At 38.4% G+C, this 52,192-nt stretch overlaps 1 protein-coding gene across 3 annotated transcripts; it reads left to right on the forward strand.

Moving 5' to 3' along the window:
• The first annotated feature begins 9,907 nt into the window (after nucleotides 1-9,907).
• OSGIN2 (oxidative stress induced growth inhibitor family member 2) lies at nucleotides 9,908-37,147 on the forward strand. 3 transcript variants are annotated; one of them, XM_032315644.1, is made up of 6 exons: nucleotides 9,908-10,163; nucleotides 18,178-18,332; nucleotides 24,557-24,693; nucleotides 25,224-25,415; nucleotides 32,160-32,251; nucleotides 34,783-37,147. In XM_032315644.1, the coding sequence occupies exons 2-6, from the start codon at nucleotides 18,266-18,268 to the stop codon at nucleotides 35,813-35,815; spliced, it is 1,521 nt and encodes a 506-aa protein (XP_032171535.1). In that variant the 5' UTR covers nucleotides 9,908-10,163; nucleotides 18,178-18,265; the 3' UTR covers nucleotides 35,816-37,147. The 3 variants fall into 3 exon arrangements, with proteins under 3 accessions (XP_032171535.1, XP_032171534.1, XP_032171536.1); XM_032315643.1 differs by lacking the exon at nucleotides 9,908-10,163 and adding an exon at nucleotides 10,824-10,963; XM_032315645.1 differs by lacking the exon at nucleotides 9,908-10,163 and adding an exon at nucleotides 15,920-16,310.
• Nucleotides 37,148-52,192: the final 15,045 nt, after the last annotated feature.

Consider the following 52,192-nt stretch of genomic DNA (forward strand, 5'->3'; position numbering starts at 1 on the left):
GCTGTGGTATCTACAACCCGAGTGTGCAGCATAGGCCCCCACCAAATTGACCCCCGCTGGAGATGTGTTTAAAACTTGACATTGTATCTTCTTGAGGAAATCAATCACCGGAAAGAGTATCAGTGGACACAACAAATAATTTGCACAACAAGGACTAAAAAAAAGGATACAATCAAGTCTGCACGACAGATACTCTGACATATTTATAAAGACAGATACTCTGACATATTTATAAAGAAGGAGAAAATATAAATCACAACGAAAGGAGACAGTACATTAAATAAGAGCAGACAAATTTGTAAATAAGCCAAACAGAATCTTTCTGCAATAAAATATATATTCTTCATCAAGAAAAGAGTGGAGAGATCTCAAAGGTCTTTATTTAATTAGTTTATGTAATGTTTCCGTGTCTTTTGTGAGTTAACTCTGGAGATTAAATCTTGCATGTGTAGTGATTTTAAACAGGGAAGGAAATTGATCCTCCTGCCCTCACTGGAATTGCTCATAGAAGCTAGATGTGTTTTACATACTTTTACAGAAATTGATTCCAAACTCTAGTTCTGAGCTCTGGATGCCACACTAAATTTCTAGCATACTTAGCATGAGTTTTTATGGCCTTCTATTATGGTTCTTAATGACAAAACGCAAATAAGCACATTCCTTGGCCACCTTCCAAAAGAACAACCCTATCAAAGATTCTAGTCATAGAAATGTAATGGGCAGTTAAACAGCCGAAAAAATGATTAATTTAACTATGTTATGACTTCTACATATTCTACCATAAAATTTAGAAATAACTATGTGTTCACATTTATGGTTAAAGCTATTATTTCTGGGATTTATAGTAATCTGTTTTAAGATTGAGAACAAGGACAAATATATAGTTATTTGAGTAATATTACATATCTGATGATATCATTATTATATAGAGATTGTCTTATTTTAAAATAAGTTTATAATTATTAAATGCCTTAGGATGCCAGGTTTGCAATTCCTCTTATTGTTAAAACATATCAAGAAGAAATTATATAATGGTGGAAACTCAACTGTTCTTTCCAAGTGATCTAATCTGTGATGTATTTGACATTATAGTTCTTTCTTTCAAATCTATAGGAAATAAATGCAAAATAGCAGTGGATGTTCAATAGAAGTGAGAGTCTTCAAATAAGTCACTGTTAAGTGTCAGCAACTCGAAAGATTCTGAGATCCATACAGACAAAAGAACTGCTATATCTTGAAACACTTTTTATTAACCCAGGAAGCCAAAGAGTCTCAAAAAATAGAAAAGAATAAAGTTAGGAGCAAAATAACAAAAATCTATTTTAAAGTAAAAAATAATGTCAGTGTCCTTGTGAAATTATCCTATTTGGTGGCATACATTGAAATTCTAAAGCCTCTGGAGGGAAATGTCAGAAATGGGTCCCTTTCCAGAAATAACTTTGCCAGGCATTTTAGATTTTTCTCTGATTTAATGAGCAAAGAGTTATTGAAGAGGATGATTAGCTAGGAACAACTTATATTTGTAGATTAGATTAGAAACAAATTATATTTGTTCTAAGCCTTTTTTATGTATAAAACTGATTAAGGGGGTGGCACCTGGGTGGCTCAGTGGGTTAAAGCCTCTGCCTTCAGCTCAGGTCATGATCCCAAAGTCCTGGGATTGAGCCCCGCATTGGGCCCTCTGTTTAGCAGGGAGCCAGCTTCCCCCTCCCTCTCTCTCTGCCTGCCTCTCTGCCTACTTGTGACCTCTGTCTGTCAAATAAATAAATAAATAAAATCTTAAAGAAAAACAACTGATTAAGGGAAGGTAATGTACTTTGTAAGATGCTGATTGGATCAGTTTGTATCAACAAAATATCAATATTTAAATTAAATAAATAAGTGATCTATTAAAAAACTAAACCAATCCCTTTTTATCCAGTCAATATTCTTCATAACCTTGCTAATAAAGCTTAGCTACTGTCATCATCCAAATAGAATCTCCCAATCGAACTAAGTTGGCTCTCCCCCCACCCAAAGATTTATTTATTTGAGAGAGAGAGAGAGAGAGAGAGAGAGAAAGAGAGAGAGCAAGCATGAGAGGTAGGGGTGGGGGTGGGATAAGGGGAGAGGGAGAATTTCAAGTCAACTGTACACTGAGTGTGGAGACTGACTTTGGGCTTGATCTCATGACTCTGAGATCATGACCTGAGCTGAAATCAAGAGTCAGATGCTTTAACCAACTGAGCCATCAGATGCCCTCTAAATTGACTCTTACTTGAAATAACAGCTAAAACTAGTATATCAAAGTAAATTAATGAATTGAGTTAAATTGTCCCCAGATTTAATATTATTCTGAGATATTAAAAAGCCACATTCAGTGCAGCAAATTAAATTCTGACTGTTTTCTTATGAATCTGAGAGGCTGAATATGCAAACAGATGATGATCAGACCATATATAAAAACAAAACGTTGACCCACAACCTGCAGCAACCTGCTCAGGAATCCAACTTCTTTATCTACAATCAACAGCCCAGGAAGCCAGCTTGCTCAGTCAGTCTTACAGGAAGCTGAACGGCTACCTCTGGTAACAAGCCAGAAAGCTAAACTACAACTTCTGTAATAATTGGTTCCAACTTCTGTAATAATTGGGTCCAACTGTCCAAGATTTGCTAAATAACTGGTAGGTCCCCAATTTTTTCTCCGTTTTCCTGACTTAGTACCCAACAGATATGCACCCCAAACCAATCACATGGGATGCCTACTTCTAGTTGGCCAGCCTACAACTATCCCTTGCCAGTAGCCTCCAATCAGGGCCTTCCTGAGAACTTCCCCTCCCACTAAAAGCTTTCCCACTCATCTGCTTGCCTTTGAGTGTCTGCCAAAATGCCAGTGATGGTGGCTGACTCCATTCTACAGCAAGCTCAGAAAAGAAATAGCCTGTGCTTTTCTCATCTGATGAGTCTTCATTTATTTCCACAAATAGAAAATATTGCTAAGTTGACTACTTCATAAAAAGTTAGTAACTAACAATTACTGAGCTCTTATCATGAGCCCTGCACTGTATTAAATGTTTTACACAGATTATCTAATTTCATGGTAAATATAACAATGACTTCTGAAGTTGGTACTGTTAATGATATTCATTTTACAGAAGGAGGAGCTGAGGCTGAAAGATGTTTAATAACTTGTTTAACACATAGGTAATAAGCAACTAAGCAAGGATTAAAATAAGGACAGTCTGATTCTATGGAGGATAACATTTAACCACTATACTAAATTCAACTTTTGAAATGTGGAGGTTGGTGCATATTTTAACCGCTTTCATAATAAAATAGAAAGCAACACAAACTTAATGTTGTGTTTTGATCTCACCTCTAGTAATAAAACATTGTATGACAGAAGAGGAAGAGAACTTGGAATTCATTTATAACAAATGCCTTTTACAGATTATATAAGTGAGTCTCAGAGGGGTGAAGCTTACTTGCTCAATATTATATACCTACTTAACAGACAAGACTAAAGCCCAGGTTTTCTGACTCCCAGCTTAGATTTCCAGCATGCTTCACTGGAAGACAGAACTTATGCTTGGGTAGATTTACAACTCCATAAAGACATTATGTAACATGTTCCAAACACAAATTATTGTAACATGACTAAACACATATCTTTTTATGGAGATAATGAGCTAACTGATATTTAAGAGGCCACTGAAGTTTTGCAAATATTTGAGTTTTAACTCTGCATTAGGCACTGTTCCAGACACTTAAATTTCATTTGTGAACAAAATGGAAAAAACCCTATCTTATTGGTTTCCATTCTAATGGGAGCAAATAAACATTGCACAGTGGATACGCTAAGCAGGCAAATTACATAATATGTTAGAAGGTAATAAGTGCTATGATAAAAAAGTAAAGTAGAGTAAGGTGAGATTGGGAGTACCAACCCGGGACAAGGAGGGCAGATTACAATTTTAAACAGGGTGATCAGAGTCAGGCTCATTGAGAAAGTGATACTTGAGTCAGTGACTCTGAGGAGGGGAGGGAGTTAGCCATGGGGATATGGTGGAAGAGTGTTCCAGACAAAGGGAACAGCCAATGAAAAATCCTAAGGAGAGATTGCTCTGCTATGTTTGGAAAGAACAGCATATGGGGCACTAGGACTAAAAGGTGAGATGAGAACTGTAAACTCGTATGTGTATGTAGGGGGCTTTTGACCAATAAATTAACTTTATTCATGAAATATAAGCGACACGTTTTCTGTTTACACTGTAACTATGTATCATAAAGTCAAAGAAGTGAGTGCAGCTCTTTCTCAGACTCCTATGAATATCAGAATGAAAAGTGGTTTGAAGCTCTCAGGCTTTGCCAGTTTGATCAATTTTGCACACATTGCTCGTGAATTCAGTGTTCATGATCTGAATCAGGCGCCTGAAGCCCTGTCACCAGAGACTTTTCACTTAATCAGTGGTAGAGAAGGGGCTCTACCTGGGCATTGTTGCCTAAATGGTTCTCAGTGATTCTAAGATGCAGTCATGCTTGAAAAGCGCTAATCTGCTGTCTGAGACGAGAAGGCTTTTCTCACTCCTGCTCTCGGCGAGTCGTCCCAGTACGCTCACCATGCCTGCTGCTCCAGCTCACATCAGTTCGCAACTCCAAAACCACAAGTCACTTCCACAGAAATCCCGGGACTTCGCCCAGCCACCCCACTGGTGGAGAGAGGTAGGACAGGCACCTTCCTCCTTGGCTGCCTCATCCCCTGGCTCCCCACAACACCAACAAACAACACCGGGTATGGGTGTCAGATGACTGAAAATTCTGGCATTTCAAATTTCGGCATTGTCATGGTAGAAAATATTCTGTGTCCCCAGATCTTCTGTTTAATTCCTGTGCCTGGCACATTTTTTGGTACACAACAAATACTTGTCATGTAAATGAATGGATCAGTTTAAGTGGGCTGAACACAAAGCAGTGAGCCCCCAACCCATCCTTGCCCAAGCCTCCCAATCTTGCTCCCCAGAGGCAGTCACATTTAGCTCATTGGTATCCTCCTATTTCTATGCCCCTAATTCTGGACATAATCAGTGTTAGGTCTTGCATACTCACTTCCTGCCAATACAAGTAAGGATTTCTTAAACCACCTCAAATTTTCCCTCCCTGTAATACCTAATAAACTGTACCACTAGTGTTAGCTTTTCCATTAATCACCTTTGTGATGCTAAATAATAATCTTAAAATGGTATTTCTTTTCAAATTATAAGCGGTATTATAAGTCTCAATCACCTTGTCAAATAAGAATATTGTGTTCCATACCTTCCTCTTTTTCTCTTTCCATTATCAGACTTAGCATTTAAAATATGTTTTGTTAACAATAGGTAAGAGATTCTTGCTTCATCTACCGATGAGGCGTAAATTTGAAAATCAGTAAACAACTCCTTTTTGTTTACTCTGTTTTTTGTTACCCCAGTAAATAAAACAAAATCAGTAAACAACTCCTGCCCACATGACTTACATTCTGTGACTATGCCATACTCGTTTTTTGTATACTTTCAGTCACACACGCCCAGCCCAGCTTGACTTCTAATTGCCTTTTTACTTTTACTTAAATGGTCTGCCTTCGTGGCATCATTAGAATAGGCTCTTCTGACACTTGCAGGATACTGTCACATACAAGGACTCTCTTCTTTCCATAGGCAGTTCTCTTGCAGCCCTGAGGTCTCCTTTCAATCTGGACTGGGGTCGGGGGAGCTGTCAGGCCTGCTGCTCCACTGTCCTCCTGGGACTTGCCTTCATTGCTTTTCTGAGTTGGTCCTATTGTTCCTACAACCAACCTGCTCCAATTTCTTGGATAATTCCCTTGTTTTGCCAGCCCACATTCTCAAGTAACATCCTAAAAAAGAGTATTTGGCAGAGGAAGCTTTCTCAGTTCATGTTTTTCTTTTTCATTCTGCCCCCACATTATATTGATAGTTTGGCTTGGTTTAGAATTCCAAGTTCAAAATCCTTTTTCTTTCCTTTTTTTTTTTTTTTTTAAGATTTTATTTACTTATTTGACAGAGAGAGATACAGTAAGAGAGGGAAAACAAGCAGGGGAACTAGGAGAGGGAAAGTAGGTTTCCCGCTGAGCAGGGAGCCTGATGCGGGGCTTGATCCCAGGACCCTGGGATCATGACCCGAGCTGAAGGCAGACACATAACAGCTGAGCCACCCTCATGCCCCCCAAATCCTTTTTCCATAGAATTTTCAGGCTTGCTTATCTCCTGATATCCAGTCCCGTTGATGGGAAGCTAGCCTATTGCCATCCAGATTCTCATTTCTTTATGGAGGGCCTATTTTGCTCTCTGGAAGCTTTTAGAATCTTTTTAATTCTTCTTATCCTTACATTCTAGTATATGCCTCCATGCAGACTTTTTCTTTTTCCTTCATAGGATTCAGTAGGTCTTATCCATTTGCAGACCCATGTCTCCCTTTAGTTCAGAACTTTTATTTTTCTTGCAAATTTCCTCCAACCATCTTTTCTGTCCTCACTTTCTGGATATTCTATTTTAATATGGAAACCTTGATTAGTTCTGTATGACTTCTCGTTTTGGTCACACTGCCTACTGCTCTCTATTTTCTACTTTTCTTTTTTCTTATCTTGTAGTGCAAAAAGAGTCCATAAGTTGATCTTACAGGCAGTGAGACAGATTCATGTTTGACCCTTCCATTTAATTAAAGGCTTATCCAACATCAGCCCTGCTGGTTTACTGGATGAGTGCTACCTACGATGCTACGTGCTTATCCCCACTACAAACTAAGATCTGTTCTCAGAGCTGTGGTATATAACCATGACAAGAAAAACTAAGTTTCAGGGCACCTCGGTGGCTCAGTTGCTTAAGCGACTGCCTTTGGCTCAGGTCATGATCCTGGAGTCCCAGGATTGAGTCCCTTATCCAGCTCTCTGCTCAGCAGCAAGTCTGCTTCTCCTGCTGACATCTCTTCTCTTGTGCTTTTTCTCTAATAAATAAATAAATAAATAAAATCTTTAAGAAAGAAAGATAAACTAAGTTCCTTTGTATATAGAGGGAGGCAGACAATAAATAAAGTATTGCAATGTCAGGTACAGTTCTGGAATCAGTAGCTATAGCTAAAGCAGCCAGTTTGGCAGGCATCTTTGCCATAGATAGGCAGCAGCTCCCTTGGAGGTTTGCCCTTTCATTGTGACTATGAGTATTTTTTTCTCAGGTTCTACCTCTATGGTCTTCAGTCTACCTATAATTCTGCAATATGTTAATACCCTTTAAGAAATTCCTTTTATTCTTAATTTAGCTAGAGTGAATTCATGAGTTCCATTCTTTGCAACAGACTGGTACAAAATTCACAAAAATAAATTGTATTTTTAGCAAGCAGCCTCTTTGGTATTTTTCTCTGTCCTACGTTCAAACTGCAGGAACAAACTTACTCTTAAATCTCTAGCACCAGCTTCTGTCCCCAGTTTCCTATGTAGCCAAGAAAGCATTCATATTATGCCATCAAAATAGATAATTGAATTGATAAGAATTCCAAACTGAAAGCGCAACAGAGGTATCCACTGCACCGAAAAGTATTGGTAGGTTTGAGGATAAGAAATCTGAAAGATATCTGAGCTTCCCAGGGCTTCCATAGAGGAGAAACTGATTTTTTTTAGAAAGTTTTCTGGAACACTCTAAAACTGAATATTATACTACCAAACTCTTGCATGGGACGATCTATTGGTAGATAACCTAGTTTATGAAATGCAGTGGTTTATTTTGAATATTTTACATTAAAATTTTTCCTTTGTGTCTAGGAAATGCAAAGACATACTGTCTTAGTAAGGTTGGGCTGCCAGAGTAAGATGCCATAAACCGAGCAGCTTAAACATCAGACATTTTTCACAATTCTGGAGACTGGGAAGACTGAAATCGAGGTGGATGCCAGTGTGGTTCCTGGTAGGAGCTCTTCCTGGCTTTTCACCCTCTCCTGGCAGAAAAAATTAAGCTCCTCTTCTTATAAGGTAAAGCCCTTCTGGATTAGAGTCCCATACTTAAAACTTCTTTACAGACCCTATTTCAACATATAGCCACACTGGGGGTTAGGGCTTCAACAAACGAATTTGGCAAAGGACACAGTTCAACCCATACTTTCTAGATTTCTGCTTTAGAAAATGTAAATTATTTTACAATATTATTATTGGTAATAATGAAAACTTACATTTCTTCAGGGAGTAACATGAGCCAGACACTATGATAAGTGCTTTGGAAGCATTTTCTTTTTTTTTTTTTTTTTTTAAATTTATTTATTTGTCATAGAGAGAGAAGCGAGAGCAAGCACAGGCAGAGGCAGAGGGAGAAGCAGGCTCCCTGCCCAGGCGTCCCTGGAAGCATTTTCTTATTTAATCCTTACAACCAATGAAGTAAGTTCTTAATAGATGAGGAATCAAAGCCCAGCGATGCAAAGTAACTTGTCCAAGATTAACACAGCTGGCACAGTAAAGAGTCCAACAGACAGTCCCTTTAGCCACTTTGTTACAATTAAATGTATGACATACCGGACATATGAACACATGATATACCAGTAAGAAGAGTTGCTCAGTAAGGATTCTATAATCAGGTTAACTAACGCTGGGAGCCCAGAAGGTATTGTGGAGTTGCAAGGCTGCTGGTGTGAGTTAAGTGGCACCCTGTATGTGCTAGGGTGGGCACTGAAACGTCAACTGAGGTTCTACTATGCAGGTGAGGGAGTATTGGATTACATACTAATTTACATTCTCACCACCTGTATCTGAGTCTGCTGCCCCACAAGCTCACCTACAATTTATATTTATTTTTTATTATAAAACCTGTATTTTTATATTCAAATAAGACCACACCTACAATTCAAAATAAAAGTACAAAAACTGGTTGACTCCTGGGTGGCTCAGTTGGTTAAACATCGGCCTTTGGCTCAGGTCATGATCCCAGGGTCCTGGGATAGAGTCCTGAGTCAGGCTCCCTGCTCAGCACAGAGCCTGTTTCTTCCTCTAACCCCCCTGCACTCGTGCTCTCTCTGACAAATAAATAAATATATAAATAAAATCTTAGAAAAACAAAAACAAAACCAAAAACTCTGACGTGGTCCATTACTTGTAAGAAAAGTCCTCTATGTAGTTACTGTGGTCAGATTTAATCATAAACCATTATATAGTGTAAATCATGATAGTAAGGTCACAAGGCTTAAATACAAACCAGATTAAGCCTAAAATTTGATATGCCCACTTTACTATTTGATCTGAAATACTTCAAGAAAACTCAAAGTAAAAACAAAGCCATAAAGGAAAAATTACAGAAAGCACTTATAAACATTCTTACAGCTTAAATATTTCAATTCTCTGGGATTGGCATACATTTTAGGAATTTAGGTCCTTTAAAAGGATGTTATAACTATTAACAGAAAAGAAACTTCATGCTTCACTGTTTGAGACATTAAATGGGACGAACGTGTCAGATTGTCAATAAGATGGAAAAAACAGATTTTCTTTTAATAATCTTGGAGGGAAGCTGAGTCCTTCAATTTTCTGTTAAGCTCTACAGAATCTAAAATCCCCGCTACGAGGAAGTTCACTCAATGGCCATATTCAGGAAAACTTGAGAATTTAAGAACTATTTAAAAACAACTATGTAGCTTACATTTTAACCGCAAAAATACTTGGGCTTTTCTGAAAGTGGGGATAGGAAGACATCTATGTCTAACTGTATATGCAGTTAATCACTTCTAGGAGTTTTTCCTGCCTCCATTTTTGACAATACCGCACAGGGACACTCATTCCGCGGTTCCCTTCTAAACTTCTTGTATCACGTTCACCTGGAGGGGCTCTTACAACGCAAGTTCCCGCCCTTTCCCCCGCCAGGAAACGGACTCCGTAAGTCTTGGGCGGGGCTAAGCACCTGTATTTTTAGCCAGCAACTCAGGTGATTCTCACGCTAGTGAAAGCCACTTACTTTGGGGAGGGAAGTACCCCCTATTCAAGAAGCCGGACTTCCACAGTCAAGACAGTTGCGGGTGGAGACCGGGCACCTGTGGTTTGGTGTGTCCCCCCCGCCGCCCCACCCTCCGCCCCACCACGCCCCGGGCGATTGTGATGCCGGGTGAAGCGCGCACCAGCTCCCAGCGTCTGCGCCCAGGCCAGCGCGAGAAAAGGCGCTAAGGTGGGTTTCCCGGGTGGGACTCTCGGCCTTTCCCCGGCCTCCTCGGTGGGAGTCCCGCGCGGACGGACTCGGGTTACGCCGCGTCGCTCCCCGATCGCGGAGGCCGCGCTGTACGCAGGGTTTCCCCCGAGCCGTTCCGCTACCCCGGTTAGCAGCTTTCTCTTCCCCTCATCATCCGGCCCTCTCGACGCGCATCCGCCCCGCCCTGCTCACCCCCAGGCCGCGAGCGCGGTGCACGCGGAAGGGGCGCGGGGCGCAGGCCGAGGCCCGGGCCCCCGGTCACCGCCGCCGCGGTCCGGTTGGCGCGCGGACCTCGGCCCCCGGCTCGCGCAGCCGCGGCTCCGTCAGGCCCGGCCCCTCACCCCGGCCGCGTCTCCACCAATCGCCGGCCTCGCCCGCCGCCGCCGCACCTGCGAGGAGGAGCCCGCGCGCCTCCGCCGCAGCCGTCGCAGCGTCTCCACCCGGTTCCGCCCCCATCGCGGCGCCCCCACATCTTCCGCCGCCGGCGTCTGGCTCCCCGCAGGCGAGGAGCGGAAGCCGCTATCCTGAGGCGGAGTTCGGGGCGCCGGAGACCCGCCGGCTGCTTAGCCGCAGTTTCCGGGCAGCCGCGGCAACGGCGACGCGCGGGGCCCTGGCGTCCCGCGGACCCCGCGACCCCGGGCGAGTGGGCGGGCGCCCGGAACGGGCAGCCCAGCCGGGGCAGGCAGTGGCGGCGGCCGTGGCGGTCGCGCTCTGGCGCCCCGTGCGCCGCGCTCCATGCCGGTGTGGTGCTGCCGCTGCTCCCTGGCGGGTCATTTCAGGTGACTTTTCTGGCGGGGAGCGGAGGGGATGGGAGCAGGAGGAGGGTGGAGCGCTTTCCGGCTCCGCGGCCGTGCCGGGGCCGAGATGGGTAGACGCCGGGCGGGGTTGGGGTCGGGACAGGTCCAGCGTCGGGACCGGTCCGGGGTGGGGGGCGGGCGCCTGGACTGAGCTGCCTCCCGCCTCGGCAGCCGCTTCCTCCTGGTTCCTGCCTGATCCGGGTTCCCGCCTTGGCAGCCTCTGCTTGGGGGCACCTCGCTCCGGGGTTGTGTGGGGGGGGGGGGGCGGCGGTGGTGGACTACATTCTCCTCTGATGTCCCCCTTTTCCTCCCCTGGACCGGGCCAGTCACGGGGACTTCGAAACCGGCTAGACCCGGAGCGAGTCGGTTACTGCGACCTGAGACTTCGAAGTAGTGCAAAGTTTGAGTGAAGGGTTGCGAAGGTTCCTCCCTACCCCACCTTTAAATCTTTATATATTTTTTAAAATAAACGTAATAATCTAAGTTACTGCGTTTGAAAGGAGATAGGAAACTGTTTTAAATGTGATGGTTTGGTTACAAGTAGGTGCTAACTTTGTTCTAAGATGATTGTCCTTTTAAGTGTATATTATAGAAATTTGAAATAGGTGGCGATTCAGGATTCGCATTATGGGAAAGTTCTTAAGGGTGATGAGGTTAGTGCATTTTAAAATAAAAGTGAGAATATGTTCTCTTGTACAGTTGGCAGACACTTAAGTCAGTTATTGGGAGAAAGGCTAAAGGCACTTGGAAGTGGTTTTAACCCTGTGGTGGAAAAATGTTAAACTTAGCGAAGACTTTAACAAATTACCTTACTTCGTTTGTATGAATGTGCTAGAATAATGATGTGTAAAATTTTTCTCAAAATATGAAACTCAGATCAAGAGTTTTAAAATTGGATTTCATAGAATTTAAGTGGCCATGAACTTGCAGGTAAAGAAAGGTACAACTGCTATTTTTGCTAAACTTTTAATGAAAATCGTATACCCTTCAATTATGAATGTAAGCGTCAAGTCAAATAGTATTTGTGACCTTGTCAACAGTAAAATTCACAAATACTTTCATATCACAGTTGCACATATCTGGAAATACTGTATGTTTATTTCTTCAAAATTACAGTAATTACACATCACCAAACTTGCTATTTAATACAGTAGAGAAATGTAAATAAACATGTCATAAGTTTACTTTTTATAACTCTATTTTAATGTAATTGGTTTCCTTGTAAATCCCATGTATCTTTTATGTGTGTAATAATACTATTCAAGGAAGAGGTTCAGGTTTCACCAAATTACTAAGGAGTTTAAGACAAAGAGAAGGTTCAAAACTCCTGTTTTAATAGCAAAAGTCCAGACTTACCCAGCTTCTCAGTGAGTTTTGTAGGGTATTTTAAATTCTGGATATTAAAAAAAAAATGTTTTATGTAATAAACTGCTGGATTTTAAGTTTTAGGCAACTTTGTTGACTACTTGACAGATACCGGTTTTGGGAGTATCAGATCCACTTGGAAGAGTTTTAGAAAACAGATTCCTCCAATGAAAACTTGTTAAACTGAAGCCCCTTGAGAAATTAACATGCCTTTAAGAAACTGCTGTCTAAATGCCTTTTGACATAGTTGCTTTTGGTATAGTTGAACTCTTAAGGACACAGGTTGGGATTCATATCCATTCAGCAAACCCTAGGTTACGGATACCACATGCTTACCACTTTGTACAGAAATTTGGAGGAGATAAATACAAAGTAGTTGGTATGTTTTGATCTTGAGGGATAAAGAAAAACAAGCCTTGCTAGCCAAAAGATAAAAATTTTGATTAATAAACCTTATTTCTGTTGTAAAAATAGCTATGCTGTAGCTCAGATTTAAAAAATAAAATATTTAAGACCTCTTCTTAGGAAGGTGTTTATAATTTACTTGTGCTATTTTTTTCTTTTTGAGCAATTTTATTAGGAACAAACCTGTATATTTTGACTCTTGTACAATACCTGAAAGGAATAGGTATTGTGATATCTGTCCACTGACTTTCCAACTGTCCACTCACTGTTCTATACCTACTGTTTCGGAAGATGAACAGTGTGACTGACTTCCTTTGTGATGTTAGAACCTTTTTTTCATAGAGTAGTATGAATTTGGTGACAATTTAGGATCATGCTTCCAAAGACTATAAAAATTCAGATACTAAACCATCTCATTTGAGTTTAAGTCATCATTAAAAGAAGTCTTGCTAGATGGGAGAAAGTCTTTGTTACCCAAAGTTTATATCTGTACCATTCTCTTAAATTTGTTTCAAGACTGGGTTCTAATATTTCAAGAACAAAAGGTGGAAGTTCTTTAAAATCTTTTTAAATATCAAATAGTCTTTATGCCTAATAGGGCAACTATTTTTGCATGTGTATAAAGTGCTGTTTACTATTTCCTGAAATGTAATAAAATGCTTTCTAACTTAGTATCCCAAATAAAGGAAAAGTAGATTTTTTATTACTCAAAATACTTGTTTTAAATATAACATTGGATCAAGTTGGATATCTCAAGTAGAAGTTGAAACTATTCATAGACCTGTGATATAGTATGAATGTATTATAAAACATGTGCAGTGATATGTGAATTATAACTTAGGCTCTGAATTATTTAGAAAGAATACTCACCAAGAGACGTTTGTTTCATTGTTGCTTTATGCAAAACCAGTGAACCATAGTTTTGTTTTTTGTTTGTTTCTCGATTCTGTTTTTCATCAATGTTAATCTTTATGAAACTTAGACCAAATACCGTGCAAGTTTATTATAAATAGTTTATACCAATATTTAGGTCATATACCATTATATACATACCAGTTTTATTATAGATTATATACATACTGTATATGTACAGATTATACTAATGACCAGTAGAAAATCAGATCTAATTACTTGTATAGAGAATTTAAATAAGCTAAAACTTTGGCTCTGTGAATGTACTAGAGTCTTGAGACTAGAGGTAAATTGCTGGAGGCCCACACACAAAACCTACTAGACTAAATGAATTAAGCAACATTGGAGAATACAAGATCAACATAAAAAAAGTAATGAACCATCTGACAGTGAAGTTAACAAAATTCCATTTACACTAGCTTCATGAAAAATGAAATATTTATTCCTAAGTCTTAAGACTTGTACACAGAGGGCTGCCTGGGTGGCTCAGTGGGTTAAGCCTCTGCCTTCAGCTCAGGTCATGATCTCAGGATCCTGGGATCAAGTCCCGCATCAGGCTCTCTCTGGGCAGGGAGGCTGCTTCTTCCTCCCTCACTTTCTCTCCCTCTCCCTCTCTGCCTCCTTGTGATCTCTCTCTGTCAAATAGATAAAATCTTTTAAAAAAAAAAAAAAGGGGGCGCCTGGGTGGCTCAGTGGGTTAAGCCGCTGCCTTCAGCTCAGGTCATGATCTCAGGGTCCTGGGATCGAGTCCCATGTCGGGCTCTCTGCTCAGCAGGGAGCCTGCTTCCCTCTCTCTCTCTCTGCCTGCCTCTCCATCTACTTGTGATTTCCTCTCTGTCAAATAAATAAATAAAATCTTTAAAAAAAAAAAAAAAAAAAAAGACTTGTACACAGAAAACGATAAAACATCATTGAGAATAACTAAAGGCCTAAATAAAAGGAATCCCATGTTCATGGATTGAAAAAACCATGTGTTAATTAAGATGGCAATATTTTTCAAATTGATCTATAAATTTAGTGCAGTCTTACCAAAATCCTAGCAGACTTTGTTTTTCAGAAATGATAAGATCCTAAAATTCATATGGAATTGCAAGAGACCCAGAATAGCCAAGACAATTTGAAAAGAACAAATTTGGAGAATTCCCACTCCTAATTTCAGAGTTTACTACAAAGAAACAGTAAGCAAGACAGTGTGGCGCTTGCCTGAAGATATTAACATAGATCGGTGGAATAGAACTGAGAGTTAGAAATAAATCCTTATGTTTATGGTCAGTTGGTTTTCCATGGGATCACGAGACAAAGGGGAAATAACAGTCTCTACAACAGATGATTCCAGGACAGATGGATATCCACAAACAAAAGAGTGGAGTTGGACTCTTACCTCAGACATCACATGTGTAAAAATTAACTCAAAATGGATGAAAGTCTTAAATCTAAAAACTAGAACAATAAAACTTACAGAAAATAGGAGTAAATCTTGGTGATCGTGGATTAGGGAGTGGTTTCTTTTTTTTTTTTTTTTAAGATTTTATTTATTTGTCAGAGAGAGAGCACAAGCAGGCAGAGTGTCAGGCAGAGGCAGAGGGAGAAGCAGGCTCCCCACTGAGCACGTAGCCCAGTGTAGGACTTGATCTAAGGACCCTGGGATCATGACCTGAGCTGAAGGCAGCGGCTTAACTGACTGAGCCACCCAGGCGTCCCAGGGAGTGGTTTCTTAGACACCAAAAGCACAGCAGCAAATATCGAAACATTTAAACTTCTGTGATTCAAAAGACAAAGAAAGGGACAGACCACCCACAGAATGGGAGAAAATATTTGCAAATCATATATCTGAAAAGGAGCTTGCGTTCTACATATATAAGGAATTTTTAAAGCTTAATAAAAAGCCCAGTTTGAAAGTGGGTGAAGACTATTTCTACAAAGAAGAAAATACAAATAGCTAAACATCATATGAAAAGATGCTTAGCATTCTTAGTCATTGGGAAATGCAGGTCAAAACTGCAGTGAGATGTCATGTCACACCAGTGAGGGTAGCTAAAAAAGAAGTTGAGTGTTGGTAAGGATGTGGAAGAGTTGGAACCCTCTTATATTGCTGTGGGGAATGGAAAATGAACCAGCTACTTTATTATTTTATTTTTTAAAAAGATTTTACTTATTTATTTGAGAGGGGGAATACAACCAGGGGGAGCAGGAGATGGGGAGAAGCAGGCTTCCAGCCGAGCAAGGAGCCTGATGCGGAGCTCGATCCCAGGACCCTGGGATCATGACCTGAGCCAAACAAAGGTGGACACCTAATGACTGAGCCACCCATGCGCCCTGATCCATCCACTTTAGAAGACAGTTTGCAGTTCCTTAAGATGTTAAACAGAACTTATGACCCAGCCATTGCATGTACTCCTAAGAAATATAAAAACTTTGATCCCCACAAAATTTATGCACGAATGTTCACAGCATTATTTGTATAGCCAAAAAGTGGGAACAACTCAAATGTTCATCGGTTTGTGAATGAACAAAATGTTTTCTATCTCTACGGTGGAAAATTACTTAGGCATGAAAAGAAATGGAAGTACCAATATATTCTACACTGTGGATGAAGATGAAAAACATGCTAAGTGGAAGAAGCCAGACACACAAGGCCACATAATGTGTGAGAGTTTCCATTTACACGCAATTTCCGTAACAGGCAAATCCAACAAGACCAAAAGTAGATCAGTGGTCACGAGTAGCTGGAGGGAAGGGAGAATGGGGAATGAGTTTTCATGAGTACTATAGTTTACTACTAACTAGTTTACTACTGTTAACTTAACCATTTTTAGGGTGATCATATTTTTCTGGAATTAGTAGTGGTTGCAAAACCTTGTGATTATACTAACAACCCTGAATTGCACACTTGAAAAGGAGGAAATGTTTGTTAAGGTTTGAAGGAAACATCTCTTTGATGAACAAAAAGTTTAAGTGATGATTTTTAATTTTTTTTTTTTTTTTAATTTCCCGGGTTAATGGGAACAGCAGCCTTTGAGGTGGGGATATCTGGAAGAGACTTAAGATGAGGTGTGCATCTTCTGAAAAAGAATTGTGGCCTTTACAGCCACCACAATATCAGTCAGGTCTGGGTATCCAAAAGGACTTTGATTAGAAGCATCCAGAGGAAACCAGGGGACCTGTCCTCACCACACATTCAGAAGAAATGTAAGAAATAGGCCCGAGTATAATACACTTGTTTGTGTTCAGTTGCCAAGAAGCAAAGCAGGCTGGGTAACTAGAATACTGGATCTGCTCAGAGAAGTAGTTGGAATGATCTGAAAGGAATGTGTTGAGCGTAAGATGCTTCTTTGAGGAGCAGGCTTCATTGTGAGGAGGGGCTTTCTCTAGTAGACCTATCCAAAGGGTATCTGATCTGACCCCAAAAGGCCATGTATTGTTAGAGGAGTCCAAATATTTAGGGTAGAGTTACTCTTCAGGAAAGTTCTGGCCCCAAAGGCCACATATTGTTAGAGGAATCTAGATATTTGGGGTGGAGTTTATACCTTCTTTAGGAAAGCTGTCAGCATATCCTGGAGAACTCTACTCTATCGTAGGGTAGACTGGAACCTTGGGAGGTTAGAGAGAAGCAGAAATTTTGGTCTCTGCCCAGTTCTTTACATTTATCATTCTCCTCCAGGATCTGTGAGTCCTATGAAATAACTGATCCGTCTCATTTTTATCATTTTGTGAGTAGCAGTAAGCATACTCACCCATAGTTGGTACACAGTTTAATATTTCCAGATATTGGCTTGCTGCTGACTATATAAAGATGAAAAATAATTTGGGGATTCTGTTCTGAAGTAATCTCTGGTGTAATGCCGAACATTAGCTGTGCTCAGAGGCTACTCCGTTTGTTTCATGAGCATGTCAGAATGCTGAAACTAGTTTCTAGGGAGGCAACTAGGAAAGAAGGTAGATTGGAAATAACATAAAGATATTTCCAAGTTTCAATATCTGAGAACTAACGAGATGTATAAACCTTATTTCTTTTTACCAAAATACACAGTTTGTAATACATAAGTACTATTAGCCATTTCTTAAAATATGATGACTCTTTTGTTCCAAATATACCACCTCCAGTGCATGTATTTTTTATATTAGTGAGAAAAAAAAAAAAAAAGAGAAACTAGCCATTCCTAGGAAATCTCAGGGAATTATAAAAATCCCCAATACAGTGCTTTCTCTTTGGTTTTTAAAGATAGCTTCTTACTTAGAACTTGTGTAGACTTGTCTACGTGGTACTACAGAGACATCAGCTAGCTCTTTAGGATTTTTGACATTAAAAGTGGTACAGGTTGACAGGTAAGCTAAGCTACTAATTTGAAAGTATTAATCAGAAGAATTTCTTTTTCTCATTTTTATGGAACTATTCCATATTTTATGGCCTAAATAAAATCTGAATAAAGACAGGTTTTTATAAAGGTTGTATTGACTAAATCTCTTCTTTTTGTTTCATGTTTCATTTTTTCTTCTTCTTTTTTTTTTTAAAGAAACTATAGTGACACTGAAACCAAAGGAGAGATTTTTAATTCCTTAGTGCAATATTTTGGTGATAATTTGGGGCAGAAAGTTAAAGCTATGCCATTAGTTGAAGAAACTTCTTTACTAGAAGATTCATCAGTGACTTTGCCTGTGGTAATTATAGGTAAGTACTACATTTTAACTTTTAAAATTATAATCCCGATGCTTACTACTACTATATATGCATAGTTACATGGCACAAGTTCTTAGGATTGTATTGAGAAGTAGTCTTGGGTTTTTTGATATGCTTAAGTAACCAATAACTGGATCTTTATCTGTTAGTAGATTCTGTGTTTGAATGTAACATTTTTTTCACTGAAGAATTGATACTGCCCTGTTGTGTTAAAATACTGTTAGTTGCGTTAATTATTATGATAGTGTCATGGCAGTGATTATAACCAGGATTAGTAGAGCCCATACAGAGCATTCTGTGTACATTATGGGATTACACCTTTCAACCCTAGAGCCCTCTGTTGTGGAGTAAATACCATCAGGGCAACTCAGAAGTTGAGTAACTTGTGCAAGCTAGTAATGGGTTCTCAGTTTAATGAATGTTACTGTGCTCTGCTGTGGTGTGTACAGTGACCTTAACCATAATTCTGTCATTATATATCCTTTGTACCACCTCAACATATAGGCATAGAAAATACTAAAAATTAAGCTATTAATGCAACCTAACTACTTCAGAATTACAGATGTTTTTATGATTTTGTTTTATTGCATGTTTTTAACTTCCTGTTACTTAAATCTTGCATCTAATATTCAAACTTTCTAAGACAATTACTATGATGTGAAGCAAGCTGCAGGAAAGAATTATGGGGCATAATATGCATATAGCATCTTTATTTTCTTTGAAAGCCTTTTTTTTTTTTTTAAAGATTTATTTATTTGAGAGATTACTGTGCATGTGTGAGGTAGGGAGGGGCAGAAGGAGAGAGAATCTCCAGCAACTCGTTCTTTTAGTCTGGGAACAATGACCCGCTGAGCATGGAGATCAGAGTGGGGCTTGATCTCAGGACCTGAGCCAAAACCAAGAGTTGAACGTTTAACTGACTGAGCCACCCAGGCGCTCCTGATGCCCGCTTTCAAAGTTAACAGGAAGGAGAGAAAAGTTCTGTCTTTTTTTTTTTTTTTTTTAAAGATTTTATTTATTTATTTGACAGACAGAGATCACAAGCAGGCAGAGAGGCAGGCAGAGAGAGAGGAGGAAGCAGGCTCCCTGCTGAGCAGAGAGCCCGATGTGGGGCTGGATCCCAGGACTCTGAGATCATGACCCGAGCCGAAGGCAGCGGCTTAACCCACTGAGCCACCCAGGCGCCCCAAAAGTTCTGTCTTTTGACATACGAGGGATCCAGTAAAGGGAGGGAGGGAGGAAAAGAGGCAAGCGTGGTTTCTAGCTTTGTTTTTAGGGGTGATGATAGAGATGATGGTATGTGTAGTAGTTCACATTCAGGGTAACTTGGGACTAGACCTCGTGTTCCATTTTCTCATTTTTGCTCGACACTGGTTTTTCATCCTGAATGAGTTGTCATGAGTCAGGGAAGCCTCTTCTGTTCTAGCTGGCTATGGGAGGGTCTGAAAAGGAAGAAGTACCATCATCTCTACCTGCCCACGTCACTCCCCCCAAAACAATCTGTGTTTTGCTTCAACTAGCCAATGAGTAGCTTAACCCAGTGCACGTGGGGCTGTGACTGCTGGCAAGAGCACTCCATCAGAGCAGAGAACTAATTTCCTTGATAGATGTTTTCTGTTGCTGTCATAACAAATTTCCACGAACAGGGTGGCTTTAAACAATGTACACTTATTATCTCACTGTTCTGTAGGTCAGAAGTTCAACCCTAGTGTCTGTGGGCTAAAGTCAGGATGTCAGCAAGACTGCATTCCTTTCCGGGGTCTCCAGGGTAGAACATTTGTTTGCTTGCCTTTTCCAGTTTCTAGAGGTTACTTACATTCACTTCTTGACTGCTGGGCCCTTTCTCCATTTCCAGAGTCCACAGTGTTGGTTCTCTCTTAACTTTCTTTCATTTTTCCTTTTCCCCTCATCAAAGCTGAGAAAGAGTCTCTCTCTCTCTCTTTTTTTTTTTTTTTTTTTAAATTTCTAATATGGTGGGTCTCTTTTTTTAAGGACTTGTATAATTAGATGGTGTACCATCTAATATAGTACCTTTATAGTCCAGGTACTCTTCCTATCTCACAGTCCTTAATTTACTCACATCTACAGAGTTATCTTTTGTTATATAAGGTAACACTTTCAGCTGCTTGGGGTTAGGATGGGGACAGTCTTTGGGAGTGAGGGAGCATTCCATCTGTGTGTTTATTTGCCTTTGAACTGCCCATTTTTATTTTTTGCCTTTGTCTGTTGAGTGTTGTTTCTTTTTGATTTAAGGAACTTCTCTTAGTTTTGGATTCTAAATCCTACTATTTTATATTTATTTAATATTTAGTTTAATTAATAGATTTTATTTTTTAGAGCAGTCTTCTACATGAAAATTGAGTAGAAAGTACAGAGAGTTCTCATACACTCTCCTTCTCCTGCCACCTCCAGTGTCCCACATTGGTGCGGTGCATTTGTTGTAATTGATGAACCTCTGATTATACATTTTATTAGGTAAAATCTGTAGTTTACATTAGGGTTCACTTTTTGTGTTGTACAGTTCTGTGCGTTTTGCTGAAGTGTTATGTATCCACAATTAACAGTATCCTATAGAACAATAGCTTCACTGCCTCCTAAAAATCTTCTGTGGTCCATGTATTTATCCTGTCCCTCAACCCCCAACCCCTGGCAACCACTGATCTTTTACTCTCTGTGTAGTTTTGATTTATTTAGAATATCATATTTGTGGAATTACACAGTATGGAACTTTTTCATACTGGCTTCTTTCACTTAACAGTATGCCTTGAAGATTCGTCTAGGTCATTTCATGGCTTGGTAGCTCAACTCTTTTTTATCACTGAATACTATTTCATTTTTTGGATGTTTGAGTTTGTCTCTGCACTTTTTGAAGGATATTTTGGTTGCTGACAGTGTTTGACAATTAGAAGTAAAGCTGCTATGAACATGCATGTGTAGGATTTTGCATAGCCATTGAGTTTTCAGCTTATTTGGGTAAATACCTAGAAGTGTGATTGTTGGGTCATATCATAAGATTCTGTTTAGCTTTTTAAGAAACTGTTAAACTGTCTTCCTGAGTGGCTGTATCATTTCGCATTCCCAGTAACTATGACTGAGAGTTCCTGTTTCTCTAAATCTATGTCAGTATTTGGTATTGCCTCTGTTTTGGATTTTAGCCATTTTGAAGGGTGTGTTTTCGTACCTCATTGTCTTATTTGCAGTGCTATAATCATACATGATTACATTACATGATTACATATATGACATGCTTACATGTATTACATACATGATTATATTTCAAATGTTTATTTGTTATCTTGTATCTTTGAAATGTCTGATCAGATCCTGTGTGCACTTTTTAATTAGATTATTTTCTTATGGCTGAGTTTCAAGAGTTCTTTGTATATGTTATGTTTTGCAAATATTTTCTCCCAGTGTGACTTTTCGCTCTCTTAAGTATTATCTTTACAGAGCAGAAATTTTAAATTTTAATGAAGTCCTGTTTATCTATTTGTTTCTTGCACATATGATCCTGCTTTTAGTGTTTTATTTAAAAACTTAGTATCAGTTGCAGGTCACCTAGATTTTCCCCTATTTTATCTTCTAGAAATTTAGAATTTTGTGTTTTGTATTTAGGTCTGTGATGTGTTTTGAATTATTTTTTTTTGTAAAAGATAAAATGTTACTATCTAGACTTCATATATTGGCATGTGGTTGTCCAGTTGTTCCAGTACCATTTATTGAAAAGATTGTCCTTTCTCCATTGGATTGCCTTTGCTCCTTTGTCAAAAATAAGTTGACTGTATTTGTGAGAGTCTATCTCTGTGCTCCCTTCTGTTCCATTAATTTGTCTACTCTTTAATAATTTCCATACTGTCTCATTGACTGTAGTTTTATGGTAGGACTTGAGTTTGGGTGATGTTGGTTGTGACTTGCTGCTTCAGTATTGTGTTTGTAATCTATTATGGGTCTTTCGCCTTTGCATTCAAACTTCAGAATTAGTTTGTGTTCACAGAGTAACTTGCTGGAATTTTTACTGGATTGCATTGAATCTGTAGATCAAATTGAGAAGAGCTGACATCGTAACAGTATCAAATCTTTTTATTCAAGAGCATCTATTTAGATCATTGGGTTCTTTGATCATAGTTTTCTGGTTTTCCTTGTATATATCTTATATGTGTATTTATCATCTTAAGTATAAACAGTTGGATTCATATCCAACTGTGTGTGGTTTTGTGTGTGGGCACATGCACAGATTAAGCAGTATTGTATATTTAATTTCAGATGCTGCCTGGTCATTGCTGGTATATAGAAAAGATACTGGCTTTTGTATATTAACCTGTATCATGCAGTCTTGTTCTAGGAGTTTTTTGGTCCATTCTTTGGGATTTTCTACATAGAAATCATGGCTTTTATCAACAAAGAAGTTCTTTCCAAAGTCTGTATTTTCTTTTATTGCATTAACTATGGATTCTGTCATGGTATGTGTTGAGTAGAAATGATGGGAAGAGACAACCTTGTCTTGTTCTTGACAAAGCATCTAGTTTTTTACCATTTAAGAATGATTGTTAGTTGTAGGTTTACTGTAGATACTCTTTACCAAGTTGAGGAAGTATTCTTCTATTTGAGTTTGCTGAGGTTTTTTATTTTTTTAAATTACGAATAGGTTGGGGCGCCTGGGTGGCTCAGTGGGTTAAAGCCTCTGCCTTCGGTTCAGGTCATGATCCCAGGCTCCTGGGATCAAGCCCCACATCAGGCTCTCTGCTTCCTCCCCACTTTCTCTGCCTGCCTCTCTGCCTATTTGTGATCTCTGTCAAATATATAATTAAAATCTTTAAAAAAAAAAATTACGAATAGGTGTTGGGTTTTGTTAAATGCTTTTTCTTTATCTTTTTTTTTTTTTTAAGATTTTATTTATTTGACAGGCAGAGATCACAAGTAGGCAGAGAGAGAGGAGGAAGCAGGCTCCCCGCTGCGCAGAGAGCCCGATGCGGGCTCAATCCCAGGATCCTGAGACCATGACCTGAGCCGAAGGCAGAGGCTTTAGCCCACTGAGCCACCCAGGCGCCCCTTTTTCTTTATCTTTTATCTGTATCGATACTATCATATGGTATTTTTATTCTTTAATTTTTGTCTCTGTTTTGATTCAGGGAAACTCTTTGCCTCAGATCTTAACTTCCAGTATTTCTCACTTGTTTTTAATTTTTATGAAGAAATGGTTTACTTTCCTTTCAGTCTGTTTAAAGGCTTCCCACTTCAGTATTGTAAGTAGAAGTAGTAATCCTTTTTCTGATATTCTTGGATTTTACGTTTCATATTTACATCTTTGAGCTGCTTTTATTTGGGGCACAAAATATTAGAGAATGGAACAGAATTTTCTTCCTGAGGCTAACAGTTACCCCAGTTGGATTAGATTTTTGGTAGATGGAGATAATAGAGAAGTGAAAACCTAGACTAAAGGAACCACAGAAATGGAGGTAGTTCACTGGGGTTCAAGAAAAAAAATCCAGTTTGGCTTTAGTTTAAGCATATAAAAGTAGAGGAAGATGCTATTAGGAAATGGGTCTGGAAAGATGATTGAGAACAGAACACGGTGAGCACCGGGTAGTCAGAAGCAAGCAATTAAAGTTTCCAAGTGGAGGGAATAGTATGATGAGGACCTTGTTTTATCAAAATTTGTCTGAATGTAAATGTGAAATGATTTTGGAATAGGTGTATCTTAGGACAAACAAGGGACTTTTTGTCTTTTGAGAGTAAAGGATTGACACTAACAAAGACAGCTGAATGGATATAGTGACTAAATAGATTTAGGATCAGAATTTGATTAATTTAGGATTTTGTTCGCACCAAACTTTTGAGAAGGGATGGGATTTAAAGGAGAGGGCACCTAAATGAAGGAACCCACGAATATGTGTTGAACACACTGTGATTAAATTAGTAGTAGTTCAACTAGGTGGAGTAAATAAGTGGCTTATGGAAATGTGGGATGTATTTTGGGCAAGGGGTCAGCGTACAGGTGTAATTCAGGGTCAGTAGCATATAGACTTAAAGCTTCAAGTAGATGAGATTCCCAAAAGAAAACCGAGAAGACAAAAGTCAGTATCTTATGAATACTTGGTTTTAAGACTTTAGAGAAGGAAGACAAATAGGTAAGGGAGAAAATGCATCTTTGAGAAAAGCCAAGGAATAAGAATATTAAGACACATGATGCACCTTTTTTTTTTTTTCCCCAATAGGAAATGGACCCTCAGGAATTTGCCTTTCTTACATGTTATCAGGCTACAGACCATATTTATCATCAGAAGCAATACATCCAAATACAATCTTACATAGTAAATTAGAAGAAGCAAGACATCTTTCCATTGTTGATCAGGTATTTCTTACATGTCAATCTTTTGTTTTGTTTTGTTTTGAATATTCAAACAAGGTTAGTTTTCTACTTACATAAGCATTGTATATCTCAGTTGGAAATATGTTCTGTCAAATTACTTCTGTTTATTTAACTGAGTTGATGAGAGCAGAATTTCCCAAATTATTTCCTGGTGGGAGTTTTAATAGGTGCTCTATGTTCAGATAAGTTTTGGAAGTGCCGCTTTTTGTTACTGGAACGTTACAGTAGACATATTAAGGCATATTAATGTATTAAATGCACCTTCAGGAGTTGCAGTAAAAGCGATCTGATTAGTTTTGTTGAAATCCAGTCTTTTCCTATATTCATTTGACCAAGAATCTATTAAGCTCTCAAGGAACATCACTGTTTTATAGAACATTATCCGGGAAATGCTGGATTAGAGTAATGGTTTTCACTTTTGTAACAGCTGAGGTTTTTTTTTTGTTTGTTTTTTTGCTTTTTTTCCTTCAAACTCTGCCTTCTTTCTTTCCCTTTTTGAAAAATTCATTCAGGACTTAGAATACTTGTCTGAGGGCCTTGAGGGCCGATCCTCCAATCCAGTTGCAGTCCTTTTTGACACACTTCTTCATCCAGATGCTGATTTTGGTTATGATTATCCATCCGTTTTGCACTGGAAATTAGAACAACATCATTACATTCCTCACTTAGTTCTTGGTAAAGGTCCACCTGGTGGCGCTTGGCATGTGAGTATGTTTTTCTTCACAGTTTATAGTGCATGTGAGTTATATGTCATCTTGATAAGACCATTTGAATGTTGAAACATTATGATATATAATGCTATCATACATTATATATGTTTACCACACTTTTATCTGAGAATTTTAATGTCATTCAATAAAATATATTTTATATTATCAGACATTATAGAAGTTTACCAAATTTTTATCTGAGAATTTTAATGGTGTACAATAAAATATGGGTTCCTAGAAGTTAAACCGAATTTGATTACTAGTATAGTCTTAGAATAAGCTTAGCTTCTCTATACTATTTTACACGAACTATATAAAAATATTTCAACAATGTTTTACATAGTAAAAGTTTTAAATTCATATCAGACTTTATAAAATCTCACACAGTGTTTCATACCAGTACCCATTATTTATATCTTAAGTGAAAAATAGATTGTAAAAGGAAGAAGTATTAATATGCTTGGGCTGCTATAATGAAATAACCTAGACTGAGTGCCTTAACAACAGATATTTATTGCATGGTGTAGAGGCTGAGAAGTTCAAGATCAATGTGCCAGCCTGTTCAGCTTGTGTGAGGGCTCTTTTCCTGGTTTGCAGATAGCACTTTCTTGGGCGTGCTCCTTCCTCCCTTCCGCCCCTCTTCTAATAAAGCCACTAATCGCGTCACGAGGGCACCACCCTCATAGCCTCATGTAGACCTAATTACCTCTGAGAGGCCTCATCTCCAAATACCATGACACTGGGGGTTAGGGCTTCAGCGTATGGATTTTGGGGGTGACACAAATTCAGTTCATGGCAAGGGTTAAATCAGAGAATTGATTAACATAAAAATTCAGTGCATTTTGTTAGGGGTCAGGAACTTAATAATTTTTCTTTTCTCCTGTCCTTAGTCCTTAGTATGGCATCTGGTGTGTAGTGAGTGCTCATTTGTTATATAAATAAATATTAAATACTTTTTGCTGTTTTATGAATAAGGATTTCATCTGAATTTTTTCTATTTTTTTTTTAAAGATTTATTTATTTATTTATTTGACAGACAGAGATCACAAGTAGGCAGAGAGGCAGTCAGAGAGAGGAGGAAGCAGGCTCTCTGCTGAGCAGAGAGCACGATGTGGGGCTCGATCCCAGGACCCTGGGATCATGACCTGAACCGAAGGCAGAGGCTTTAACTCACTGAGCCACCCAGGCTCCCTTTTCATCTGAATTTTAACATTAAATATCAGCTCTGTAGTAAAGACTTCAGTTGAATATTCCTATATTAGTTCAATGCTGTATGTCTAAATAGTTATTTACATTTAATAAGTGACTGTTTCAGTGTACTTATGGGACTTTCCAACTCCTTTCTTACTCTTAATTTCTTTAATGGTAAGGGATAGCAACTAACAGTATCTATGCCTTTTGGTGTTTATATTTGTGCTATTAGTGAGTAGCATTGTTAAATGGTATTTCTTGAAAAAGCCATAATGTATAATACTTCTCTAAATTCCTTACGATTTTTTGTACTTATATTTCTTGCTTAGAAAAATGTACAGACAGTAATCTGTGTTATTTCATTTTTTCCACTTATGTATAGGAAAGTTGAAGGATAGATAAGCCCTGATTACTAAAAACACATTTGAATCAGTGGTAAAGCTGAAATATACTTGAAACTTGCTGAATTTTTCTCATGCATCATATAGGATATCCATTAGAATAGGGATATAAATAAATGATATTTTAACTATTGTCCATTTTCAGGCATCACTTCTATGCAGTTCCCTGACTCTTCCAGGCATAATTATTTATTCCCTCTCACCTCTGCATTCCATGCCTTAATCTTGAAGCTCTTGACTGTGGTTCTATGTTTAGACAGCCCTCTCCCCTGCAATGCTTCACATACATGCTAGTTAACCTCAGTTATAACTCAGGATATAAGTTCCCTAAGTCATTTGTCCTCTTCATAGTCCTTTCTGTATAGTTTTCTACTTCTCTTGTGGTCAAATTTCTCACCGCTCTCCCCTCTTCCAGACTTTTTATAACAGTGTTCCCCTAAAACTCCATTTGCTAATAAACAAAGCTTTTGTTTACTCTTAACCATTTCAATTATATGCTGCTTTTACTCCCTTCCTTGAAATCTTGCTTTCCTGAAGATTTTCTTGCTGCAGCCCCCTGAAGCGGAGTCTCTTCACTTCCCCATGGCCCCATGTCCGTCAGGTTGAGTAGTGAGGTTGGGGTTCTCTTTATTCTCCATCGCTCTTCTGTCAGAGTCCCTGTTCCTTTGAACAGGTTATGTCATCTTCTTGCTCCTCGACCATTCCAGATTGTCCCCCTGTTTTTGAACCTGAAGCACCTAAGTCATGGTTTTCCATTGTATCCAAGTTTTCTTGTCAACTTGAGTACCTTTACATGTATGACACAGAAACAACACCTTAACTTTTCATCTCTTAATGTGTTCATTCTCAGTAATCTCCTCTTCCATTCCTCCTTAGGTACTAACTCCAGTTGGCTCCACTGTGACTGCTCAGTGAAACCGAAATTTTTAGATACCTTACTTGATGATCACAACTTTTTATTCTTCCAGCTGCTTCATCCAGTTACACTGTACCTAGTCTTCAAGCACAGAGAGCTTGAGGCTCTGATCTTAACCTCCTTACCTACCCAGCTTAGGTTCTGTAGTCTCTTGACCCATTGTCCTGCTATCACATGGGTTTGGCCAAAGAAAACAATTTATATAACTGTCTACTTTATCTTTTCCCATACTTAAGCTATTAAACATTGTCAGAAAAAAAAAAACAAAAAAGTTTGTACAGCTGTGAAAAGTATTCTTCAGCCTCATTTGGGTCTTGAACTCTACTTGGTAATCCTTTGCTGTTTCCTTGTTAAATATTCTTCTCAAATCTCTGTCCTCTTTTTGACTTTCCTACTTAAATACTCTTGATTCTTAGAAAATAGTATCCATCAGGATTGAACTTCCATAATTTTATGCTAAAACCTGCAAATGTATCTGCATTTGTGCTACCTCTTTGTTTCTTATCCCCTGTTGCTGTAGAAGTGGTATCACTTCTATCTAAGACTAACCTTCAGCTGTGTTCAGGACCCGTCTTCTCTAAGGATTTCGCTTATTTGATTTTCCCCTTCTTGTATCTTAAGTTTCTCTGGCAGCTCCTGTTTACCCATATATAAATACACTAAAATTATTTTCTACTAAGAAGTTTTTATGTGTTAGTTTATCTGTATTCTTTGCTTTAGAGCCACCTTCTTGAAAAAGTTACCTATCCATTATTATTATTAATTTTTAAAGATTTTATTTATTTATTTATTTGAGAGAGAGACAGAGATAGCGATAGCACAAGCCGGGGAGGGGAGGGAGAAGCAGGCTCCCCACCCAGCAGGGAGCCTGATGCGGGGCTCAATCCCTGAACCCTGGGATCATGACCTGAGCTGAAGGCAGACGTTTAACCAACTGAGCTACCCAGGCACCCCACCTGTCCGTTATTTTTATGCCTTTACCTGCTGTTCCTTAGCTGACTTCACTCTAGCTTCTGTCACTGCCTGCCTTTTTAGCTTTTTATAGGTTGATAACTTTCTTTTTTGCTCAGTTTGATGGTCTTAAACTTTATCTTTCCTGACCTCTGCAACATTTGACAGTGATGATACTACCTCTCTTAGATTCTCTGAACCTTTCATCTCCTGCTTTTCTTCCTGTTAGTCACTCCTTTTCGTTACCTTGTGGAGGCTTCTGTAAACTCTGTGCCAAGCCATGGTCTTGGCTTTTTATACTCTTCATTCTCCCTGGCTTGTCTCTTATACTTTAGTGACTTGCATATGAATGTTGAGTGACTCCCAAATCAAGATCCCTGGCCCACATTGCTTTCTCTTACATAGTCACCTAAATACCTTCCCTTTATTATCCTATAGGTGTTCTCAACCTCAGCATGCCTACCTAACCAGTCATCTTTATCATCAGATTTCTTCCTTTCCTTACCGTGGAGTAATGGCACTGGAATGTAGTTACTTAAGCCAGAAACCTTCTTTGATTGTTCTTGCCTCACCTATTTCAAACCAATTATTTTATCTTCTCCGTTCTTTCTCATAAACACACTGTGAGTCCTTTCACCCCACTTTGCCCCGTCATAATTGTAATTGGCCATCATCATCTTTGACCCAATTACTGCAAAGGTTTCCTACTCTAGTCTTGTCTTCTTGAGTACAATCTCTATACCAAAGCCAGAGTTACCTTTCTATAATAACACCTTTGAATGTTACAGCCATGCATAAAACCCTGTAGTTGCTTCCAGTTCATCTAATGAATAATATGCGCACTCATTATTAATGTATTTTACCATAGCCTGGGTCATCTAGCCCCTACTTGGCTTTCTTGCTTTACTGCTTTCTCACATTCCATGCTCCAGAATATTCTTTCTGGGGTTCTAGGTTCATGCGCAGGCTGTAGATTCACAGGACTTCTTTTGTACTTATGGTTATAGTTTATACAGTGAGAGAATACAGATTAGAATCATTAAAGGGAAAAAGTTTAGGGAATGAAGTCCAGGAGAAACAAGCTTCAGTTTCTAAATGGCCATTTTTAGTGGAGTTGCAGGAGGCTACACTTAATTCTCCCAGCAGTGATTTGTGACAGCATGTGCAAAGAGTTGCCAATCAGGGATGCTTACCGACACCTTGGTGTCCAGGATTTTCTGGGTGGCAGTCATGTAGAAAAGCAGCACCCATGTGTGTGACTCCTCTGCCTCCCAGAGCAAACACTGCTATTTAACATAAATCTCATTGTTAAGATAAATTTACAGTCACTGTACAGTTGCAGGTACAGCAGGGCCCAAGGCTTCTGGCATACAAAAAATCAAAAGTCACTCATTGGGTAGAGTATTTCAAGAGCTCAAGGGTTGTTTCCTAGGAAGCAGCCAAAAGCCAGTCCTAAAGACAGGCCTTTCTTAGTAATATGCACAGTTTAAGCAACCCACGCCTGTTAATACTTTTCTGCATAAGGCTGAACTTTTTAATTTCTGGAAGGACACTGCTGTTCTTTCTCTTTTTAAAACTCACATAACATCTTTATTCTGCCTGGAATACTTTCCCTAATGGTACACTCCTCACAGCCCACTTATGTCCTTTAAGAAATATTCTTCTCTTTCTGTATGCCCTTAGTACTTCTGTCAGGTTTGTGTCCCTTAATATACTATAGTCTCCCTGAAAGCAGGCACTCATGGCATAAGGAGGACAAGGAAGACTAGGAGAAAAATGAAGAGGTCCAGGGACCAGGGCTCACAACTAACTGGGAGAGGTGGTGCTGTGGGAATAATGTTTAGATTATTGAAGGTGGAATATATTAGTGCCTTAAGGGTTTTTTTTGAGTTTCAGATGAGACAGTTATGGCTCCAGATAAGTTCTGTATGTAATACATTCTTAACAGTTTCCCTTGTGATGTTTTCCATCTTCTTGGTTCACATCCTGGTATCAGGCCCAGTTTGCCTCAAAGCAAGTAGCAGCTTGCCACCTTCTCCCCCATGGGTTTACATACTGTCACAAATAATAGGCTCTGTAAGGCCCAGCACATAGTGCTTGGAAATGTTAGTCATTAATAATAACTGTAATAATAAGTACCATTCCCAGTACTGAGTTGTATTGAAGCAGGGCAGGAAGAGTTAAGAAAAAGCCATAGCCTAAGAGAGTTGGTTGGAAGAGATCATTGAGGTCATCGGGACAGGTGCTATTGGCCCTTGGGCTTTTTGTTGCTGTGTAGTAAGCAAAGCAGAAAGAAGTAGGACAGGGGAGTTTGAAGGGGTCACTTTCTTAAGCCAACATTAGCTTGAGCAGTGAGTCTGTTCTTAATCAGGTAACCACTGCTTCTTTCCCTAGTCTTAGAAAAAGATGTTGCTGTTATCCAAACCAGCTTAGACTTTGTAATTATAATTGATGGAGGGGGGAAAGCTGTTTTGCTGTGCATTTCTTTAAAAAAAAAAAACTGTTAGGGACACCTGGGTGGCTCAGTTGGTTAAGCAGCTGCCTTCGGCTCAGGTCATGATCCCAGCGTCCTGGGATCGAGTCCCACATCGGGCTCCTTGCTCAGCAGGGAGCCTGCTTCTCCCTCTGCCTCTGCCTGCCATTCTGTCTGCCTGTGCTCGCTCTCTCCCCCTCTCTCTCTCTGATAAAGAAATAAAAATAAAATCTTAAAAAAAAAAAAAAAAAAAACTGTTAATATTAAAATAGATATATATCTAAAGTGTTAGAAATTAAGGAACTTTTTCCTTTTGTTTATTTATTTATTTTTTTAAAATTTATTTATTTGACAGACAGAAATCACAAGTAGGCAGAGAGGCAGGCAGAGAGAGAGGAGGAAGCAGGCTCCCCACTGAGCAGAGTCCCATGCGGGTCTCAGTCCCAGGACCCTGAGCCAAAGGCAGAGGCTTAACCCACTGAGCCACCCAGGCGCCTCCTTTTGTTTAAAAAGTGAAAATACTAACTTGTTCCTGTAACATATTCTGTGTCTGGATTATATTATTATAGGCTGAAGCTATTAACATTGTGTAGGCATCTGGAAATATTGTAAACTTGTTTTATAAGTATGTAACTTTATGAAAGGAATATAGATCCTACAGAATAAAAGTATTTGTAATTTACACAACCATTTAGAACTTCTTCTGCTATCCTTATCCAGACTCTTATAGTGAATGAAGATGGATTTGGTTTTTTAAAAATCCATGTTACTACTTACATGTGTTTGTGCATTTTTTATTCAAACAGAATATGGAAGGTTCCATGTTGACAATCAGCTTTGGAAATTGGATGGAGCTACCTGGACTTAAGTTTAAAGATTGGGTATCTAGCAAACGAAGGTAAAGATCAAACTATTAGAGTTCTTTGATGTACAGTGGGAAAGTCTGTCGGTAATTTCAAAATATTTGTGATTCTGTCTTAGAGGAATAATACAGATTTATGTGTCTTTCAGATAAAATCTCTTTGTAGCAGTGATCATGAGCTAATTTCCATTTAGAGATGTTACAAAACAGATTGCAATGTTCCTTTGCTTTTGTTAATTATGGATTTATCCCACTTTCCTATTAAACCACTCTGCTTAGTTTCTCATTTACCCACAAATTCTTTCTACACTTACTTACTTATTACCAGTTGATATACAAGTTTGTATATGGATATCTCATGTATATATACCTACAATATTTGCCTTTCAGAGTAGAAGAGTATATATGATTAATAATTTAGAACGATGGACTCAGCCAGAATCTGTGATGTGATTGGTTACCCTACTGGGTACTATAGAGGTAAATACTTATTAAGAAATGTGAAAATAGAAGTAAGTAAGATGAAAGCTCTACTTGGAAGAATACAAGTTTACTTGGGGAAAAATACCTAAAATTTAAAAAAGAGAAATAATAAGAAAAGCCTTATTTTCAAAGGATAGTAGTATTAAATTAGATAGGAATTGCTAATACAGAGAATCTGATTTGCTCAGAAACAATAATGCAAAGCAGGAAGTTAACCTTAGTTAGATTGGGAGTGCTTGACTTCCTGTTAGAAACCATATGACTTCATAGAAATTATCCTTAATTTGAGAAGATTTAAGGAGAGCAAATTCAGGCCAGGGTGATCATTGAGATTAAACCTTTCAGATACTCCTTTTTTTTTTTTTTTAAGTTTTATTTAAGTAATCCCAACACCCAACATAGGGCTTGAACTCATAACCCTGAGATCAAGAATCACATGCTTTTCTGACTGAGCCAGCCAGGCCACCCCCCTTTTGGATTTCTTAAAAATGAACCTTTTATGGGTTTAAAATGAAAAGTAGTAAAGTCAGGCAAGTTGTACAAGTTCTTGATTTTCATAAGCAAGCAAGTGAAAATTGCTCAACATTCTTCCTTTTGTGATATGGGTAAAAAAGGGGAAGCTTTATGATTTTGTTTGTTTTGGTGCTAGAAGTGTTCATCCTTTTACATTGGGCACATTGTATATTGGAAGTAATTTGTGAAAAAGAATCTTGTTATTAAATATTGGCTTCACTTCCTGCCTTTGTGTAGTGTTGACTTCTAGACCTTAAGAGACTGATTCTTGAATCCTGACTCTCTAATTTCTAGTGTTGTGAACATGGTCAAGTAACTTAAACTAGCTGTTAATTTCTTCATTTATAAATGGAGATTACAGTAGGAGTAACTACTACATAGGATTTCTGTGTAAAGTGAGAGTTAACATTTTAAATCTTAAATTTTAAGAAAAACCTTTATGAACTTCTTCCATTTATAATTTGTAATGAATTATGTGAAATTATTTGATATGTCTTTACTGCTACTTATTTATAATTAGGGCCCAGGGTTTAGGGATACTAATGCCTATTGCTTTAAAGTTCAAGTGGAGGGGCGCCTGGGTGGCTCAGTGGGTTAAGCCGCTGCCTTCGGCTCAGGTCATGATCTCAGGGTCCTGGGATCGAGCCCCGCGTCGGGCTCTCTGCTCAGCAGGGAGCCTGCTTCCCTCTCTCTCTCTGCCTGCCTCTCTATCTACCTGTGATCAATCTCTGTCGAATAAATAAATAAAATCTTTAAAAAAAAAAAAATAAAGTTCAAGTGGAAAATGAAAGAATCTGTTCTTTATGAAAAGAGTACATTCCTATATTTATAGATTTCTTTATGAACAGGAAAACAGAATGTTTTATGTACTTAGGATCTGGTCAGATTAGCTACCTTTATGAATAAATAAATGAATCAAAATGTGGAAATACAGACTTTTACAGTCTATCTCACAACTGTAAAGAATTCAGTCTACATACTATTCAGTCTACATCCTGTAACAGATTGAATTAGATTGTAACAGATTCTACATGTCTAGTATATATAATTCTTAAAGATAATATATATGATCTTGACATGATTTTTTGTGACTTGCTATTTTCCCAAAGTCTGAAAATTCAGATCAGTCTTCTGAAAAAAACCATCCTGTGTCTATCTGTGCAAGGCACTGGGGAAATAGGTGCATTAAAATACAGTCTCTACCCTCATGGGACGTCTATTGATAAAACTAATTCTTTAACATTTTCTTTTAAAGATTTTATTTATTTGACAGAGATTACAAGTAGGCAGAGAGGCAGTCAGAGAGAGGAGGAAGCAGGCTCCCTGCTGAGCAGAGAGCCCAATGCGGGGCTTGATCCCAGGACCCTGGGATCATGACCTGGGCCAAAGGCAGAGGCTTTAACGCACTGAGCCACCCAGTTCTTTAACATTTTTAACCAAAGAAAAAAGCTTGCTTTCTTTGTAAAAGGATAATTTATAGCTAAGACAGTCCAGACGAGTGGAGCAGGAATAATCATGAAAACTAATACAGTACTCTCCTCATAGAATATTTTTCCTTTTCCTTTTTTTAGGAACCTAAAAGGAGATCGAGTTATGCCAGAGGAAATAGCTCGCTACTATAAACATTATGTAAAAGTCATGGGTCTTCAGAAGAATTTCAGAGAGAATACTTATATCACCTCTGTATCAAGACTCTACAGAGATCATCAAGATGATGATGATGGACAAGACGGAAGTATTTCAACACAGCATTTACAGATAGAGAAATCTAAATTTGTCAAGAGAAATTGGGAAATCAGGGGTTATCAGCGAATAGCCGATGGTTCCCATGTTCCCTTCTGTCTCTTTGCGGAGAATGTAGCTCTGGCAACTGGAACACTGGATTCTCCTGCCCATCTGGAAATTGAAGGGGAAGATTTTCCTTTTGTGTTTCATTCAATGCCTGAATTTGGAGCTGCTATAAGCAAAGGAAAGTTGCGTGGCAAAGTGGATCCAGTGTTAATTGTAGGTTCTGGGCTTACTGCAGCTGATGCAGTACTGTGTGCTTACAATAATAATATTCCTGTGATTCATGTATTTCGCAGACGAGTAACTGATCCAGGCTTAATTTTCAAGCAGCTTCCCAAAAAGCTTTATCCAGAATACCATAAAGTCTATCATATGATGTGTACTCAGTCATATTCTGTAGACTCCAGTCTTTTATCTGATTATACCAGCTTTCCTGAGCACCATGTGCTTTCCTTTAAGTCGGACATGAAATGCATTCTTCAAAGCCTCTCTGGATTGAAAAAAATATTTAAGCTCTCTGCGGCAGTAGTACTGATAGGTTCTCATCCCAATCTGTCTTTTCTGAAGGAGCAAGGGTGTTACCTGGGCCATAACTCAAGCCAGCCAATCACATGTAAGAATAATCCTGTGGAAATAGATGCATACACCTACGAATGTGTTAAAGAAGCCAACCTTTTTGCATTGGGTCCTTTGGTTGGAGACAATTTTGTTCGATTTTTAAAGGGAGGGGCATTGGGTGTGACACGCTGTTTAGCTACAAGACAGAAAAAAAAGCATTTATTTGTTGAAAGAGGAGGAGGAGATGGCATAGCTTAAAGTGAGTTTATAAGTAATTTATATGGACAGTTAACCATTAAAGATTTTTCATAGTGGTTTTGCAGTGTACTAGCTTGAATTTTCTGGACTTGAATGAACTGGAAGAGAGCCTCAAGCTATAGTAACTAAAGTTACAAGAACTTGGTGTCCTGATTTATATTGTATCAAAGGTGTCACTGTCAGACAAATAGAAACACTGCCAATTTGGTACAGTTTAAGCTTTCACTTAACTAAAACATTCTTTTCTTCCAAGACTTACTTTTTGTGATCATTTGTGGTTATGTTTGATTCCAAAATCTTATAGCCTTGAATAATCTATAAAACCATACAGTATATTAGGCCAGAGCATCTCTACTATACTTTACGTCACCTTGCTGCTCAAGGGTGGTCTAAAGACCAGCATTAGCTTCATTTGTAGCTTGTTAGAAATGTGGACCCTCAGGCCCCACAATATAATTATTAAATCAGAAACTGCATCTAATGAGATCCTCAAGGATTATGTATGCTTAAGTTTGAGGCAACTAGTCCAAAAGAAATTGTGATGTAAGTTATGTATGCTGGGAGTGGACAGGGTAGGAGGCATTTATAACTCAGGTTTAATTTATATTGTATTATCAATTTCTATAAATCTAATTTATTACCAAATATGGTATTTTAAGAAAATATTTTTATTGTTGAAACCTTGATAAGTACTTCATATTCTTAGCTTCTAATAATTTAAACAGTCCAATAATGTTGGCATACACTTAAACATTGAGGAACCTGCCAAGATACTTTTGGAGATTTATTCTCTAACTAGCCTAAGAATCTAATTTGCAATTCAATAAATTGTGAATGAAACTGCTTATCCCTGTGTGAATATTGAGTTACTTTCTGTCATTAAAACTAACATTTGGGCATAAATACTTCTAATATTATAATACTGTTTGGTTATTGCTAGAATTATTTAAGGTTAAATCTTTTTTCTATTCCCATGCTGATTACTTTGAAATCTGTTCATTGGAGATGACATAGTAGCTTATCCTATGGTTATTTATTGAATTACATGCCTTGTCTTCATTTATTTAGATGTGTTTAATGTCTGTATTTTCACAGAGGTCTTCAGAATTTGTAGTGTTAGGCAAAAAACTGATTTCTGAAGTTCTTCATGGCAAATTGCATTTCTCAGCCTTTTTTTTTTTTTTTGGTAAAATTTATTTAATCTGGAATGTGTTTATTGAATGTTTTTTCCTTAATATAAAAAAACTATAATGTCCATATTTTGCTGTCCAATTGCAGTGTTACATACTTACAGGACCATAATTCACCTTAAAACATCAAGGTTTATAAGAACACTTTGACAAGTAGGTGTGTTTCAGATAAGTTGCTGAATTCTTACACTCTTGATATGTGTCATGTCTGATTTAGTTTGGACTAGAAATGATGTAATCCAGTTTTAGTTAACTATAATGTAACATTCAAATTTCACACCTATTGAAATGGTTGTAACATCCTCTGACTACATTGATTGAGCATATACTCTTGCTTGTCCTTTTGAGCTCTGAATGTGTTGGGTTGGATCTTTTTCTTACTGTTACTTCTGAAGTGAAAAAACTGACATTTTTGTAAGATTGAGAACTGTTACAATCCCCTTGTGTCTCAAAAGTTTGCTTTTACCCAAATGATAGCATTTCTGTAATGAAAGCATTCATAAAAAAAAATAGGGACAGTGAAACTTCAGTAGGGACCTAAATAAACCTAGTGAATAATTTCACCTGTAGTAACCCCCCCTTCTCCCTCTAACCTAGCTCTTCTGGGCTACAGATAACATAGCCTTTTCTCTGATATACTCTTGTACTCTTAGCCAATTTCTGTCCCTTAATTCTAAATCTTTTATTCAGTATCAACTAGCTATTCAGGAGGTGGGGGAAGCATGAAATAATTGAGTTATTCATATCAAGGAGGTATCCCTCATTCCTTAAAAGTCTAGCTCTCAAAAATATGTTAGAATCTCTTTGGGGTTTGAAAAAAAGATTGAGGCACAGCTCTTAGTATTTTAGGCAGTCTAGAGAGGTTAAAAGGATTAAAAAACAAACATGTAACATACAGGATAAAAATCAAGTGATCTAATATGTACAGCTGGAATTCAGAAGGACAGGGAAAGGAGAGGAAGATAGGGCAGAAAACTATGTGGAGAAATAAAAATTGAAAATTTTCCTAATTTGATTTAAAAAATAAGCAATGCATAGATCCAAGAAACTCAAATTGCAAATGATAAATACAAAGGAAATCACACCTATGCACATTATTATCAAACTGCCGGAAAACAAAAAGAAATTCTAAAAGGAAAAAAGACACAAGGATAAATGGTAAGGACAAACAAATGACCAGAAGAAATGGATAAATGTTTTCAGAGTGCTTAATACTGTCAAACTAAAACTCTAAAATGCTGATACTTACATAAAATTTTATATCCTTTAATGAAAGCTGAGAAAACTGGATTTCAGAAGACCTCCGCTACAAAAAATAAATTCTTCACATTGAAGGTACATTACTGATGGAACCTGTATCTTCATGAAGGAACAAAGTGCCAGAAATGATAAAAACTAGTTTTCTAGTGCCTAACTTAAAATCTAATTAACTTTTTAAAAAAATTAACGTATAATGTGTTATTAGCCCCAGGGGTACAGGTCTGTGAATCGCCAGGTTTACACTTCACAGCACTCACCATAGCACAGAGCTTCCCCAATGTCCATAACCCACTACCCTCTCCCGACCTCCCTCCCCCTCCAACCCTCTGTTTCTGTGAGATTAGGAGTGTCTTAAGGTTTGTCTCCCTCCTGATCCCACACTGTTTCATTTAAAATCCAATTAACTTTACATTCAATTAACATTATTTGTTTCAGGGGTAAAGGTCTGTGATTAGTTTTTTTTTTAAAAGATTTTATTTATTTGACAGATCACAAGTAGGCAGAGAGGCAGGCAGAGAGAGAAGGGGAAGCAGGATCCCTGCTGAGCAGAGAGCCTGATGCAGGGCTCTATCCCAGGACCCTCAGATCATGACCTGAGCTGAAGGTAGAGGCTTAACCCACTGAGCCATGCAGGCACCCCATCAATCTTATGATACCTAGTGTTCATTATAATACATATCCTCCCCAATGGCCCTCACCTAGTTACTCCAACCCTCCACTCTCCTCCCCTCCAGTATTCCTGTTTGTTTCCTATGATTAAGAGTCTTTTACGGGTTTTCTCCCTCTCTGGTTTCATTTTTTCCTCTCTTCCCATATGATTCTCTGCCCGTTTCTTAAATTCCATGTTTCCATGAGATTGTAAGATAATTGTCTTTCTCTGAGTTATTTCATTTAGCACAGTGCCCTCTAGTTCCATCCAAGTCGTTGAAAATGGCAACGATGGCTGCAGGATGTTTTTGATGGCTGCATAATATTCCATTATATACATACTATTCTCTCACACACACACCTCATATCTTTATCCATTCATCTGTTGGTGGACATCTGGGCTCTTTCCATAGTTTGGCTACTGTGGACACTGCTGCTATAAACGTTGCCTGCAGGATGTTTTTGATGGCTGCATAATATTCCATTATATACATACTATTCTCTCACACACCTCATATCTTTATCCATTCATCTGTTGGTGGACATCTGGGCTCTTTCCATAGTTTGGCTACTGTGGACATTGCTGCTATAAATATTTGGGTGCAGATGCCCCTTTGGATCACTACATTTGTATCTTTGGGATAAATACCTGGTAGTGCCATTGCTGGGTCATAGGGTAGCTCTATTTCCAATTAACTTTTGAAAGAAAAATAGTACTGTATTTGAAATAATTTAAATCAAAATTTTAAAAACTAAGATTTAGGACATTTAGAAGTAAAATATTACACAATAAAGGGATAAGTGGAGTACACATTTATGACATACATATTATGTAGGTATAAGTATGTTATTTAAGGCAGGCTGTATTAAGTAAAGAATGTATATCCTTCCAGCAAGTATTAAAATGTAAATGGTGTAGTTACAAAGACAATAGAAGCAATAAGATGGAATATTAAAAAATACTTATTCCGGAGGAGAAAAAAAGAAACAAATGGGACAAAGAAGAAAAACATGGTAACGGACCTTAACCACAAATTATTTAAGTAGATTAAGCATCACCAATTTAAATGCAAGTATCATCATACTGGATAAAAAGGAAGCTTCCAGAATATTGGTTTACAGAGACTTAAGAAAATATAAAGACACCCATAGGTTAAAGAAGGATTAAGAAAGACAAAGACATAGGATGCAAACATTAAAGAGAGAGGCGACTTCAAGATAAGTATTAGAGATGGATATTTCATAACAAAAGATATAGTAAGTCCAGAAAATGACCAACCTTAAATGTATATGCACCTAATTACTGAGTTTTAAGATGAATGAAATTCTGGTGAAGACTGTGACACAGGATGCTCATGAATTTATCTCCTCCCATGGATACACCTAATCTACAGCTACACATGGAACAATTCCTTCTGAAAGAAATTCAGAACTAGCTCAGAAATTCCGACATGGTCAAACCACACACACACACACACACACACACACACACACACATCCAAAGGGTTTGGAGAGGCTCAGATACACTCTTGCCATAAACTCCACTTCTGGCACAGCAGCAAACAATCAGGAAGGTACTTAAATATACTGCCGGAGGATTGAAAGGTATGGATGCAACATCTAATGTCCCAATTTTTAAGACTTCCTTCTGAGGGATGAGCCCTGAAATACCTAGGTTTAAAAGCCAACAAGCCTGGTGCTCACAAGACCAGAAGACTACAGCAAACAAAGAATGATTCTTAACTGGCTTGGACTTACTGAGAATAACCCACCAGAGGGAGCAGAGAAAAATGCCCAATTTCCTTCCAGTCTTTGCCTAAAAGAGGCTTATTTGCATATCTTCTAAGCCACAGCCTGAAAGTCTGGTTGCTAATTTTAGAAAAGACTGCTATCTTCTCCAAACCCAGCAGGTGTCATCTCTGCATTGTCTTTTGCTCTGCTCTAAGTCACTCATGTCTTCCTTAAGGGCTGGACACACATCTAGTGCAGTAGCTCCTGTAGCTGTCACCCAGAGGACACATTCCTTGATAGCCTCTCACTGGTGGCCAGCAGGGCTTTTGTTTGTGGGTAGAACAAGACTATGGCTAGCAAAGAAAAAGCTTTTAACCAGCTATCTGCCCAGGGTTCAATAAAGAATCAGTAAACATAAATGCCTTTAACCCAGTCTTTCCATTACAGAGAGCTATTTGCACATATTTGAAGTTGTAGTGTAAAGGTCAGGCTTCTAATTTATCTCACATCTAGGGAGAGACTGCCATCCTCCTCAGAGACCAGGGAAGCCAGCTGACACCATGGCTGCATTCTCCCTGCAGCCCAATCCTAATTACATTACTGGAAGGAGCCTGTGTTCATGGGTCACACAGGACTGTAGCTAAACAGAAATAATTCTTAACTAGCTACTCCCCCAGGGTTCAGTACAGAAGAAGCAGAAACACTCAGCTCACGGCTCCATGCAAGATGGCTACTTACATACTTTGAAAGCTTCTTTCTGCCTGAGGGTCTAGCTTCCAGTCAGCCTGAATCTAGATGCTAATATCCTTTCCTTTAATACATTTAAAGAACCTAGCACATCTTCAACTATGTTATTTATGACTATGTTATCTAATACACAGACATCAACACAGGGAGTCAAGGAAAATGAAGAAATATAGAAACCTGTTCCACATAGAATAACAAGATAAAAATCTAGAAGTAGACCTTGAAGATTAGTGATTTATCAAAAAGTTAAGAATTATGGGAGGAGGAGTCAAGATGGCGGACTATATCAGCTAGCTGGAGATCAGCTAGATAGCTTACTAAAGATTGCAAACACCTTCAAATCCATCGGCAGATCGAAGAGAAGAAGAGCAGCAATTCTGGAAACAGAAAAACAACCACTTTCTGAAAGGTAGGACTGGCGGAGACGTGAGTCCAAAGCGACGGGAAGATAGACCCCGGGGGGAGGGGCCGGCTCCCGGCAAGCAGCGGAGCAACGGTGCACAAAATCAGGACTTTTAAAAGTCTGTTCCGCTGAGGGACATCGCTCCAGAGGCTAAACCGGCGCGAAGCCCACGCGGGGTCAGCGTGGCCTCAGGTCCCGCAGGGTCACAGAAGGATCGGGGGTGTCTGAGTGTCGCAGACCTTGCGGGTATTGGAACGGGAAAGCCGGCTACAGAGACAGAGCCGACAGTAAGCTCGCAGCTCGGGGTGACCTTGAACCGGTCGCAGGCTCGGTGAGCTCGGAGCGAGGCCGGAGGTCAGGCAGACAGGAGTAACTGGGCGCTGTTCTCTGAGGGCGCACTGAGGAGTGGGGCCCTGGGCTCTGGGCTCCTCCGGGCCGGAGACCAGGAGGCCGCCATTTGTATTCCCGTCCTCCGGAACTCTACGGAAAGCGCTCAGGGAACAAAAGCTCCTGAAAGCAAAGCCGAGCGGATTACTCAGCCCTGCCCCTGGTAAGGGCGATGCAATTCCAACTGGGGCAAAGACACTTGAGAATCACTACACCAGGCCCCTCCCCCAGAAGATCAACAAGAAATCCAGCCAAGACCAAGTTCACCGACCAAGGAGTGCGGTTTCAATACCAAGGAGAGCAGCAAAATTCCAGAGTCGGAGAAAGCAAAGCACGGAATTCATGGCTTTCTCCCTGTGATTTTCTTTTTTTTTTTCCCTGCGATTTTTTTAGTCTTGCAGTTAATTTAATTTTTTTCTTTTTCATTTTTTTCTCTTCTTCTAAAATTTTTTTTAACTTTACCCTTTTCTTTTTTAACGTTTTTTAACTAGTTTATCTAATATATTTTTTCCTTTTTATATTTTTTTTTATTCGTTTTCTTTTTTTAAATTCTTTTCCTTTTTTTTTTCTTTCTTTCTTTTTGAACCTCTTTTTATCCCCTTTCTCCCCACCTCACGATTTGGGATCTCTTCTGATTTGGTTAAAGCATATTGTCCTGGGGTTGTTGCTACCCTTCTAGTATTTTACTTGCTCCTTCATATACTCTTATCTGGACAAAATGACAAGGCGGAAAAATTCACCACAAAAAAAAGAGTAAGAGGCAGTACCGAAGGCTAGGGACCTAATCAATACAGACACTGGTAATATGTCAGATCTAGAGTTCAGAATGACAATTCTCAAGGTTCTAGCTGGGCTCGAAAAAGGCATGGAAGATATTAGAGAAACCCTCTCGGGAGATATAAAAGCCCTTTCTGGAGAAATAAAAGAACTCAAATCTAACCAAGTTGAAATCAAAAAAGCTATTAATGAGGTGCAATCAAAAATGGAGGCTCTCACTGCTAGGATAAATGAGGCAGAAGAAAGAATTAGTGATATAGAAGAGCAAATGACAGAGAATAAAGAAGCTGAGCAAAAGAGGGACAAACAACTACTGGACCACGAGGGGAGAATTCGAGAGATAAGTGACACCATAAGATGAAACAACATTAGAATAATTGGGATTCCAGAAGAAGAAGAAAGAGAGAGGGGAGCAGAAGGTATACTGGAGAGAATTATTGGGGAGAATTTCCCCAATATGGCAAAGGGAACGAGCATCAAAATTCAGGAGGTTCAGAGAACGCCCCTCAAAGTCAATAAGAATAAGCCCACACCCCGTCACCTAATAGTAAAATTTACAAGTCTCAGTGACAAAGAGAAAATCCTGAAAGCAGCCCGGGAAAAGAAGTCTGTAACATACAATGGTAAAAATATTAGATTGGCAGCTGACTTATCCACAGAGACCTGGCAGGCCAGAAAGAGCTGGCATGATATTTTCAGAGCACTAAACGAGAAAAACATGCAGCCAAGAATACTATATCCAGCTAGGCTATCATTGAAAATAGAAGGAGAGATTAAAAGCTTCCAGGACAAACAAAAACTGAAAGAATTTGCAAACACCAAACCAGCTCTACAGGAAATCTTGAAAAGGGTCCTCTAAGCAAAGAGAGAGCCTACAAGTGGTAGATCAGTAAGGAACAGAGACAATATACAGTAAGAGTCACCTTACAGGCAATACAATGGCACTAAATTCATATCTCTCAATAGTTACCCTGAATGTTAATGGACTAAATGCCCCAATCAAAAGATGCAGGGTATCAGAATGGATAAAAAAACAAAACCCATCTATATGTTGCCTCCACGAAACTCATTTTAAGCCTGAAGACACCTCCAGATTTAAAGTGAGGGGGTGGAAAAGAATTTACCATGCTAATGGACATCAGAAGAAAGCAGGAGTGGCAATCCTTATATCAGATCAATTAGATTTTAAGCCAAAGACTATAATAAGAGATGAGGAAGGACACTATATCATACTCAAAGGGTCTGTCCAACAAAAAGATCTAACAATTTTAAATATCTATGCCCCCAACGTGGGAGCAGCCAACTATATAAACCAATTAATAACAAAATCAAAGAAACACATAAACAATAATACAATAATAGTAGGGGACTTTAACACTCCCCTCACTGAAATGGACAGATCATCCAAGCAAAAGATCAGCAAGGAAATAAAGGCCTTAAACGACACACTGGACCAGATGGACATCACAGATATATTCAGAACATTTCATCCCAAAGCAACAGAATACACATTCTTCTCTAGTGCACATGGAACATTCTCCAGAATAGATCGCATCCTCGGTCCTAAATCAGGACTCAACCGGTATCAAAAGATTGGGATCATTCCCTGCATATTTTCAGACCACAATGCTCTGAAGCTAGAACTCAACCACAAGAGGAAGTTTGGAAAGAACCCAAATACATGGAGACTAAACAGCATCCTTCTAAAGAATGAATGGGTCAACCGGCAAATTAAAGAAGAATTGAAAAAAATCATGGAAACAAATGATAATGAAAATACAACGGTTCAAAATCTGTGGGACACAACAAAGGCAGTCCTGAGAGGAAAATATATAGCGGTACAAGCCTTCCTCAAGAAACAAGAAAGGTCTCAGGTACACAACCTAACCCTACACCTAAAGGAGCTGGAGAAAGAACAAGAAAGAAACCCTAAGCCCAGCAGGAGAAGAGAAATCATAAAGATCAGAGCAGAAATCAATGAAATAGAAACCAAAAAGACAACAGAGCAAATCAACGAAACTAGTAGCTGGTTCTTTGAAAGAATTAATAAAATTGATAAACCCCTGGCCAGACTTATCAAAAAGAAAAGAGAAATAAATAAAATCATGAATGAAAGAGGAGAGATCACAACTAACACCAAAGAAATACAAACTATTATAAGAACATACTATGAGCAACTCTACGCCAACAAATTTGACAATCTGGAAGAAATGGATGCATTCCTAGAAACATATAAACTACCACAACGGAACCAGGAAGAAGTAGAAAGCCTGAACAGACCCATAACCAGTAAGGGCATTGAAACAGTCATTAAAAATCTCTAAACAAACAAAAGCCCAGGGCCAGACGGCTTCCCGGGGGAATTCTACCAAACATTTAAAGAAGAACTAATTCCTATTCTCCTGATACTGTTCCAAAAAATAGCAATGGAAGGAAAACTTCCAAACTCATTTTATGAGGCCAGCATCACCTTGATCCCAAAACCAGACAAGGATCCCATCAAAAAAGAGAGCTATAGACCAATATCCTTGATGAACACAGATGCGAAAATTCTCACCAAAATACTAGCCAATAGGATTCAACAGTACATTAAAAGGATTATTCACCACGACCAAGTGGGATTTATTCCTGGACTGCAAGGTTGGTTCAACATCCGCAAATCAGTCAATGTGATACAACACATCAATAAAAGAAAGAACAAGAACCATATGATATTCTCAATAGATGCTGAAAAAGCATTTGACAAAGTACAAAATCCCTTCCTGATCAAAACTCTTCAAAGTGTAGGGACAGAGGGCACATACCTCAATATCATCAAAGGCATCTATGAAAAACCCACCGCAAATATCGTTCTCAATGGAGAAATACTGAAAGCTTTTCCGCTAAGGTCAGGAACACGGCAGGGATGTCCATTATCACCACTGCTATTCAACATAGTACTGGAAGTCCTAGCCTCAGCAATCAGACAACAAAAGGAAATTAAAGGCATCCAAATCGGCAAAGAAGAAGTCAAATTATCACTCTTCACAGATGATATGATACTATATGTGGAAAACCCAAAAGACTCCACTCCAAAACTGCTAGAACTTGTACAGGAATTCAGTAAAGTGTCAGGATATAAAATCAATGCACAGAAATCAGTTGCATTTCTCAACACTAACAACAAGACAGAAGAAAGAGAAATTAAGGAGTCAATCTCATTTACAATTGCACCCCAAACCATAAGATACCTAGGAATAAACCTAACCAAAGAGGCACAGAATCTATACTCAGAAAACTATAAAGTACTCATGAAAGAAATTGAGGAAGACACAAAGAAATGGAAAAATGTTCCATGCTCATGGATTGGAAGAATAAATATTGTGAAAATGTCTCTGCTACCTAAAGCAATCTACACATTTAATGCAATTCCTATCAAAGTACCATCCATCTTTTTCAAAGAAATGGAACAAATAATTCTAAAATTTGTATGGAACCAGAAAAGACCTCGAATAGCCAAAGGGATATTGAAAAAGAAAGCCAATGTTGGAGGCATCACAATTCCGGACTTCAAGCTCTATTACAAAGCTGTCATCATCAAGACAGCATGGTACTGGCACAAAAACAGACACATAGATCAATGGAACAGAATAGAGAGCCCAGAAATAGACCCTCAACTCTATGGTCAACTAATCTTCGACAAAGCAGGAACGAATGTCCAATGGAAAAAAGATAGCCTCTTCAATAAATGGTGTTGGGAAAATTGGACAGCCACATGCAGAAAAATGAAATTGGACCATTTCCTTACACCACACACAGAAATAGACTCAAAATGGATGAAGGACCTCAATGTGAGAAAGGAATCCATCAAAATCCTTGAGGAGAACACAGGCAGCAACCTCTTCGATCTCAACCGCAGCAACATCTTCCTAGGAACATCGCCAAAGGCAAGGGAAGCAAGGGCAAAAATGAACTATTGGGATTTCATCAAGATCAAAAGCTTTTGCACAGCAAAGGAAACAGTTAACAAATTCAAAAGACAACTGACAGAATGGGAGAAGATATTTGCAAACGACATATCAGATAAAGGACTAGTGTCCAAAATCTATAAAGACCTTAGCAAACTCAACACCCAAAGAACAAATAATCCAATCACGAAATGGGCAGAGGACATGAACAGACATTTCTGCAAAGAAGACATCCAGATGGCCCACAGACACATGAAAAAGTGCTCCATATCACTCGGCATCAGGGAAATACAAATCAAAACCACAATAAGATATCACCTCACACCAGTCAGAATGGCTAAAATCAACAAGTCAGGAAATGACAGATGCTGGCGAGGATGCGGAGAAAGGGGAACCCTCCTACACTATTGGTGGGAATGCAAGCTGGTGCAGCCACTCTGAAAAACAGCATGGAGGTTCCTCAAAATGTTGAAAATAGAACTGCCCTATGACCCAGCAATTGCACTACTGGGTATTTACCCTAAAGATATAAACATAGTGATCCAAAGGGGCACGTGCACCCGAATGTTTATAGCAGCAATGTCCACAATAGCCAAACTATGGAAAGAACCTAGATGTCCATCAACAGATGAATGGATCAAGAAGATGTGGTATATATACACAATGGAATACTATGCAGCCATCAAAAGAAATGAAATCTTGCCATTTGCGACAACATGGATGAAACTAGAGCGTATCATGCTTAGCGAAATAAGTCAAGCAGAGAAAGACAACTATCATATGATCTCCCTGATATGAGGAAGTGGTGATGCAACATGGGGGCTTAAGTGGGTAGGAGAAGAATCAATGAAACAAGATGTATTGGTAGGGAGACAAACCATAGTCTTACAAAACAAACTGAGGGTTTCTGGGGGGAGGGGGGTTGGGAGAAGGGGGGGTGGGGTTATAGACATTGGGGAGGGTATGTGCTTTGGTGAGTGCTGATTCACAGACCTGTACCCCTGGGGATAATAATCCATGTTTATAAAAAAATAAAAAATTAAAAAAAAATAAAAGTTAAGAATTATGGTCATAATATTCTAACCAAGGTCAGAATAGAACATGCACAAAATGAATATTTTGACAAAGAGAAAACAAGAACCAAACATACCAGAAGGCCGAAGAATACAAAACTGACTGAAAAATTCAACAGAAGGTTCAAAACAGACTTGATAGGAAGAAAGTGAACTTAAAGGTAGAGAATGGAATTAATCTAATCAGAGAAGAAAAAAGAAAAAAAGAATGAAAAGAATGGAGATAGTTTATGGAGACTCATGGGACCAATATTTGCATTATAGGGATCTTAAATGACTGACATCCAGATCCAAGAAAACCAAAAAGCTTCAGTTAATCCCAAAATGCCCACACCAACACATTAAATGAATTGTCAAAAGTTAAAGACAAAGAGAACATCTTAAAGGCAGAATAACAAAAGCAATTTGTTAGTTACAAGGGAACTACTACTAGATTATGAGATTTTTTTCAGCAGGAATATGGCAGGCCAGAAGATAGTGGAATGATATATTTTAATTGCTAATAGAAAAAAGACTGCCATTCAAGAATAGCCTACCCAGCAAAGCTGTCTTTCAGAATTGATGGATATTGGATTTTCCAGATAGAAAAACAAGTTTATCATCACTCAACCAGGTTTACAAGAAATGTTAAAGGGATTCCTTCAAGCTGAAAAGAATGGTAACTAGTAACAGGAAAATACATGAAATTATAAATCTCACTGGTAAAGGTAAGTATGTAAGTTGAAAACACTCTAATGTAGTAAAGGTGACAGGTAAAATCACTTATAAATCTAGAATGAAGGTTAAAAGACAAAAGCAGAAAAGTAAGTACAATAATTTGTTAATAGTTACACAAAGTAAAAAGATGTAAATTGTGACATCAAAAACATATGGCACAGGGAAAGAGTAAAAATGTGGACCTTGCATTCAAAGTGGAGTATGCATTCAAAGTTAAGTTCTTATCGGTTTAAAATAGATTGTGTAACTGTAAGGTGTTTTATTTAACCCTCATGGTAAATACAAAGCAAGTATCTACATCAGATATGCAAAAGATAAAAAGAAAGGAATCTAAATATACCACTACAGAAAACTGCCAAATCACAAAGGAAGAGAGCAAGAAGGAAGGACTAAAGGAATTACAAAACAATTTACAGGAATTAATTAGCCAGGTAACTATTAGCCAAATGAGAATAATAAGTTCACACCTATCCAAAATTACTTTAAATGTAAATGGTCTAAATCCTCCAATGAAAAGACACAGAGTGGCTCAACAGATTAAAACAAAAACAAAACAAAACAAAAAAAGAAGGCCTAACTATATGCTGCTTATGAGAGTCTCATGTCAGTTTTAGGGACATACATAGACTGAATGTGAAGGGATGGGAAAAAACATATTCCATGCAGATGCAAACAAAAAGAAAGTAGAGTAGCTATACTTAAACAAAAAAGATTTCTATCCAAAGAGTATTATGAGAAACAAGGTCATTATATAATATTAAGGGTCAATCCAACAGTAGGATATAACAAATGTAAATATTTATCTACCCAACACAGAATTACCTAAATATATAGAATAAATATCAATAGATTTGAAGGAAGAAATGAACAGCAATATAGTAATAGTTAGGAGACTTAAATCCCCATTTTATGCAATGGATAGATCAGAGAAAATCAGAACTATGGGGCTGAAGTGATGCATTAGACCAGATGAACTTAACAGATATTTATAGAACCTTCCATCCAACAGTAGCAGAATACACATTCTTCTCAAGCATACACAAATATTCTATAAAACAGATCATATGTTAGACCACAAAACAAGGCACAAAATATTTAAGACTGAAACCCTTCTAAGCATCTTTTCCAATCACAATGTAAAACAAAAATTCAATTACAGAAGAAAACTGGAAAGCTCACAATATGTAGAGATCAAACAGCACACTACTGAACAATAAATGGAACAAGAAGAGATTAAAAGAGAAATAAAGGTACCTTGAGACAAATTAAAATGTAAAGAAAGTACACCAAAATTTATGGGATGCAGCAAAAGCAGTTCTGAAAAAGAAGTTCATATCAATAAGCTGCCTATATATCAAGAAACACAAAAGATATCAAAAACAAAAACAAAACAAAACAAAAGAACACCTAAATTTACACCTCAAGAAGCTAAAAAAAGAACTAAGCCTAAAGTTAGTAGAAGGGAGCAAATAATAAATATCAGAGCAGAAATAAATGAGACTAAAAAGACAACAGAAGGGGTGCCTGGGTGGCTCAGTGGGTTAAGCCGCTGCCTTCGGCTCAGGTCATGATCTCAGGGTCCTGGGATCGAGTCCCGCATCGGGCTCTCTGCTCAGCAGGGAGCCTGCTTCCTCCTCTCTCTCTCTCTCTGCCTGCCTCTCTGCCTACTTGTGATCTCTCTGTCAAATAAATAAATAAAATCTTAAAAAAAAAAAAAGACAACAGAAAAGATCAATGAAACTAAGCCTTTTTTTTTTCCTCAAAAGATTAACAAACTTTGGCTAGACATGAGAGAGAGAGAGAGAGAAGGGACTCTAAAAAGTAACATTAGAAATCAAAGAGACATTACAACTGATACCACAAAACAGAAAGTATCTTAACAGACTATAATAAACAATTACAGGTCAAAAAAACTGTAGAACTTTGCAAGAGTGGGTAAATGTGTAAGAACATATAATCAACATAGGGACAATCATGAAGAAACAGAATATCTGAATAGACCAAGTGTTACTAAGCAGATTGAATCAGTAATCAAACATCTCCCAACAAAGAAAAGCCCAGGACTAGGCGGCTTCACTGGTGAATTCTACAAAACATTTAATAAGGAATTAAAACCAATCCTTCTCAAACTCTTCCAAAAAACAGAAGTGGAAGAAACACTCATTTTATGAGGCCTGCATTATTCTTATGCAAAAGCAAAAAACAGCACTACAAAAAAATAAAATTAGAGGTCCAAATCCTTGAAAAACACAGACACAAAAAAATCTTCAACAAAATATTAGCAAACCAAACTCAACAATACATTAAAGATCATATACCATGACCAAGGAGCCAAGGATGATTCAACATTTGCAAATAAATCAATGTGACACCCAACTCTAAGAAAATGAAGGTTAAAAATTATACAGTCATCTGAATAGATGCAGAAAAGCCATCTGACAAAATCTGACATCTATTCATGATAAAAACTCTCAACAAAGTAGGGACATAGGGAACGTACTTCCACATAATGAAGGCCACTCATGACAAGCCCACAGCTAATATCCCACTCAGTGGTAACAGGCTGAAAGCTTTCCATCTAAGATCAGGAACAAGATAAGGGTGTCCATTCTTACCACTCCTATACAACATATTAAAAGTCCTAGCTAAAGCAGCCAGGCAAGAAAAAGGAATAAAAGGTATCAGCAGGTACATGAGTGGCTCAGGTCATGATCCCAGGGTTCAGGGATGGAGCTGTACACTAGGCCCCCTAATCAGTGGGAAGTCTGCTGCTCCCTCTGCCCTTTCCCTTGTTCATATTCTCTCTCTCAAATAAATAAAATCTTTTAAAAAAAAAAAAGGCATCAGAATTGGAAAGGAAGAAGTAAAATCGTCTCTATATGTAGACAACATAATTTTATAAAAAAAACACTAAAGACTCAACCAAAAAATGGTTACAACTGATCAATGAATTTGGTAAAACTACAGGATACAAAACAAAATTAACTTACAAAAATCAGTAGCATTTCTATACAGTAGCACCAAATTTTCTGAAAAATAAAGTAGATCCCATTTGAAATGGCACCAAAATCAAAATACCTAGGAACAAATTTAAGGAGGTAAAAGATCTCTATTCTGAAAACTACAAAACATCAATGACAGAAATAGAAGATACAAATAGAAAAGTATCCTTTGTTTATGGACTAGAAGAATTAATATTGTTAAAATGTCAATACTATTAAAAGGCATCTACAGATTCAATGTAATCCCTATCAAGATTCCAATGGCATCTTTTAGAGAAACAGAAAAAGAATTTCTAAAATTTGTATGGAACCACAAAAGACCTAAAATAGCCCCCAAAATCCTGAGAAGGAACAAAGCAGTAGGAACCCCATTTCCTCATTTCAAGCTTTACTATAAAGCTATAGTCTGGGGGGTGCCTGGTGGCTCAGTAGGTTAAGCCTTTGCCTTCTGCTCAGGTCATGATCTCAGGGTCCTGGGATTGAGCCCCACATTAG

This window comes from Mustela erminea, chromosome 16 (genome assembly GCF_009829155.1).
Source record: "Mustela erminea isolate mMusErm1 chromosome 16, mMusErm1.Pri, whole genome shotgun sequence".
In the NCBI taxonomy this organism is placed as follows: domain Eukaryota; kingdom Metazoa; phylum Chordata; class Mammalia; order Carnivora; family Mustelidae; genus Mustela; species Mustela erminea.

What these genes read in the sequence shown, in the direction of transcription:
- OSGIN2 (XM_032315643.1), top strand. Translation starts at nt 10,920, where the DNA reads ATGCCGGTGTGGTGCTGCCGCTGCTCCCTGGCGGGTCATTTCAG. An exon ending in TTTGCCTGTGGTAATTATAG is followed by an intron (nt 18,333 to 24,556) that starts GTAAGTACTACA and finishes TTTCCCCAATAG; the next exon opens with GAAATGGACCCTCAGGAATT. An exon ending in CACCTGGTGGCGCTTGGCAT is followed by an intron (nt 25,416 to 32,159) that starts GTGAGTATGTTT and finishes TTATTCAAACAG; the next exon opens with AATATGGAAGGTTCCATGTT.